The sequence below is a fragment of the Scleropages formosus genome, chromosome 23, assembly GCF_900964775.1.
Source record: "Scleropages formosus chromosome 23, fSclFor1.1, whole genome shotgun sequence".
Lineage (NCBI taxonomy): Eukaryota > Metazoa > Chordata > Actinopteri > Osteoglossiformes > Osteoglossidae > Scleropages > Scleropages formosus.
Window position 1 is genome coordinate 20612620 of NC_041828.1, and position 72089 is coordinate 20684708.

Consider the following 72089-nt stretch of genomic DNA (forward strand, 5'->3'; position numbering starts at 1 on the left):
CGACTTTGCTTATAACTACACTCCCCCGTACTGTATTATATGGACCATAAGTGTGTGTATAATGAATCAACATGCATTAATTCTACAGTGTATAACAGAACTTTGCTGATTTTTCACTAATTTCAGACATTATTCATGTTAAAACAGTACAAATACAGAAAAATAATATACACTATTAAAATGATATTTTTTAAATTTATATTTAAAAGTCCGTCCGTCCGAACTGGTCGCCCCATACGGGGCACGGAGAACCGAAGCCTAACCCGGCACACAGGGCGTAAGGCCAGAGGGGGAGGGGGACACACCCAGGACCAGTGGGGTGCCAGTCCGTCGTAAGGCACCCCAAGCAGGACTCCAACCCCAGACCCACCGAAAAGCAGGACCAGGACCAACCCACTGCACCACAGCACCCCCTTCATATTTAAAAGTACAGCATTAAAATTATATTTCCACGCAGCACTATTATTTTCACTTTCTTTCCTAAATCTGTCTTCTCTTAGTTTTTCTTTTCTACAGAAAACTCACTTTTTCGCTTGTTATTCATTGTAAATGAAAAGGAACTTGAAGGGATTCACAAACGAAAAGTTTTGCAAAGAAAACACAGTCATTGTTGGTGAAACAAACACTGAGACACAAACAATAATAGATATGGGGCTTTAAATGAACAGTCGTTATGGTACAGCAGATGGAGTGACCAGTAGTAGGTATTACGACCAAGCACTGGGACTCAAAAATAATGTAATGAGGTTAATGGGGCAGCTGTCGTAAGTCTGGATGCCTGTAAGTTTTTCATGTCGGACGTTGAGGACCACCTGTACAGACAAAAGGAAATAAATATAGTAATAAGTATAGTAAATTAAGTGTGTGGAGTTTGCATGTTTGCGAGGGTATCCTCTGACTGCTCTGGTTTCTTCCCACACTCCAAAGACATGCTGTTCAGGTTCACCCATAGTGTGTGAGTGACAGAGAGTGTGTTACACTAATGTATGGATGAGTGATCCTTTGTAAGTAGTCTATCTAGCAGTGTAAATCACCTTGGTAAATAAGGTGTGTGGGTTGACAACACTACATAAAGTTCACTGGAAGTCCATCCATCCATCTTCCTCCGCTTATCCGGGGCCGGGTCACGGGGGCAGCAGTCCAAGCAGAGTCCCCCAGACTTCCCTCTCCCCGCACACCTCCTCCAGTTCCTCTGGGGAAACTCCAAGGCATTCCCAGGACAGCTGGGAGACATAGTCTCTCCAACGTGTCCTGGGTCTGCCCCGAGGCCTCCTCCCAGTGGGACATGCCCGGAACACCTCACCAGGGAGGCGTCCAGGAGGCATCCGGAACAGATGCCCGAGCCACCTCAACTGGCTCCTCTCGATGCGGAGGAGCAGCGGCTCTACTCCGAGCTCCTCCCGGGTGACTGAGCTCCTCACCCTATCCCTAAGGGTGCGCCCAGCCACTCTGCGGAGGAAACTCATTTCTGCTGCTTGTATCCGCGATCTCATTCTTTCGGTCATGATCCAGAGTTCATGACCATAGGTGAGGGTAGGAACATAGATCGACCAGTAAATTGAGAGCTTCGCCTTACGACTCAGCTCCTTCTTCACCACAACAGACCGGTACAATGATCGCACTACTGCGGACGCCGCACCGATCCGTCTGTCACCCTGCCGCTCCATTTTTCCCTCACTCGTGAACAAGACCCTGAGATACTTAAACTCCTCTATTTGAGGGAGCAACTCCCCCCTAACCTGGAGGAGGCAATCCACCTTTTTCCGACCGAGAACCATGGCCTCGGATTTGGAGGTGCTGATTCTCATCCCCGCCACTTCACATTCGGCTGCAAACCTCTCCAGTGCACGCCGTAAGTCTTGATTTGATAAAGCCAACAGGACCACATCGTCCGCAAAAAGCAGAGACGAGATCCTATGGCCACCAAAACAGACACCCTCCATTCCCTGGCTGCGCCTAGAAATTCTGTCCATGAAAATAATGAACAGAATCAGTAACAAAGGGCAGCCCTGGAGGAGTCCAACATGCACCGGGAACAGGTCTGACTTACTGCCGGCAATGCGAACCAAGCTCCTGCGCCGGTCATACAGGGAACGAACAGCCCGTAGCAGCGAGCCCTGGACCCCATAATCCCGACGTACCTCCCACAGGATGCCACGAGGGACACGGTTGAATGCCTTCTCCAGGTCCACAAAACACATATGGACTGGTTGGGCAAACTCCCATGAACCCTCCAACACCCTAGTGAGAGTATAGAGCTGGTCCAGTGTTCCATGGCCAGGGTGAAAACGGCATTGCTCCTCCTGGATCCGAGGTTCGACTATCGGTCGAATTCTCCTCTCCAGTACCCTGGCATAGACTTTCCCAGGGAGGCTGAGGAGTGTGATCCCCCTATAGTTGGAACACACTCTCCGATCCCCCTTCTTAAAAAGAGGGATCACCACCCCGGTCTGCCAGTCCAGAGGCATCGTTCCCGAACTCCACACAATGCTGCAGAGGCGTGTCAGCCAAGACAGCCCCACAACATCCAGAGACCTGAGAAACTCGGGGCGGATCTCATCCACCCCCGGAGCCTTGCCACCGAGGAGTTTTTTGACTACCTCAGCAACTTCAGTCAGGGTAATGGATGAGTCCCCCTCTGAGTCCCCAGCCTCAGCTTCCTCTACGGGAGCTTCCTCAAAGTACTTCTTCCACCGCCCGATGACATCCTCAGTTGAGGTCAGCAGCGCACCACTTCCACTGTAAACAGTGTTGGCGGAACACTGCTTCCCCTTCTGAGCCGTCGGACGGTTTGCCAGAATCTCTTTGAGGCTGACCAGAAGTCTTCCTCTATGGCCTCGCCGAACTCCTCCCAGGCCCAAGTTTTTGCCGCGGCGACGACCAGAGCCGCGTTCCGCTTGGCCTGCCGGTACCCGTCAGCTGCCTCAGGAGTCCCATGAGCCAGCCAGGCCTGATAGAACTCCTTCTACAGCTTGACGGCATCCCTTACCTCCGGTGTCCACCACCGTGTTCGGGGATTGCCGCTGCGGCAGGCGACGGAGACTTTGCGGCTGCAGCTCTGGACTGCCGCACCGACAATGGAGGTGTGGAACATAGTCCATTCGGACTCAATGTCCCCAGTCTCCCTCGAGACCTGGTTGAAGCTCTGTCGGAGGTTGGAGTTGAAAACCTCTCTGACAGGGGTCTCTGTCAAACGTTCCCAACAAACCCTCACTATGCGTTTGGGCCTGCCAGGTCTATCCAGCTTTTTCCCCCGCCATCGAATCCAACTCACCACCAGGTGGTGATCAGTTGACAGCTCAGCCCCTCTCTTCACCCGAGTGTCCAAGACATATGGACGAAGATCAGAAGAAACGACTACAAAGTTGATCATCGACCTCCGACCTAGGGTGTCCTGGTGCCACATGCACTGATGGACACCCTTATGCTTGAACATAGTGTTTGTTATGGACAAACCGTGACTTGCACAGAAATTCAGTAACAACTCACCACTCGGGTTCAGATCAAGGAGGTCGTTCCTCTCAATCATGCCCCTCACTGTCACTGCCCACGTGGGCGTTAAAGTTCCCCAGTAGAACGACAGAGTCCACAGTGGGAGCACTTTCCAGCACGCCCCCAGGGACTCTAAAAAGGCCGGGTACTCTGCACTGCCATTAGGCGCATAAGCACAAATGACAGTGAGAGACAGTTCCCTGACCCGAAGGCACAGGGAGACGACCCTCTCATTCACCGGGGTAGACTCCAACACATGGCGGCTGAACTGGGGGGCTATTAACAAGCCCATACTGGCCTGCCGTCTCTCACCCCGGGCAACACCAGAATAGTGGAGAGTCCACCCCTGGTCGAGAAGAGTGGTTCCAGAACCCAAGCTGTGAGTGGAAGTGAGCCCGACTATATCTAGACGGTATCTCTCAACCTCCTGCACCAGCTCAGGCTCCTTCCCCGCCAGTGAGGTGACATTCCAAGTCCCAAAAACCAGAGCTGGCACCTGAGGTTTGGGTTGGCCGGGCACTCGGCCCCCGACCACTGCCCAAATCACAATGCACCGGCCACTTACGGTCTCTCCGGCAGGTGGTGAGCCCACCGAAGAGCAGCTCCACGTCATGGCTTCGGGCTGAGCCCAGCCAGGCCCCGTGGGCATAGACCTGTCCACCAGGTGCTCACATGCGAGCCCCCCCCAGGCCTGGCTCCAGGGTGGGGACCTGGTGGCTCCATACTGGGCAGGGTAAACAAAAACCTTGATTTAATAGTCATCATAAGGGGCTTTTGAACCGCACTTTGTCTCGTCTGTCATCCAGGACCTGTTTGCCATGGGACACCCTACCAGGGGCATATAGCCCCAGGCAACATCGCTCCTGAGATCATTCAGGCACTCAAACCCCTCTACCATGTTAAGGTGGCAGTTCAAGGAGGGGTCACTGGAAGTCGCTTTGGAGAAAAGTGTCTGCTAAATAAATAAACGTAAATGTAAATAAGCAGGCACATTTATATACAAGAGAGGACAGAAACTGAAGTGTTGTGCTGTTGTTAATCCAGCTTCCATTCAGGACCATATGAGTTACATGTGTAGCAGCTGGAACTCCTGTAATCATTTTGGGTCTTGTGTCCAGCTGGTGGACATGTGAAGAACACGGTAAAAGAGAGGCATGAAGAGGTGCGGTCACCTCAGGGTCACCAGGAAAAGGTGTCGTGTCTGGTTCAAAAGGCGGGGAGGAGCAGTGTGAGGGATCAGAGGAGGAGCACTAATGGAACAGAGGAAGTCCATGGAGAACACACAACAATGGAACAGAGGTATATGTTCATGAGGCCAAACCTTCTCAATCAAAGGCAATGTGGTGATGTAGGCAGAACTCAAACTAAAGCAATGCCTGCGATGGTCCAAATGCATCTGAGAATGCCTTACTTGAGTAACAGTGCCCTGGAGTCCCGCTCACCCTAGACCAGTTTCAACACAGTTCCAGTCTATATAATACGAGTTATCTAAAGTATGGTGTGAAACATATGATTTCAAGCCTACTTAAGAAGAATAAGAATATAAAAATCAGATCTTGAAAGTCCTTCTAATCACAGAATGATCTATAAACCCAATAGTTTGTGCTGAAAGGCTCTAAAACCATTTTTTTTCTTTATTCCTGTTAAAGTGTTGCTGAGCTGCTCTTGTGGGTGGACTTTAGGAGACACAGCTCAGCATTGAGATCCCTGCTTCTTTCCCATGATTCTCAGATCATACCTGTGAGTAGGATCTTTCTGCTGGGGGCCCGGATACGATGGGGAGAGCAGCTAAGCAGAGCCTGTCTGACACGGCACACTCAGGGTGTGATAGGATTCGATGGGACCTGAGCTGAGCTGGGATGAACTGCATGGACGGTGCTGCTGCAAGGACTCATTTGCATAATAAATGAGGAGAAACTTGTCAGAGCTACCAGGACACTTAATTACAGAGAAGTGATGCACAGCAGGATGGAGAGCCACTCCTCCATCTCCTCCCTTCCTCAAGCAAGGCAACACTGAGTGGTTCATTTTTTTACTCCATTTTCTGAGGAACTGTGTCCCTGTGAACAACACAAGCTCATCAGTGTCTGGGTGCCGAACCAACGTACTTCCAACAAAACGCTCAGCCTGCAAGTGTCCTCAATACCTTCCCTGCTCTGGGTCTCCTGCTGGGCCAACTGGGTTTCATAGGCCCTCAGAAACCAGTACAGCCACAGAATCCAGTTTGTCCAGAATTTACTCCAGGTTTTTACCCACTGCTTGGGCCAGTGAACATTCATGTCCTAGTAGAGCCTCACGTGACCATTGTCACAAATGGATGTTAGGTTTCAACCACATGTTTTGAGCTACACTTCTGTTTCCATACGGATTGGTAAGGCAAAACACAGAAAAGATATTTTTTTGTTCCACTGAATGTATAAATTAGGCAAAAATTTAGATGGAGTACATAAAGGTAAAGAAAAGTCCCATTATATGTTCCAGAATTCACCCACCTGAGGTTAAAAAGTAGTTTCATGCACTTTACAGCACGTAACACTTATTTATTTATCTGACACTTTTCTCCAAAGCATATTACACTGATTTACCCATCCATTTGCAATTACCGCCTGTCCGGAGCAGGGTCAGTGATCAGACACCTATCCCGGAAGCATCGGGCACATGCCTGAGGGGGGTACACCCTCGATGAACACCATTCCATCACAGCATAGCCACACACACAGGCACAAAGTGTAACATAAAGTCACCGGTTCACCTGAACTGCATTTCTTTGCACTGTGGGAGGAAACCAGAGCACCTGGAGGAATCCCACAAGGACCCAGGGAGAACATGCAAATTCCACACAGACTGAGTAGACATTCTGTCACACCACCCTGTGAGATGGTGGCAATACTCACTGCACCACCGCACCACCCGTTTACCCATTTGTACAGCGGGGTAATTTTTATTGTTTAAAGTCAGGGTTATGTATCTTAATCAACAGTACCACAGCAAGAGGTAGGATTGGAACCTGAGTCCTTCGGGTTGAAGGCAGCAGCTGTAATGATAGATAGATAGATAGATAGATAGATAGATAGATAGATAGATATCATTTAGCAATATAAATACTTAAAAAATAAATATTGAGATTAAATCAGCTATTTCAGATAATTTTCACATAACTTTAGGCAGAGAAATCTGTACTTGACAGTATGATAGCTCGCCATAGATGACTCCTCACTGTCATGCTAAAATATGTGCATTTCAGATTAAGTAATTTGGCGTGATGGACAGACATACTGTTCCAGACGTGTGCTGTAACTGTCAGTGCAAAGCTCTACGAGACAAGAAGACGTTACGTATGGACACAGGCAGCCAGAAACTCACTGCTTCACTCTTCTCGAGTTGTATGTAAAACGGCCTCCCGTAGGGTTATGGGCTGGAGGAGAAGGAGCCGCTCAGAAAACAGAGGGCAGAGACTGTGGGACGAGCTGAGCGTGTAACACCGGAACACGGTGTATGACTTGGGTCGGTTATTGACGACTGGGCGCACTGCTCTCTGTGTGCCATTTACTACGCCCTTTATTATACTTGCAACATTTCAGGTATTTCTTATATGAGGACTGGCCATGAAGACACTCAGTGCTTCAATCCAACCCAACAGCCCAGGAGTGTCCCAGGTGAGACAGGTTCTCTCCAACAGCCCCCCACAGTGCCATCTACTGCAGACCTGCTATTCTCCCACCCAGCAGCAGCAGCGGATATGTTTCGACCTTTAAATCAGATTCACTTAATAGACGAGAAACACCTTGATCCTCATCCAGGAGCCTCGGAGATGGCAAATTACTGCAGCTGGACATAGTGATTTGCATATATATATATAAATGTATATATATATATGGAAAAATTGACATTAAAATATTAAACTGAAAGGACACCATTATAATTAGTCCCTGATGATTTTTATTCAGGTGTTTCATTCTAAAGATGTTTCTTTGGTTTTGCTTGAAATCATTTTACTGATTGACTTTTACTTGAGTTTTTTTTTTTTTTTGAAGTAACAGTAGTAAGTAACAGTAACAGTCAACACTTGACTAAAGCTTCTGACTTTGCTGTCCACACTGCGGCACTCCTCTCCACCAGGTCCTCCAGCTTCATTTTCTTCCTCTCATTTCATCTTCCATCTGTTCTTCCCAAGGAACTCGAAGGTCTTTAGCACTTTCATACAGCAGAAGTATATCTGACATCAGAAGTGTCTCTCTGACGATGACTGAAAGCCTAAGTTCTCTTCCTGTGTTGACCATCAACTGCCAGTCTCGCACCGTCACCTGGAGCCCTGAACTACCACTGGGTGCTGGTGCTACTGTTTCAGTGATTTATCTCTGTCAGGTGTAACACCTGAGAAACTTTTTGTCATATGTGTTTATTCATTCAGCTGACACTTTTCTAGAAAGTTAAGCTGCTTGCAAATATTTATTCACTTATACAGCTGGGTAATTTTACTGGAGCTGTTTAGTATCTCATCAAGTACGTTGCTCAAGGGTACTACAGCAGGAGGTGGGATTGAAACCTGTAACCTAAGACAGTACCTCTAACTACCAGCTGTCCCACAACACACATTTTCAGAACCGCTTGTCCCTTACGGGGTCACGGGGAACCGGAGCCTACCCGGCAACACAGGGCGTAAGGCCGGAGGGGGAAAGGGACACACCCAGGACGGGACGCCAGTCCGTCACAAGGCACCCCAAGCGGGACTCGAACCCCAGACCCACCGGAGAGTAGGACTGCAGTCCAACCCACTGCGCCACCGCACCCCCTCTCTGTCCCACAACATTTATATTTAATTTAGCAGACACTTTTCTCCAAAGCAACTTCCAATGAACTCTATGTAGTGTTATCAACCTACACACCTTATTTACCAAGGTGATTTACACTGCTAGATACACTACTTACAATGGGTCACTCATCCATACATCAGTGGAACACACTCTGTCACTCACTATGGGTGAACCTGATAAGCATGTCTTTGGACTGTGGGAGGAAACCAGAGCACCCGGAGGAAACCCACACAGACACATGGAGAACATGCAGACTCCACACAGACTGAGCGGGGATCAAACCCACATCCTCTCGCACCACACCGCCCATTACACATTGCACAACATTAACTGTCACATGATGTGGATGTATATGCAGGGGCAAGTGTTTAATATCCGGAGTGTATTTTAATTTTATTGAATGTAATAAAGATTGGTCATGATGAAAATCATTTTAAAGGCAGTCATATACCTCTGTACACACCTTAGACAAAGGAGTCAGCAAAAACAAGGTAATAATGGCTTTGAGAAGTGAAACAAAGGTTGAGGGAAATACCCGTTCTGACCACTGGGTGATGCTAAATCCCACAAAAAAACACTGAGGAACGCAGAGGCCATGGAACTGCAAACACTTTGACTTCTGTCACGGTGTCTGTGGCTGCGCTACAATCAGAAATATCTGTTAACTTGAACTTTCACAGAAAAACTTATTACAGTCCAAATATATTGTGGTATCAGTCTCTGTGGTGTTTCTTACAGCAGCCATTTTTACCACATGGTCACTGTGAACCTCACCCTCCTTGTCCGAGAGGTCAGAGCCACCCGCAGCTGTCAGAGTGAGCGGCGCAGGGTGCGAATGATCCCTTCTGCTGAACACGGTTTTGCGACGCTCTGTTTACGCTCGTTCCCGTGCACCATATTCTCAGACAGATCACTGTCAGTTTGCTTGGCCTTCCAGCGACTGTTGTGGCGTGTTTGTCTCAGCCGCACAGTCAATACAATAAGGGGAAACATGCCTTGGGATGAATAAGAGCTTCTGTCAGTGCGTTCAGGCACCGTGCGTCTACCATGCCTGAATCCGGACCGGCCTGCAGGCTTGAGGCGTCTCCAAGGGGCCCACATTACCCACATGGCCAACTGTTCCGACATTTGGGGCCACGTCTGTGTTGATGGCGGCGCCGCCAAGGGAAGCAGGTTTATTTTGAGTGGCAGGCGTTCGGTCGGATCCCAAGCGGCCAGCCAGCCGTTGCTGGAACCGGGAGGGATGCAAGGCAGATCCTCGCCAGCCGTTCTCCACGCGTGGAGCTCCAAGAGGCACGGCGTGAACCCTCCGTGTCCAGAAGCCATCTCCGACCCAAAGACCTCCCACTGACCTGGACTGTCAAATAGCTGCCTACGACGAAACGGCAGTGTTTCTGCATCGAATTCGATCTAATATTATGGCAGTAATGACTTTGCGCAACGCAGCAGTAAGGATAACACTTCTGACACCATCTTGCCAGCTGTAAGTTTTGTACAGAACAGGAACACATTTTCATTTGCACTGCTCCAGACTCCCCGATTCCAGATCCAGCTTCCTTCCTAATAACGTGTGAAACGTCAGGGCTGGAAAAGAGGCTGATAATCAACACCTTCGTCTGAGGCCCTTTGGTGATTTGTACAGTCAAATGGGTTCCGTTAGCACATCTCCATAAATCACCGCAGGCCTTATTAAAGAGCATAATTGCACCCGTCCTGTGCTGCAGGGAAGGGCTTCTGCCCCTCAGAGGGGACGGGCAGCAGCTGGCCGCTAGGGGGCAGTGAAGCATTCAGGGAGAGACAGAGTAAAGTGCAGTAGGCCTACAGTACAAGAGAGTACAGTCCAGTGAGTTCCACCATTTTCGCTGCACAGGGATAGAGAGCTTTGCCAATAAACCTTTGATATTCACTTTTTCTCAGTTTTGGCCTGTGAAGGGCCAGCTTTTACCAGAGTAAATCAGAGTGAGTCGCATGTGCCAATTGTGGCTGCGCTCTTCTCACAACTGCCGAGGACAAAGCGTATCTACCAGTGATTTTAAACTATGCGCAGTGGTTTTAGGATATTTACTAAATAAATCGTTTTTAAATTGAAGCACCTATAATGAATGGAGATTAGATTATAGAGGGACAGCAGGTAGCGGAGTGGTTAGAGCTGTCACCCTTGGAGTAAAAAAGACCTATGTTTGAGTCCCACCTCCTGCTGTAGTACTATTGATCAAGGTTCTTGCCCTGACTGAGTGCAGTAAAAGCTGGTGTAAGTAGCTGAACACCATAAGCTGTTTTGAAGAAAAGTGTGAGATACATAAATGAATAAATAAACCGGGCAGCTGTGAGATACCAGAAATATTTGCTGTCTTCGTACGTACATTCTGATCCATGGGAAAAAAAACTGTTTGGAGGCAGTTTACCATGTTGCTCTTTCTGCGTATGAAGATTTGTAGTGCACTGCTGACAGGTGCTGCTCCCACTGGCTTTTATTGGACTATATCTGGAAAATGTTGAGTGTATTGAGTCAAATGATAGCAGACATGTTTTAAGCAATTAATGTACATCATTAAAGCAGTAGGGGAGAGGTGGTAGAGTACTGGTTAAGCTGCTGCCTTCTCATCTAAAGGTTGTAGGTTTGATTCTCTCTTCCTGGCTGTAGTACCTTTCAGCAAAGTACTTACATTAAAACTGCTCCTCAAAATAACCCACCTATATAAATGGGTAAATAATTGTATGCTTGCAATAATTATAACCTTAACACTGCAAGTCACTTTAGAGAAAAGCATCTGCTAAATGAATAAATGTATGAAATGCACTTGAGTATATGACAACTAACACACCTTTGCATGCACTTGCGTCCTCCTGCTCATTTTCTTCTACAGCGCAACAGTCAGAACGGTCTTTACAAGCGGAGCAAGAAGTGCTTAAGGAAGAATTGAGCGGACAGGCTACATGAGAGAGGTGGAAGGTGGAGGAGCTGCTGCTGAGGATGGTGAACAATGAGGCCCAGTGGAGTCCAGGTGCACCTGCACCTTCTCACCAGCAGGGGGATTTCAAACCCTGCGCAAAACCCTGGGCTCACAAAAGATATTTTAAGTATTTCTTCTTCCCAGATATTTAAACTTAAACGAAAGCGCACAAGAACTGTGAAAATAAAAAAAGGCCTTTTTTTTTTTTCCATAATTCAGTGTCCCTTTCTTGTGAAATTACAGATTGGCTGATGAACAGTTGGCTTTCAATAGACCTATTCTGCACTCTTTATAGAACAAGTGTGGACACAAAGTGTAGTTGAACGGCTGCCTGAAACAGATTGAGGGTGTGTGAGATGGGGGTACCTTTGTGTGGAGACTGACCAGACAGCGGGATTTAACAGCCTGTCCAAGAGGATCTTGGAATATTACATTTTCCACGCAAAGTTAAGAAAAGGTTAAGGGACACTTGCTTTTGTTTAGAAAAACTGGCTCTGCTGCATCTAGTATAAGTATGTGCTTGATGTGTGAAATGAATTCAAACCTCTAAACACGCAAAAACCAACCCTTGATCAGATGGATCTGGTGATATCATTACCTTGCGGCACTGCGCGCGCACACAAATAATTTTGCTTGCAATGCAAGGCAGAGACCCGGTGAAGATTTGTTGACATGGTGGTTAACTTGTTTACTCAGTTACCTTAAATGGTGCTGTTCGCAGTGCGAGATGCTGTCTGTCTCTGCAGGAAGGGCTGACGCTTGGCGCTCAGACGAGAAGTGTGATCGGGGCAGAGAGCTGCAGCGTGTGGTCAGGCTGGCCGGCCCCCTCCTTCCAGTGCATGAACGGAATTGGCCCCGGGGGGGTTCATGCCTGCAATCTGCACCCGGAGCAGCAGGAAATAAGTCAGGGGTCTTGCTCGGAGCCGGGGTCCACGGGCCGACCTGCAGACCCGACATCCTGACCAGCGCCTGCCGGCAGGAGGGTCTCCGGTTCATAACCACCAGCCATGGTATAAAACTGCATCTTAGAGGGTTGATGAAAAAGAGCTCTAATTATAGGAATCAACCCTGATTAAGACATGAAAATAGTTCAACACACACACACACACACACACACACACACATACTCCACTCAGTGACACAGTGCTGCATTCGCTGCATCGTGACGCAGGGCCTGTTCTCACAGCTCTCTCTGGGACAAAGAGGAACATCCACATGCAAAGTAGACCATGCTCCTTTCTTCCTTCCATAAACACAAGAGATTGTACTCATTTCATTGTTTTACCTTTGAAGTGTATCATGAACGCAATTTTATTCCCTTACAGATTTAACTTCCTTCCAGCACCTCGACAGTGCAGGTGGATGTGGGTTCGGTCCCCAATCAGTGTGTCCGTGGAGTCTGCATGTTCCCCCCATGTGGGTTCCTCTGGGTGCTCTGGTTTCCTCCCACAGTCCAAAGATGTATTTCAGGTGACCTGGAGACCCTAAATTGCCTGTAGTGTGTGTGTTTGTTGCAGTGCTCTGCTGCAGAGATGTGCAAATGACTGAACTAGTGCATCTAACACTGTGAGTCACCTTGGATAGAGGTGTCACATAAGTACTAGATAACGATCACTGTATGTGACTTTGGAGGAAAAGGTCTGATCAATCAATAAATGTAAATATAAATATAGCGAGCTTCAGCAACAGAACTTCCAATGGTATTTATATCTAAATTTACAATTATTCATTCATCAGACACTCTTCTCCAAAACAATGGACAACTCAGAGTAAACAAAGTGCATCGACAACAGACAGCTTTAGAGACAGAAGCAGTCGCCAAAGTGCCTTAGTCCAACATCACTGTTTTTACTCAGGTATCTGCACATAGAAGTGACAGTAGGGAAAATAGAGAGGTGACATGACGAGTGGCATGACACGAGTTCAGGGAGCGGTCAGGAGATCCGGACAGGTGAGCCTCGGTGCTCTTCAGGACAATGAGTGCCTGCATTCGGATGCCTGCGGTGTAGCCTCGAGCAAAGGTAAGCGTTGAGTGTGCAGTGCGGGGGCTCACATGCGGCGGTGGGGAAGCCCGTCCCGAGAAAGAGCCTCTCTGTGTTTTTGTGGTGTCGTGGGGGCGGGTGGCCGTTGAGACCCTCTGTGATTCAGAGCGCAGAGGCCGTGATCCCCCAGCCCCTGTGCGCCTGCCCTCTGACAGCAGCCACCGCGTGACTCACATGTGCCACCTGCCCACCGAGGGACACATCAAACAGGGAGTCCAGGACCGAATCTGCACATCAACACGGCCTCTGACACCTCGAGTAATATCAAACATTAGTCATACGAAGAACCGTTTTTTTCCTCTCTCTCCTTTCCAGTTGTACCGTGCGCCGAACTGCTGTTTGCCTTATAGCGCCGACACCAAGAGCCCCCAGAATGCCACCCGATGCTGCGCCACGGCTTCGCGGCACAAGTGCTGCCAGTTATGTGAATCAGTGCGGAGCACATGAGCAGAAAGAAGGGCGGTCATTAAAGACCACGGCGCGTAGCGGTGAGGAGGCCGTCGGGCCCCCGCTTCTCCGCACTGCTCCGAGCTCTTTAATGATCATTGACATTTCGGGTGTCGCTTCTCGGCGCCTTCGCTCATCCCACATGGCACGGCAGCCCAGAATCCACTGACGTGTTAATTACATCTGTGACTCCACTCGTCATGTGTCAAAGGGACATTTACAGAATAGAAGTGGCAGGTGAAACACAGAGGGCTGCTGCACTTAAATTCATCTGTGAGCTACAGTCCAAAACTATTTGTCTTTTATTATTGCCCTTCATGATGACCTTCTGCCCTCAGAAAGGATGCGCTCACAATGTTCATTTTCCCATCATTTTACTATATTTACTCATTTAGCTGATGCTTCTCTCCAAAGTGACTTAGAGTATTAAGCTACTTACAATTATTTACCCATTTATACAGCTGGGAAATTTGACTGGAGTAATTTAGGGTAAGTACCTTGCTCAAGGGTACTACAGGTGGATGTGGGATTCAAACCTGTGACCTTTGGGTCCACAGGCTGCAGCTGTAACCACTACCATCATTATCATCAACATCTTCTTCATTATTATTATTATTATTATTATTACTATTATTATTGCAGCAGGTGGTGTAGTGGTTAGAGCTGCTGCTTTGCACTCAAAGTTCGAGTCCTGACCTCCTGCTGTAGTACACTTGCTCACAGTATTTACCCTGAAGTGACACAGTAAAAATGAGCTTGCAGGTAAATGAGTCTAAGCAGCTGAACCATTTGCTTTGGATTAAATGTGTCATATCAATGTATCCCTTATTACCATAAATTTACAATATAAAGTTTCGTTTTCTGCGATATACATGTCAGGGTTTAACGGCAAGTACCGCTGTATATGGGACCTGTCAGACTAATAACGTGGATTATTTCTTCAAAGCAGCCACTCAAGCAGGGCAGAGCGTTTTGTGTGCGAAATACAGTATCCGAGCCGGGTTCGAGCATAAACATTCCAGAGGAACTGAGAGACCGGGAGGACAGCCACAGGGGTCACGAGGTCACGAGGCCAAGACTTCACACTTCAGCCATCACAATTTTGTGGGAAAAAATGTAGGAACGTGAACTATTTAAATTATGTCATTTGATTGCTGAGCAACTCCTCTTCATCGTCGCAGTGCTGCTCGATGCAGAATCGCGCGTGTGAAAAGGGCGATGTGTCGAGATCGGTCTCTACAGCCCTCACGGCGCTCCATTTCACAGGAGTACATGAATATTTGCTGCTTGTGTGAAGAGCCACATACTGTACAAAATGGTGGTGAAAACACAGAAACACGCAGCGATGCGGGCAGCACTCGTACCACACGGTCCGTATCGGGGGGTAACCGAGTCACCGGTCATTCGATTCCAAAAGCAAACACTTGAATGCAGTTATTAAAATTTGGAAGGTGTGCAGGTTGGAAGTGGAGATGGAGCCCGCGTGTGTGTGTGCGTGCGAGCGAGTGCACGTGCGTGGGGTCTCTCCGCGTGTGGTTGCGGCTGCGCCGGAGCCGGTGTGTGTGGTGCGAAGAGCGGCGGGGGCGAGGCAGCGGCAACAGCAGCACAAACAGATGTTCGAGAAGGCCCCCGTTCTTTTTTTTTTCTTTTCCTTTTCACGATTTCACGGGCTTTTAGAAGGCCCTCTCCCACGCCTCTAGGTGTTACTGATACTACGGTTCGTGCCACCGCGACTTCACACCAGCACTGCGGAGGCCGCTCTGTCGAACCCACGGTCAGGCTCGGTGAGCAGCAGCAGCAGAAGCGGTAGCGCAGCCTGCGCCTTGAGGGTATTTACTCTTAATCCATACACTGATTGTGCGTTTAATTGTCAACGTTCTTCCAAAAACCGCCTCCCGATGTCCGTCCCTCTTGGCGTCGCCTGAGCTCCTCTTCGCCACTTAACCCAAATGGTCCACATTCGCATCCTTTTCACACACAAACTTCATCACAGCAAGTTCGCTATTTAAAAAAAAAAAAAAAAAAAAAACTGCCTTAAAATTTCATTTAGTTTCTGTAACATTTCTTACAGCCATTTGCCTATAAGGGATTGATCGCGTTGTATTGATCAGGGGCACGGTGAGCGGTGACAGCGTGACACACATTATTACAGTGTCCCACATAATGAAGCCCTGTCTCGTCGCGGCTCATCCTGCAGGGATTGTGCTCTTATTCCCACAACGCAGCCGGCAAAACAGAGGTGCAAATGAGAAAAAAAGAGAATAAAACCATGTGGCGCAGCACAATACATATTTCAGCGGCTGCCGAAGCTTATTTTTCTACATAGGAAATCCAGATGGCCATGGGCGTCTGCTGTCATTTATATTCATACAGCCTTTTTCAATCTTTCTTTGTGTACGGCTTGTGTTTGTATTAAAAGCGCGTGGCGAGGTGTGTTTTGTGTAGGATATGTGATCTGAATCGGCGGCGGCCCACAGCCGCGTGGAAAACTCCCTCAAGTTCAGCGGCAGGGATGTCGGGGCCCCGTGGCCCCCGCACCGCTGCGGTGCGGCAGAAACCGGACCAAATTACCAGATTTTCAATCTTTCCTTTTTAAATCCACGAAGGAAAAGCAAACAGCGAGCCACCACTGAGCCCAGGTACACAGCATCTGATTCAAGAAATGACAGCACTTATGTGCAAAAAAAGCGAGGTGTCAGTTTCACACAAAATTCGGCTCTCCTTCAGAAGAAGCCAATTAATTTGAAAACCTTCGGGAGTCTTCCACCTAATTAACATCTCATATGAAATGCCGCTGCAAAGTACGGCGTGCAGCAATGCAATATTCTCAGAATAGATGAGATTCCTGCATAATAAGCGGCATCAGCAGGTACCTCGGTACATTATTAGGACTAAATTCACCGGAACGACCATTTGTTCGCTTTAAATGAATTATGTTCTACGTTACAGCCACTTTTTTTATTAACCTTTATTTGGCCCATCTTCTCATCTACAGCAACTTACACGTCACGTAATGGATTTCATAATACTGCATGATAGTATTGTAACGACCCCGCGTTACTGTTTTAGGAGGGAGTGTGTGCTTAATGTAAATAGTTGCATTATGGGAAATAATGTTAAATGTGTGTGTAACCACTGGGGGCACTTACAGAGAAAATAATGGGTTGGCTGTGTTTACCAGTCTGTTGAGAGAGCCTGTGGGCACAGATCTCAGAGGAAACGGGGTCCTCGGACCAAGAACATCATTTCCCTTGTTCCGGTGTTCAAATAAATTGTTAGTTATGAATGCTGTCTCTGTATCCTTCTTCGCCCCATCCAAACTCACGGTGCTGCAAGCCACGGTACTTTTACTGAGGGTTCAAGGTGCATACAGACCAAGGGAACTACAGCAGGAATGGGACTCGAACCTTCACACTGGAAGGCGATGGTGCTGTGCCTGCTGTGTACTTCCATAATAAAACATTCCCTCAGCTGACTGACAGTGAATGACATCTTATTTCCCATCCTTACCAGGGTCCAATTGTTTTTAAGCAAAAGTGACAATTACTGTGTTCATGTGGAACTTTTAGAACGAAACCGTGCTGTAAGGATGATCAAAACTTGATCATTCGCTACACCCCAACCAGACTGCTATGCTCTTCCACATGTGCCCGCTTGGTGGTCCCACGCAAGAAAGGTAAAACACCAAGGTTCTCGATTTTGGCTCCATTGTGGTGGAACGACCTCCCCCTCTTACTCAGAACTGGTGAACATCTGTCCACATTTAAAAAGGGTCTTATAACTCATCTCTTCCGGACTCACTTCGCCCATGATCTCTTAAGTTCAAGTAAGGTGTAAATGATCATGCTCCATAACCTTAAGATCATGCCCGGATCAAACCTTTACACAACTACTCCTATGATGTAACATAAATGTTTACACGTATCTCCAAAAAAAAAACTTACTAGGAACGTTATCAGGAATCGTCGATATTCTGAGTTTTATGCAGCTACTCGTGTGATGAACATTGGTTCATATGGTGGAAACTAACTGCACTTAATCATACGTCTGCATCTACGTCTCTATTTCTGCTAATGTAATGCACACATTGTATTTTCTATGATATCTATGTCACTTTGGAGAAAAGCGTCTGCTAAATTAATCAATGTAAATGTAAATGTAAATAAAGGCCATGAACGTCCATTGGCCAGCACACGGGCGAAATGAGCGAGGAGACGCACCCCAAGAGAGCGGAGGCACAGATGAAAACCTTTAGCTTATATTTATTGATAGATTCATTTTTTTACCTCTTATTCCATTCTGTACAATTGCACACAGTACTAATACCAGGGCTGTCAACATTACTAAAAGGTTCAACAAAAGTTCAACAAAAGTACATGCGCAGAACTAAAGAGAACTGCACACCTTCCGTCCTGCTCTTCACTCTGCTCAGTTGCGCTTTATAAAACACACCTTGCAAACATAACTCGTGACAAAATGCTGAAGACTTAAGTTAAAACCACAGCATGTGCCATGTGACTGCAGTGGAGAAAACGTGTGAAAGGCATTTTTCTAAATTAACTGTTCTTTCTGGGAAAATGCAAGGTGGTGGAAAATATAAGAATGTGTCAAAATTTTACTGGTCACAAGTCATTAAACCAAGTGCAGGACATCAGCAAATCTGAAAAAATGTCACATACTACATTAAGATGGACAGAATGCAGCGAGAAGGAACCCTCCCACAGGCCTGACGTGACAGCTCAATCACACTGACCATGTTTTTACCTGGAGGGACAGGAATGCGGTGAATTCACACTGCAGCACAGGTCATTACTACTGGACTTTTAGCACTCAAACTTTTCTGCTTCTAACTCCAGAAGTAGAACTAGAAGTGAACAATAAGAAATGTGACCAGAAACCCAACAGCTAAACACCAAAATGAAGACAGTAGAAAGAACCATGACAATGTAAGACAAGAAACTGTAAGTGTGCTACAGAAAAGCAAACATCTGGTCAAGTGTATCCAAAACCCTCACGTGACTGCAGCGCTGTAAAGGTGTTCAAAATATCCGTCAACGCCCTCCACGTCTCTGCCAGTCATAAATAAAACATTAACAAAGTTTGAAATATGTGTGCTGTACTAACAGGAATGGCAACACCAAAGCCTAGGGGTTTCCGAGAAGGGAAACCTTCTCAACAGGAAGCGGTAACAGCCAACAACCTCCACATCCTGAGGTCGCCCCCAAGTATGGCATTCCGCCTGGTTGCCTGGCGGTTTGTCCGTAACGAAAAACAAAATCGTCTGGATGCACGGTCGATTCCAAAAATGGGCATCAGGAACTGATGTAGACAACCGTGACCCCAGCTCCTGACATGTTCACTTACGTTCAAAGTTCATGTTCAGGATCATCGTAGCCGTTCCCAAAAACCATTCTGCTGTAGCCAGACCAAATACAGTCAACATTTTCCACCAACGCATAGATAAAACTAACTGAAAAGGGCCATTTATTATGTTTTACGTTAATCTGAACAGGATTAAACCAGATACTTATGTTTACTGTGCATACAAATTGAAGCATAGAATAAAAACACAAATAAATGTTTAATTATGTTATTAAAGAGTAAATATGAAAACACTCTGCACATAGTCCTGTCATTTTCCTTTATTTCGTACATCAAGCTGATGTGCTTCCCCGAGTCCCGGTTTCTGTACTCATGGAGACGAGAGAGTGTGTGTCGTTCAAGTCCCCGTAAGGCTCTGCGAGAACCGTGTTGGACCGTCCGCTAGCGGACACCTCAATAAACACAGCACATTTCACGTGTTATCAAAAGACACATGAAGTGCCCTTTGGTGACTGTTTATTCAAAGACGAAATTGAATTGCACTTCTTTCTTACTCATGTAATTAGTAAAAAGAGTGAAAAAGCTGTTTAAGTTCCCAAAAATATTCAGTCAATTGCTTCTTCAATTATCACATTTACTTCAGTGGAATTCATCTTGTGTTCCACACAGCAAACACATTTATTTAAGTGATTAAGCACGTGTCGGAGGTTAATTGCTGACCGTCCCCCGAGTGTGTTCTGTCACAGCAAACAAAGGAGGGCAAGGAAGTGAACACACACCTCTCAACACAGAAGACCACCTACTAACACAACACCTGAGGAGGATCACTGCGTTTCACTCTATCTGCATTTCGGACTCACTTTGTTTAATCATTTATTTAATTTCACGCTGTAGGACGAAATTAAATAACTAGACTGAATACATTCTTTGTTCGCAAAAAAGAAAACTCAGTGCATGGATCAGCTGTCATTACAGAGAGTCTCTCCAAATGGGAAGGACCGTTCCTATTGTGGTCCTGGAAGAGAAAAGCAGAGACAAGAGTGCGGAGAAGGGCCTCCGCTGCAGGGCCACATGCCACCAGGCTACATGCTGCTGGGCAGCTTCTGTTTCCTGTTCTTATTAGGAATCCCAGTCCTCTGATACTCCTCCTTCTCCTTTATGTACTCCTGCTTGCATTCTTCAAAAAAAGCTGGATCCTTGTAGCTGCCAAGAGGAAGGAGAAAACAACAGAGGTCAATGCGTTGCTGTGAATAGACGGTGCATCATTGCTGAAAGTTGATATCATGTACAGGAGGACAGAGCGCATGGCAACACGGGAGAGCTACTTCGTACTTCCTATCACGCTGACAGCCTCTAAAAAGAAGGAGACATCCTCATTTCAAAATCATATTTTGATCTAGATGTCCCAATCTACCCCAGTTTCACGGCTGCTGTCCCGAGCAAATGCAAACACATGGGAATCGAGAGAATGTTTTTTCTATGTGGGCTTCACTTCCTTCCAGCAGACCACAGTCAAGGGTCTTGATGGACAGCTGCTGGCTGCAATCACAGTAGGGTACACACAGGCGGCTGCACTCACTGCAGGGTCAGGCACTCCTTGAGCGCAGTGTTCTGCTCCTGGCACTTGATCACCATCATGAAGCCCGTCTCCTTACAGCACTGGGTGAAAGCTGCAGCAGAACACAAAGAGGGTCAGAGGTCAAGCATCATTTACAGCAGCTGGTTCAAAGAAAAACCTACAATTTCCCCATATGTCTCGTAAACCATCCATTTCCGATAGGGGATGAGAAGTTAGCGCTGAGTCAGCACCGAGTCAGACCAAACCTGCTCAACAGTGTCTACAGCACTAGAACCCAGAAGGCACCACAGTACTCAACATAATATATATATACATATACACGCATTTATAGTTACGCTCTTCCCCTCCTTGAAGGCCTCGGTGACAGAGTTCTTTCCTCCCTTTTCCCTTCCATCCCTGGAACTGGGATCACAAAACGGAACAGGAGACAAACCCCATGGGGTAGACGGAGATGCCAGTTACCCTGGTCCAGCCCAAAGAACTGGTGGCAATGGTGTCCGTGTCTGAGGGGGGTGACGTGCGACAAAAGCCAACACTGCTTGGCTCCAGAGGTCCCAGGCTGCCGGGAGCTGAGCCCTGCCTCTGAAAGGCGTCATTAGAAAGTGACAAAACCGCCCCCGGCAAGAAGCCCACATGGCTGATGAATGGGGGACCGGGGCGCAAAAGGGGTGGGCTGAGAGGGGTGTCCGGCCGGGGTGCACGCGGGCCCCCTGCTGCTTTAATTACTGTTGCGTGCATCCCTCCATTAATGGCACACCTTCACTCCTCAGACGTGGGCCGGCATAAAGCAGCCTAGGAGAAAAAGGAGCGGGGAAAGAGAAAGGGATAAACCCGCGTGCTCATTAACGAATGGAAATCAGCAACTGGAAGACTTGGGTCCAGCCCACAAAAACGCCACATGTCAGGTTATCGTTCCCTCATACCCGCGGCCCTCTCGCCCTCGCTGGGGCCGCGTACAGGAGCTCTGCATTGTGACCGTCTCGCTGCCGTGGCACACCACTGCCGGCCCGGCTTGATCACAGAGGACTCCTCGGTGAACCCGGTGCAAATGCGTGTGAGCGAGTCACTCTGCGCAATACACACGGTCCACACAGCGGTTCAGTGTGGTTTGATGATCCTCCTAAACCCCAGGGGTGGCCCTGAACCCGCGTCCAATCAACATGAACAAGAACAAGTTAGCAAACCAATCGACTCCAACCCGGCCGCAGAGTGTTAACTGGCCACGTGACTCATCAGTAAACTGCGGGATGTTTCTCTTGAAAATTATTCATTCCGATAATGTTTAATGCACTCCAAAAAAGTGAAAACCAATCAAGAAATGTGCGGCTGTACTGTTCCGACAATGCCACATATCGTTTACAATATGTAAATGAACGACGACAGTTAAGGCTGAAAAATGAGCCATCTCAGAATGGCTCGTGCAGGATTTGCACGGGGTCCAAGGTTCGAGAACATCATAAATAATGCTACCGGGAAGCCAGTGGGAGAACCGGGGAAGTCGGAAATGATTCCGTACCTTTGAGCGAAATCCGAATGCGGCTAAAAGACACCGACGTACAATACGAGATGAACTGAGAACTTGAGCAGCTGAAACAAACACGAAAAAACATCATACAAAACACAACCAGTGACTTTAAAGAGGTGAAATCATGTCTGAAGAACCCCCACATCTTCCCCATACAATCTCTCTCTCTTCTCTCACACACACACACACACACACACACACACATACACACATACACAGAGGAAAAGAGTACATGCACGGAATGATTGTGTGGAGAAAAGGCCACGCTGGGGGGTTCTACAAGTGCTGCTACCCCCCAATAAACAAATGAGCTGATTTGTTTCTCGGTCCTTGTCGGAAGCATTCGCCCTCCGTTGCCAAGCGCCTCATTCACAGTGGAAGGACCACGCAGAGGTCCGAGTGCCGCCCGTCTCGGTGTTCTTGCAGACGAAAGGCGACGGCGCCGCAGCGGCGATAAAACAAAACAACATCTTACGCATCAAAGTCAATTCGTTGCTTTCTGATTAGGGACTCGCAGAATATTCAGGCTGCATCTCCTGTCCAGTGGAGTAGAAGCGAATATCCCTCATCTCAATTTCAAATGAACGGAGGAGGAACCTGCGGCCCTTCAGTATGCCAGGAAGCTGCTGCTCCACCGGATTATTACCCAGTTATTAGGATGACGGCGGTGGATCCCATCCATCTGATTGAACCTAAGCCCTCAGGGACCTGTATTTCAATCAGGCTGATCAAGGCGAACACACTACCGCCAACCCCACAGGCGTGCAAAGTATCTCTAGCGCAGACGCTACAGACACACACTGCAAATGTGAAGGAGAGCAGTCGGGGAGGCCCTCGGTCGCAACGCCACACTCTGTTAAGGGCAACTCAGCAACTGAGCTCCACTGGTAACTTCCCTCATCAATCTGCCATCTCCAAGCACTGAGGCCGTTCTCCAGTGACACGCCAGACACCCACACGGTTGAAGAGACACGGTGATGCTACGACGCTGAAACACATGAGGAAACTTCCCTTTCGTGATGTTGGGATGGCCACTCTGAAAACTCAAGACTCCTCAGGCCATCCCACCTGCACACGTTCAGGGCCATGTGGTGGAGGGGTGTGTGTGTGTGTGTGTGTGTGTGTGCGTGTGTGTGTGTGTGTGTGTGTGTGTGTGTGTGTGCATGTGTGTGTGTGTGTGCGTGTGTGTGTGTTGTCCACCCCCCTCCCCCTCAGCCAGGCCTTTTTTAATGAGGCGCGCAGCGGGGGCCCTGCTGGGGCACGCCAGGAGTGTGAGGAACAGATGAGTTCATTGTTGCGGGACTGCGATCGAGCGAGTGAACACCCGCACCCGCGTCGCGGCACACGTCTTCCTGAAGCACCAGGCCGCAATCGTTCCTGGGGGGGGGCCACAGGCGCGCCGTCGTCTCGGCTCCCATCAGAAGCCAACTGATGGCTCAGCGGGGGACGCAAGCGGAGCGGACGGAGAGAAAACGCAGCTCTTCTCCTCACATGGGTGCCGTGTCTCAGCTCACGTTGAAACTGTCGTAGGAAAACCACGTCCTCCACAGTGTCGACTGGAATCCCGCATGCTGAAGGACGGGTGGAAATATTATAGTGCCGCAGAGTATTATTATACAGTGCGGTAACACTATATTACAGGACCAGCACAGGAAAAGGCAGTTATTGAGGCAGTTATTCACCATAAACTAAAGAGAAAAGCCTTATAACAGTGGCATATTAGCAAAATCCAATCAGTGTATCAATTAAACAGCTGAATCCACCAATAACGGAAACATAACTGCAACCCACAATACCATATACAGGTACAGTGCTACCGCACTGCTCCACGTTAACGTTCTCAGGGACGCTCCCCAGGCAAACCGTACGACAGACCGCTGACCGCAACTCTTGTCTGCTCCTCGCTGTGGGGGTCTTGGTTCATGAGGTCTGTGATGAAACCTTCACATCAAGATCACGTCCCCCACAATGTAGGGGCTCAATTAACTGAGAAAATGAATAAAATACAGAGAGGCGCATCATGGTCTGGCCACACCTCTTCCCGACTCTCGGAGGTGGGAACGTAGCGCTGCTGTGCAGCCGGCGAGTCAAGGAAAGAGGAATTGCGAGCTGACAAGTGGAGGTGAAGGCTCTGGGGCCACTCCCCTCCCTGGCATCCATGTTGGCACAAGTGGCCCGTGGACCAGCCCTGGGGGAGCAGCCCATCCCAGGGCCCGGTCAGCGCGCATGTGGGTGAGGGCCAGGCCCATGAGCCGGCGCCAGGGTCTCAGTGGGATGCCCCTGTTGTGGGCGCGGCGTGCTGCTCTGAGGCTCGGTCAGCGCAAGACGCATCCATCTGCCCACTCCGCTATGTAAATGACCAACTGGCGCTCAGCGAAGGCACACGCTTCACCTTCAAGAGGTTAGTGGAAAGGCCTCGCTCACACACTGCCTGCCCTCGCCACTTTTGTGTGCTTTGTTTAACATGCTCTTTTTCATTTGAGCGCGCCGAGGGGACCCCACCACGGAGCTCTCCACGTGCCCCTCGGGAAACGTAAAATTACCTTCAACACCGTTCATTTTTCCCCATCAAGAACTCTTGCTGGGATTTTTCCAGCTTCTCGAAACTAGTGGCACAATGGTTAGAGCTACTGCCTCCGCACTTGAAGGTGGCAGGTTCAAATCCCACCCCCTGCTGTAGTACCCTTCAGCAAGGCATTTATTGCTAATGCTGAATTGATAGAGTGAAAACTACCCTGCTGTATAAATGTGTAAATTGGTGTAAGTACCGAAACTCTGGAGAAAAGTGTTCAGTTAAGTGAATGAATGCAAAAGAGACCAGGGTACGGGTGGGCGGCATCTCGCCGCTACGTCTTCCACTACCATTTGCATCCCTTTTCCGCTGTGCTCTGACACTTCTACAACACACAGGCGACAAAACAATGACCAATGACACCTGGACAGATCTGTAACACACACGGGGCATCGTGCACCTGAGGATGACACTACTAGTAGAAATGCGGATGAATGTATTTCAAGCTCACGTAGACTACGTCCCTGTTGTGGCCAAGGGGATGGGTGGGGGACAGAGACAGGCTTTCACGGCAGGACAACACGCCCCGCTACCTCCTGTGAATCACTACACGGGTGCGAGTCCTTCCAGCTTCACCTCTGTCCTTGCTATCAGGTGCCAAGGGCCCCTCGCAGAGATGCGATCCATGCCATGCATTCTGTGACGGCAACAGGCTGTGCGCTCTCGGCCGTCCTTCAAGGACAAGGCTTTGGAGCCGCACAATGAGAACAAACATCAGACGAAGGACTTTTTCGGCTGGGAGGCTCCACACCCTTGTCTGCAAAGTGGGTCTTCCTACTGCGTGGAACACAGTCTCACAGCAGTGTGACAACAGTCTGTTCCAGTGGCTCTGTGCCAGTTCATGACTGCAATATAACCGTGTGCTCCGATGTAATTCCGCGGTATTGAGTCCGTTCCATACGCTTAGACCTGCCAGACAGGAGCATGTTCTTGAATCGGCCAATCAGACATCAAATGCCATCAGCCGTTTGCTGCAGGCTCTGCACCTCCAGGATGCTCCACGTGCAGCATAATGTACACAACCGCAACCACTTGCGATGACAATGAACGCACAGAATGATGCATTCAGTGCATTTTGCACCTCCTCGCAATGGAGAAGAAAAACCTGTCAGTCAGACACAGCCCTGCTTTAGAGGACCACAGTCACATTCAAAATGTCCTCAGTGTACAAACACTTGTCAGAATGACCGCTTAGCCAGATGGTCCACGCTCATATAGCCCGGCGGGCCACTGGGCGAAGGAAGAGGGAAGCGAGTCATCGCAGGAGTCTGGGTGCATGCTTGCAATCGGTGCTCACCGAGTGTCGGATGATACCCTGAGAGAGGCGTGACCAAGGTCCGATCATCAAGAACGAGCCCGAAAGTTCAGGTTCACACAGAGGCATGGCAGACGCCCGAGAGGCCTGCTCTTACTCACCCACGTGCTGTGCGAAGGGGAACGCAGCATCGCGTGTCATTTTTTAGCAATACAGGGCCAAAAGTGACACCTGTTATATGTGTTTGGAGGAACCCTTGTAGGTATGAAAAACACAGCCTCCGTTCCTCACGACAACAGTTCGAGCAGCTTTTTTTGAGAAAGGAGTAACGCTATCAATCAGCCCGCAAAACCCTTTGGTGACCTCAGATCGCTCTATTTTTCACCTGCACGGGACCTAATCATCACACACACAGAGAGCTGTACACACACATGAATCCCACTACCGTGAAAACACGCTGCTGCGATTCGCGACTCGAGGTGGCCCAGACTCATGGTTGCACCCAGGCTTCACCAGTCACCGCAATGTTTCACCTAATCAGAATATCATAAAAAAACTGTACATTGTTGTGATTTGTAGCATGCCGAGTATGACTGCTGCACATTTTGAACGCCACTTCTGGCCATTGTTACTCAACAGCGTAACGTCCACAGAGCAGCTCGAAGCAGCATTTCAGGCACATTTTCTGGTAAGAGAAAATAACCATCATCTGCATATTTCAGGATGCATCAGGTGAGATTTTACTTGCATCGCACCCAAAGAAACAATCGGTGTCTCACAGTGTACAGGAGCTGCGTGTGTCTTCATCGTAACCTTTTTTGCAGATCAGATAAGGAGCCTCTGGATGGTCATGTGGAATAGATGCAACGTGGATAAAATACCAAATGGCCGATCAGCTTGACCCTCAGGAACGATAATGACGCACAGAACTGTGCGACTATGATTATACTGCAACATAATCCATTTTACACCATGGTTCAGACTATTAATCTCTAAAGGAGGAGCCCTTGTATGCTCTGTCTAGGCTGTACAGTGATGAGTTGTTTGGTTTATAATCAATGTAAGAATGAAAAAAGCAGGACAATTACCGAGCGACAGGACTCTGCTGCTGTCACCACCAGCATGGTAATAAGCGTCCGAGGCCAACAATAAAAACCACCTTCTGTATACACGGCAGAAAGTACAGTGCAATGCAGCGACATGCACAGCTCACTGAAAGATGTGTGCCAGAAGGTTGCTGGTTCAAGCTCCGCTCTTTGCCAGGGCTTCATGAGCTGCCTAACTTACCAGGGAGCTGATTCTAAAGACCTTTGACAGCTATGTTTTATATACAAGTTAAACTGTGTTTCATAAAGTATTTACAGTATTGCATGCAAATACAACTGCAAGGAATAATTTAGACAGAAACAAACAGACGGCACTCACTCCTGTGCTGTTCTTTCGGACTGCTGCAAAAATACCAAGTATTTGGTAAATATTCAGAAAATATTAAAATTCATAGCTCTCAAGCTTTAAATACCTTTCAGCTGATATGTAAAAAACGGAACATTCAAGGTCCACAGCAGTCAATGTCAAACTAATTAAGAATTTCTGGTGTAGATTCATTGGAGCTGCGATGTGGAATACAATGGAAAATCTAAATCAAAATCTAAATTGCATCTCAAAGGATTTATGAAACACCATCCTCTCCATCTTGGATGGCGAAGGGCACAAGCGGGCGGATGGGGAGAGCAGGGTGACGCTGTTGCCGTGTACACACAGAGGCTCATTTCCATAATGCGATGTGGTGCAAGTACACTGAGAAACAGCGAAATCCTCATTTCACGAGGAGGGACCACACGGAACTGGAAAACGCAGTTTTAAGAAAGCGTGCCGAGCAAATTAAAGGTGTTTATCGAAAAGGAGCGTTCAATACTTTGTAGTGGCTGAGCTCACACTTGCACTCGCAGTGAGCAGCAATGCGAGAACAAACCAAAGGACAGGAGCGTCTCGGTGTGGGAGGGTGTAAAGGAGCGGGGGGTTTCCACGCCAGCGCCTGCCATCTCAGATGGTCCTGAACCGTTGTGGGGGGCCTGCGGGCAGCGTGGGTGGGGGGCACGCAGGGCCAGAAGCAGGAGTCGACCTTGCCTCTAAAATAGCAAATCCTTTGTGTTGTGAAAAAAAGGAAAAAAAAAAAGTGTTGGCTGTGGAATCCTATGTGCAGAAACACAGACGCCACTTAAAGTACAGGTGGCGATAATATCTCATACAGTATTACAGAACAATACAGTACTATTTACAGGGTCAGCATGGAGACTGAAGAACTGAGAGTGATTTACCATAAATTAAAGAGAAAAGCCTTGTAACAGTTGCATATTTAACGAGGTATATGCGGTGCAAGTATCATTTCAATAAACTGTTGTGCCCAACAATAATCAATAACAGAAACAGAACTGCAATTTACCTTAAGGAGGAAATTCAACCCACAATATGACATTTATACACTATTGCTGTTTTGCTCCATGTTCACTGTGGCAGCGTCTGCACTAAACAGGGCATCCACGAGAGGCAACAGGTGGTGTAGCAGATAGAACCATAGTTTTGTAACTGAAGGCTCCAGGTTGGAATCTGTGTTACCAGTATAACATACACAAGCAAATTCCTTAAACTGAATTTCTGCAATAAAAATGACCCGGCTGCATAAACGGGTAAATCACCATAAGTAGCTTAGCCTGGTAAACCTAACACTGCATGGGATGTTGGGGAAAACCTTTGGCGAATAAAATTAATAATTTTTTTTTTTGTAAACAATGCAATAAGTCACCTTCAGGTTGTATTCCTCACAGTGGAACACAGTTTCTCATCAGCAAATCAGCACAAATCCCAGAATGCACTGCACCAGAAAGGATAACAGCCATGTTTTAGATACCCCAAGAACCCATGCGAAACAACGAGTAAAACGGAACTCAAATATTGAAACACATGCTGTTTTACTCCAACTGATCACCAGAAGGCTACTGAAAGTGTTGACAGATAAATTAAGGACATACGGACAGTACGAGAATCCCATAATCTTTGAGAGAAATAGAAAAAATTAGGATGCAAATGAGTTTTTCCCTCTGCCAGTTCCAGGGGTGTTCTGTTCTGCAAATATGTAATAGAGATTCTTTGCATATGTCAGAAATGACTGGATCATCAGTTGTTCTGAACCCATAACCCTGCGCTACTTTGCACGCAGAGGCTATGCACTGCTGTGCCTTTGGTGTCAAGATGCTTTCTACCTCTTCTATGTGCACGCTGATGAAAAAGAGAAGCTGTCTGTGAAAGAGGAAGTCCATAATCTGCATTTACTCGTTTAGGTAAGAGGGGTCGTGTAATTTCGCTTTCTTTACTTTTACTTGAAGTTTCGGTCAAGATAAAAATGTACTTAAACTTCTGGTTTTGGAAGGAAAAGTGTTGATTACATCCCTTCAGCAACTGTCTGCGTTTATTTTGGAAATAGACCAAGGTCTCTCTCTCGCTCTCTCTCACACACACACACACACACAGAAAATTACCAGTCCAAGCACAAAAACACACATAAACACAATCACAGACATACCAACTCAGAGCACCACAACCAAGCACATGCAAAAACAAATTTATTTTTTTGTGCATATGTAAAATCAGAGGTGTTGAAGGGGTGAACAAACACTAGCTGCTCTGTTTCTTAAAGGGAGCTCAGTAAAAGTCCGGCAGCCGGGAGACGCGTTGCGAGATCCTCGGGGTGGTGGATGGAACACAAAAATGCGTAGAAAACCTGCTGAACTGGCCAATGAACATGTATGTACAGTACAGATGGTGCAGAGAGCGGGAGAGACAGGCCATAGTGCATCTGCGGGGGTGTGTGTGGCAATGAGCTCAAGCCGGGGAGCACCAAGTGCGCGCGCACACACACACACACACACACACACACACACACACACACATACCTAACAAGCTCATTAACAGTACAGGAGCAGGCCAACAGCAGCGACCCGGGGGCAGGCGGTTAAGGGCTCCTGCCAGGCCAGGGGCACCACTATGGTGTCCTCCTCACCCGTGAAGGCGACTCCGTCTCCTTCACACTCTCTGTCAGTCGTTTGCACGTCATACGTTTCACTTTCTGCACTGCGCAGCTCACTCGGCTTCACCTTCAACAGCTGCACATCCCGAGAATTTTCCTGGGAATCACCGATACTGACAGTTTTATTTTGCTAAAAATCCTCACCCCCTCAAACTTTTCCACAGCTGCATTTTTACTTTGCCGAATTAATTTTTACATTGTGCCCTTAAAATCTGAACATGGGTTTCAGACGAAAATCCCAGCCATATATTATGTGCATATTAAAGGAGACAGTGTGTTAAAAACTCCCTTCTCATCAAGAAAAAATTTTAATTATTTAATTTACTCCCTTAATAGTGTGCCTGTGTGTCTAACACTTGCTAACACCAGCTGCAAAGTGCATGCTCTCATTTTGCTGAACACAAAAATTAATTTTGAATATTTAACATGCTGTATTTAGACACAATCATTTTAAGCATTATATAATGCCCAGATGACTAACAATTGAGAATAACTAGGGAGATACTACCTTACAAAAAAAGATTATACCTATAATTAACTAAATGCTTAATTATACTACTATTTACTACTTGTTTATGCACTGCAACAGTCCCCTTCAGCATTTATTTAGAAGCACAGCGATGACTGATTGGTGCTATTTCAACGTTTAATTTTAATAAATAAGCTAACTATATCAGGATTGACGAAAACACTGACGTTACCTTAAAAAATGCACAGGAAGGTTATTCTTGAAAAAAGCAGTGGGCAGTGCTGAGCTCCACAAGCAGCTTGGAGGAGTGAAGCCCGCCTTGTTTGCATCAATGAAAGACTGGGTGGTTATCACAAGTCGATCAGTTGCAACATTCGAGGCGCGAAGGCTGTGGTAAAACCGCATTTCTCAAAAGTAAAAATAAAAACATTTTTAAAAAGCTGCCCTCCTTTCCGTTGTTTACTGACTAATTGTGAAGAAATTCATTTGTGCTATAGCTTTCATCAAGTTGGGCTCCAGCCTGCACATACACTAAGCGCCAGTGTAATGTTGTGAGTCATGAGCGCCAATGTAAGAGGCTCAGCGACATCATTCAAAACTACTGCTTCAATTTTAAATTCTAATGAGGAACAAAACAGTAGATGAATATTGATTTCCTGCGTTGCATTAGTTTGGTTTAATTAAAAAGTGGCACAGGCTCACACTGATTGAGGTGTTAATGACAATTATTTCTGTGAACCCTCCCAGCATGCACTGGGGCAGATGCATTGTGGTATGGTTCTCTTCAGGCCGAAAATACAGACCTATCAATTGATTTGACTACACTTTTCGTCTGCCATTTACCCCCTTTCTTGCTTTCTTAACAAGGGCACTTAGTGTAGTTTTGCAGCATGCAGAAAATGCATCAACCTCTGAGTCAATTTCTGCATGCAGGAATGTTCAGATCAGTATTTTATCATGCTCCCAAGTGCACATTACATCTTGTTACATTTACTTTAAAGGATTCTAGGGCTTATGGGGAAAAAAATTAAAGGTTAAAACTATTCTTGTCTGCCAGATATGCAGAACAGATATGACTCAAGATCTCCACACTTTGGACCCTCGAACAAATGTTTTAACCACAAATACATCTATTAGTTTGTGCTCTGCAGAGTTTGGGGACTCTGGGGTTGAGGCTGTGGCTCTGGCCACTCTAGGATGGTGTGTGTGCGTGCATGTGTACGGGGGTGTACCTTGGACATGCTCCTGACAGCGCTCTTTGGCCTTCTCCCTCATTTTCTTTGGGATCAAGACGTCCAGCTCCACATGTCGCAGAACTGGCTCCGCTGGACAAAGAATTTGGGAAAATTTCAGGTTAGCACCAGACTCCCAATCTATAGCTTATACGGTTGGAGCAAAACATCTTTAAGCATACAGGGCCTTGGGCTCTGCTCCCCTCCTTTCAGTTTTTTGGCACTGGAGTTCCTGAGAAAGTCACCCACACACACACACACACACACACACACACACATTGTCAGAACCGCTTGTCCCATACAGGGTCACGGGGAACCGGAGCCTACCCGGTAACACAGGGCGTAAGGCCGGAGGGGGAGGGAACACACCCAGGACGGGACGCCAGTCCGTCGCAAGGCACCCCAAGCGGGACTCGAACCCCAGACCCACCGGAAAGCAGGACTGTGGTCCAACCCACTGCGCCACCGCACCCTCTAGAAAGGCACCCAACTGCCATTAAATGACTACCGACCATCTCTGCTTTCCAAAGCAACCACCAGCAGACACAGCACTTGACCTGCACCAACAGACAAGAAGGCCATTATAAGGTGTGCCTGCTGTCCAATGTCATCCCAAGTGCACAGCCTTCAAAACAGAGGTCAGCATGCAGGCTGCCTGAGTCAAGATTACTCTCTCTACTTTTCACAAACATTTCAGTTACAGAAGTCTCTCTTTATCAGCTCACTTTGGGGAAATAAACAATTCAGTCACCCAAATGGTACAACTGCAGAACAGGAGTTCCACTTATCGAGAAAAGGAGTTACTCGAACAAGCATCACTGAAATGTACAGTAAAACAGGCACGACTTCTGCTACGATGCTGCAGTTTCTGGATAAGAGGAGCTTATATACTTCCTTCTGTATCTAAAGATTTAAATAAACACAGTTAATCCCTCTGACAGCATGGGTTTCATACAACAGTCCAAAGATGTGTTTCAGGTGAACTAGTGACTCTAACCTGCCCGCATTCTGTGTGTGTGTGTGTGTGTGTGTGTGTGTGTGTGTGTGAGAGAGAGAGAAAGACAGAGAGCGAGAAAGAGATTGCCCTACGATGGACTGGCGTTAACCTTCATGCACTGTGCTCCCCAAGATAGGCCCCAGCCCACCGTGACCCTGCACTGAATAACTGCCTGCAGAAAATAGATCAATTAACAAACTGTCATAATCCTCATCCTCAGCATCTCTCTTTGGCCATGGCATGGCCAATGTCCTGTCAAAATCTTCACATAGTGAGGAATGGCTTTATTATGCTTTTGGCAGAGTGGGAAACCTGCAGCTGTTTTATTATTATTATTATTATTAAAATTACAATTTATTTCCATTCTTCCCCCAATCTCCATGTCCGCTGCATTGACAGATTCCTTCAGGGCAGCAGTCCACAGCCCCGCAGAGCTGGACATTCACTCATTTTTATGACACATCCGGCAGTGAAATTTAGTTCATTCCTAAACATCCAAAAACGCCAAATATACTAGTAGTGCACCTGCTGGCTGAGCACCGCGATACAACTAGAGTTCACGTGTGAGAAACAGTGTCAGTGCAGCGTCCCGGACAGACACCACATCGGTGACCGATATCGGCGGATGTAATCAATCTTAATTAATTTAAAGTTAACAATTTAATTCATACTATTTCATCTGCCCTTGTGTCGGACACCCTCCGTCGGTACTATGCGCATGCGCTTTGCTCAGTTTCTACCAGGTTTTTAGCACTGCTAGCTTGAGGATAATAAAAACATGACGAACTTTTCTGATTTTAATTTATGACCAAAGAAAGACCTGTACCTTCCTTTGGTGACTCCATAACTGTGGATGCTCGTTTTCTGAGGATCAGAAAAAGAACATTGCGCAGGCTGTGTTGTGGTGGCGGTTGACCTCGGATGTGTATCCTGACCTCGGTAACGATTGGGTATACCCACGTGATGTGGAAGTGATGTTAAGCATTCTGGGAAAGGTAGTCAAATCTGACAACTGCACAGATGTCGTGTTTCACCACTGTTCGTGAAACGAGTCAAGGTGGTGTTTACAGAAGTCGCGGTCTGAGTTAAAGCTTTGGGAAATGGATTGAATACAGTACAGAAACCTGACTTAACGCCAAAATACAACACAAAAATTGTATTAGACACTGTAAAGACAGCCAAGAGTTAATAATTGTAAACATTAAGCACTGGACATTACGGAATATGATATTTAATTAGAAAACACCGTGTTACCGTCCCGTTGATCTTTTTATTCTGATGTGCTATGTCAAATCCAAAAGCTAAATTTCAATGGAGCTCATAAAGACTGCAAAAAACTGAAGGCTTTTTGTCTTTTTTCAGAAACAGTGAATACAATTTATACAAAAGTAAACGTCTATAAGATTTGAATTGTAAATGTGGATTATCATTTTCTTCACACAAACCCTGAAACAATTTAAAATGCACGGTAGTCCCCCGGCGTATTGGTTGTGTCGTGTTGCGTTGCAGCTGCGCTGACGGACGGAGAGCAAAGCGCGCGCGGGCTCTTGCGTCTGCGTCTCCGCCTCAGCCTTCGCACGTCCCCGAGAGCGCGAGGTGCGAAAGCCGCGGTCAGGCTCGAGCACGACTGCGCGTCTAATTTGGAGCTTCTCATTTTCGGCTCCCAGATTTTAAGGGTAAGAAATCGAACCTGTGAGAAGCCCTGAGGCAGAACGCGCGAGGTGTGTGACAGTGGCGGCTTTCTGGAGGGGAGGCGCTCGCGAGCGGTGAAGAGGGAGGGCGCGCGCCCTCCACGTGCAGCCCCTCACCTTTATCTTCAAAGCCTCACTCATCCTCTGAGAGAAAAGCAGTTGCCACAAAGTCCTCTCTGCTCAGCATCACTGTTCACCGAATCCTCTCTCTTCAGCATCACTCTTTACTGCCTTCTCCTTGTTCGGCATCACTGTTCACATCATCTTCTCTGCTTAGCATCACTGCTCAATACATCCTGACCGTTCAGCATCACTTTTCCTGGTATCCTCCCTGCTCATCATGACTTTTCAACAGCACTGTTCACTGCGTCTTCCTGCTTTGGCGTCACTGTTCACATCACGGGTCATATCCCGACCGTTCAGCATCACTTCATTATATTTTCCCCGTTAATCATCACTGTTCACCACATCCTCAGTGTTAAGCGTCACTGCATCCTAACCATTCAGCATCACTTCATTATATCCTCCAAGTTAACCATCACTGTTCGCTGAATCCTCTCTTCAGAATCACTGTTCACCGCATCCTCGGTGTTCATCATCACTGTTCCCTGCATTCCAACCGTTCAGCATCATTTCATTATACTGTATTCTCCCTGTTAATCATCACTGTTCACTGCATCTTCTCTGTTCACCATCACTGTCCACCACATCCTGACTGTTCAGCATCACTGTTCACTGCATCCTCTCTCTTCAGCATCACAGCAGGCATCAGCGGTTTGGCCCGGGACCCTTCAGGCAGCCACTATGCTACCTGCTGCCCCAGAAAGGTTTCGTGCATGGACTCTGAGTGGCACCTCATCAGTTTCCCAGTTTTCCTATTCTTCCTCTGCACGGGAGAACGAGGAATATTTAGTCAGTGAAGTTTTTCCTGCACTGTAGCACTGAGATAAAGCTGTCGGAGGAGCAACAACATCACTGGAGTGTAGAATTTGAGGCCCGCTCACATGTCGGGTAAATTGTTTTTTTACATCGTTCCACCATTCTTAGAGTCTTTGATTACAGAAGGAGAATATTGTAAAGTATCTAAACATAAACATAAATAATTAAACACAGACATCGTGTCCGGTTGTATCAAAGCTTGCAGTAGTAACCCAACACCATCGTCTCCTTCCAGTGAGCAGCTGCACTCACTGTTCTCTTACTGCCCTTTTCTGAGTTTTAGAATAAGCATGGTAACTTAAAAGTCTCTGAAGGAACTATTGACTGGATGTGTTACTTTTTCCTGTCCTGTGCTGTTATTCCTGAGCTCGGATATGAAAAAGGAAACGTGATGATAACACCTCTAATAAAGCCGCAGCATGGGGTCAGTGGCGAACGAGGGTCCAATCCTCCGCGGTGTCCGGCTAACAGGCCCTGTCTCACAGAGTGGACATTACTGGTGCTCAGAGCGGGACCTCTGGGAGAACAGGGCGCTCCAGCTGCAGCCGCAGCCCTCTGTGGAGATGGAGATGTATTGAGCGGGATGTTGAAACCATACTGTGTTTTCAAAGGACATAACGGCACTTACCGTGCCCAACATCCCTGACAGAGAAGAGCACTAAAGGCGTGGGGCTCAATTGCTCCTTCAGCCGTGAGGAATATATGAGTTTGTATTTGTAAACCTCGGCAAAACTGAGATTTCATGAAAGATTTTTTATTATTTTATTGTAGTTTCTGTGTTTTTTAATATGGGAATCATTCGTACAAAATATACGTGAGATCTGAAGGATTCCGGTTAGCAGGAGTGAAACAAAACAATTACAGACATATCACTGAATGATGAAAACAGAATGATTACCACCCTTAATAATAATAATAATAATAATAATATGCAGAGGGAATGATTGTTTAGCCACAGCATCATGCTGCGTTTGATGGTTGTTCTTTTATTATTCCTTTTAGAATCAGATTATATTTGCATCATTGGTCTATTTACACATTAATCAGAAACTACTGTCTCCAGTTTATTTGCAAAATGAGATTTGTGCTGTTAAGCTTTTCTAAAGATGCAGACTTCTAGAAAAATTTTAATTCTGTGTAGGTAAAAATGTATATTAAGAACATTTTAGAGCTGGAATTTATCACGTTGTTACCAGCATAATATAACAGGTTGTGTGATTATATAATAACACTTTTCCTGTGTTAAAAATTATATCTACACACGACTGCGTTTTGAGGCTCACGACCTCTTCAGAAGACCACAGTGACCCCTGTCCAGTGTCCCTGGCAGCAGATGGCACAACACCCCTTCCTGGCCACGCCCATCCTGCCCAGTGCGCTAGACCACATTGCCTGCTGCCAAGCCTGGCCCTGTGAGGGTCCCCATGCCCAAGCGGACGAGGTCACGTCCCGTCGCCATCCCGGGCAGCCTGTCTTGCGGCTAATTGTCACCTCCCAGCGGGGCGGATGACTTTGAGCCTCGCAGGACCGCCATGAGCACCTCCCGGCTTGGCTTGAGTCAGTGCTTCGTGCTTATCTCAGGAACTCGGAAGCAAAGCATCCCGTGTCCCCGAGAGTGTGCACTTGCCTATCTCAACATCGTTGTTAAGTTCTGCTCTTGGGACAGATTTTCATACAGTTTATGCACTACCTGTGTGTATAACTGCATGTTTCTCCTGATGCAGTGCAGGCCTGAAGTGGCAGGATCTCTCTTCAACTCTGAGTCCTTAACCACTGCAGTGTGTCCAGGTTTAGCAGCATTTATGTCACACAATAATGCCTTATGGCCTTGTTTGTTTTCTCGCCAACTATTCATTCATATCTTCGTTTTATTGCTAGGTTCTAGTGTATTCTGATCACATGAAATAACTGACAGAAGCATCACTATTTTTTGTTCCTTAATGAGCTGCCTTTATCTTAAGCCTCATAAGATATGAATCAAAGGCAGTGTGTGTGTGTGTGTGTGTGTGTGTGCGCGTGCGTGTGTGCGCGTGCACGCGAGCGCACATGCAATCACAGTGAATTTTAATGGAAAGGTAATGAAGCAGCCCTTCAAGGCGATGACCCATCTCTCCTCAGGTCAAGTGCCCGCTGTGGTGGGAAACGTGGACATGTGCCCCCTACGCAAAGTAGCCTATGGAGCCCCTTCCATCAGCTGCAGTGATTGGCCAAGGCTGGCAGTAACAGCAGTGGGCATCCAGGGTCCCTGCGTCTGAGGAGGGAAATGTAATAACGGCCAGTCTGCGGGGGGCATCCGAGGATGGGGTGGGGCGATGGAGTTCTCCCTTCAGCCCAAACCCCAAGCCCCAGCGGTAGGCCGTGGAGGCTGCCAGAGACGCAGGGCTGCCTGTTCCGTGCAAGCGCTGAGCGACGTTGTGGGCTCTTCAGCCATGCCTAGGGGCAAAGCCAACTGCAGGAGCTCTGGGCCAGGCGAGACCATCTGCGGCCAAACGTGACACAGGGCCTCTGTCACCACGCGCTGAAGAGGACACAGCCCTCCCTGAACTAGCGCTGCGTCAAAGCCGAGTCTTTGTGTTTCGCTTTAGCTGTGAAGATCCACGGTATAAGAACACAGCAAAGTTAGGCACAGAGACGCAGAAGACAGAGATTCCCTGTGCAGTAATCATACTCTCTTCACGAGACTGCTTATAACCAAATTACCCTGGGATGATGATGATGATGATGATGATGATTATTATTATTATTATTATTATTATTATTATTATTTAGCTAACACTTTTTCCAAGGCAACTTACAGTGTGAGGTTTGTACATTGTTACGTACACTGATTTACTCATTTACATTTATTCATTTACACAGCACAGTAATTTGTACTGAATCAATTCAGGGTTTGCACTTTGATCGAGGGTACAACAGCAGGACTGGGGACTTGAACCTGGGGTCCTACTAGTAGAAATAAAAATCCTCACTTGCTGCAACAAAGTTATAACCTGTGTCATGCACTGAGAATTGACTGTGGTGACTTCACACTTTTCTAGAGTATAAAAAATAATAATAATAATAATAATAATAATAATAATGATGCGGTGGCGCAGTGGGTTGGACCTGGTCCTGCTCTCCGGTGGGTCTGGGGTTCGAGTCCCGCTTGGGGTGCCTTGCGGCGGACTGGCGTCCTGTCCTGGGTGTGTCCCCTCCCCCTCCGGCCTTACGCCCTGTGTTGCCGGGTAGGCTCCGGTTCCCCGCGACCCCGTTTGGGACAAGCGGTTCTGAAAATGTGTGTGTTTATTATTATTATTCTTATTATTATTATTTATTATTTAACATGCACCTCAAGTTGGATCACTGCTAAAATGCCACATGCAAGCCAAAGGCATTGTTTTCATTAGACTTGTTTGTATAAAGTGATTTACACTGATTGTTAACTACTATTTAACTGACACCTCAATCCATGGTGATTTACAATGATAGATACATTGTGTTCAACTGTCATTCACACACCTGTACGCACACACAGACAGACACACACAATGTCTTTGGACTGTGGAAGGTAATCCATACAAACTGCACACAGACTAAGCCAAGGTAAACCCCTATCCACCAGAAAAGCTGACATTTGATGTGCATTCATAGGAATTCTGGGATGTCTGGACAGCCTTCTGGAACATGCTACATAGTACCATGTGATCACACCTGCAAAGTATTGTAGCCTTTCCACCTTTTGCCCTTGTTACATGTATGTGGGTATGTTTATAATTTCTCAGTGTGCTGTTTCTGTCTCTATGCTGCTGTGACCTGCTGCCAATCATAGAAATATTTTTAAAAATCCCATGCGTGAGCCCAGGAGCCAAGGTACCGGCGCTACCTGCTGAGCACGATGTCTTCCAGAGGCCTGGAGCGGCGATGCTAGGCCCTGCCAACGGTGCGCTCGAGCACCGCGACTCTGCCCTTGTCCCGTGAGCAGCGTACCCCGAGTCCCTCCCTGGCCTGGGCTCCCTCTCTTGCTCCACACAGCCTGCGAGCACAATGGTGGCTTAACAGATGGGTTTTTAGAAAGCGGTTAAGGGGAGCAGCAGGAGGTTTCTGTGGGGCAAGCAAGAGCAGAATAGCCCCAGCTCAGGGTGAACAGGGATAAGGGAAATTCGCCACCGCCTTCCACTGGCCTGCAAGGGCACTCTCTTTGTTGTCACAGCCTCTTTGTGTCCTTTTTCATGCAAATGCGTGCAGCAGTTTTTTACCTGTGTACTACATCATACATGACCGTATTCTATTCCTCTGGACCCCCACCCCCCCACCACATTCTACAATTCTTTAACTCTCCCAGCATGTCAGTGGTTTCTTCCCCAAGCTCTGCTGTTCACATTGCAAATGAACAGCAGCAAAACAACCATGGCAAAGAATATGTCTAAGGTTCATTATTACATTATGTGTTTTCTTATAAAATAGCAAAATGAACGTTTTGATTTTCTTTTTCATGTTGCTGCTTTGTTTTGCATTCACACACACCTGTGCCACAAAATCTGTGTCCAAGGTGAAAAGCCTGCTAAATAAAACACTTTGGCTTCAGTTTAAAAGGGAAAATTAGAATGCAACCCCAAACAAGCACAGAGATTTTCCTTTTTTCACACCAAACATAAAAATACAGAGATAACTTGAGTGTTGATGGTCTCAGAAATGAAAATAAGTATAAATTTGTTTCATTCTCTTCAGAATCCTTCAACGGTGTGACATCCCTCACAGCCCTTCCCATACCTCCCACTGCAATTATAATAATGAAAATGAAAAGCGTTTCACACACACACACACACACATACACACAAGAGAAAGAGTCAGAGTTAACGCTGCAAAAAATCCGGAGTTTTGCACTCAAGCACGGCACACAGTTGAGACACAGACCGGTACTGAAAAGCTCTAGTGGGGGGTGGGGGTGTCTGAATGTGCAGAAGGGGGTGGGGGAGGAGTGGGACCCGTGCTGAGACACAGAGATCTTCTTACTAGAAATGTTACTTCTCAACACATTGCGAACGCATGTGTGTCCAACCAAGCACTCGCAAAACCCATCATATCGCTCCTTCGGATAAGTGAAAAGTCATCCTGAAAGTGAAAAATTGGTTCAAACTCATTTTTTCCAATCCATCAAACAGAGGGTCACTGTATGTATAGGAAAAGATATACAGTTGATCCTTGAACAACACGGGTTTGAACTGCGCGGGTCCACTTTTACGCTGATTTTTTTCGGTAAATACATTGGAAAATTTTTTGGAGATTTACGACAATTTGAAAAAAGCTCGCAGACAAACCGTGTAGCTTAGAAATATTGAAAAAATTAAGGTAAAGTTAGGTATGTCGTGAATGCATAAAATATGCTTAGATACTTGTCTGTTTTATCATTTACTACCATAAAATATACATGTAATACATATAACATCTACAGTGTTTTGTATCATCTATGACAGTATGGGTGGCACGGTAGCACAGTGAGTAGCATTTCTGTCTCACAGTGCCTGGGTGGTTTGAGTGAGCATTGGTTCAGTCCCTGCTCAGTCGGTGTCAAGTTTGCGTGTTCTCGCTGTGTCTGTGTGGGTTTCCTCCTGATGCTCCTGTTTCCTCTCACAGTCCAAAGACATGCTGTTCAGGTTCCCCCATAGTATGTGAGTGTCACAGAGAGAGTGTGTTCCACTGATGTATGGATGAGTGACCCATTTTAAGTAGTGTATCTAGCAGTGTAAGTCACCTTGGTGAATCAGGTGTGGGCTGGTAACACTACATAGAGTTCATTGGATGTTGCTTTGGAGAAAAGTGTCTGTTAAATGAATAAACGTAAATATTGATGTAGGTACTGACATTCAGCTATATTATAACTTTTTGTATTAGCACGAAAACAGAAAACGAAACAGGGTGACAACAATATAAAGGCCTAATAAATATACTAAGGAAACACAAATATACAAATAAAAGAGCCCAAAGGGGTGCAGTGCAGAGAGCGGGAGCTCAGAGAGCCCTTTCTACTAGACCAAAAAGAGACCCAGTTTTACAAAGTTCACTCAACTTATCCCATGTCTAGTGCTGTATAAAGTATATTTATCTGAATGGACCATGTGGACCACGAAGGACAACTGGAGTTTCATACTGGACTAGTTTTGGACAGTTCAGGGAAAGCGGCACCTGCGAGCTGCTAATAAAGAGCAACGATGAATAATGACTTTAGTAATTCACCCTTAAAGCAGTTTCTACAAAGTGGCGATAAGACTAACTGTTGGTAAGGGTAATTAATTTAATTCAACAATGCTTTTTTTAGTCTTTCATTTCACAGATTTGTCAGCTTCATTCCAGGCATTATGTACATCGGAAGTGAAAAAGAGGGGATGAGCTGCGACTTTTCAGATTTTTTTGTAGAAGTTTTTATAGCAGCCCCAGCAACCACCTACTGGAGGAGATTGGCCCCGGGTGTGTAACTCACACTACCAGAGGAGCTCTTTACACTCTCTTCTCCAGTCCAGGCTATTTCATTTCACCCTTTTCCGAAGGACGCGCTCTGCTTGCTCACTTTCGCACATCTGGCCTGCAGTAAACCCCTCTGCCCCGATGTCCCGGTTCTTGGTCGTCTGCCGGTGGCCAAAGCCTGGACGGAGAGCACCTGCTCAGTGCATCAAATCCGTGTTGTGAGCCTCGCAGGCCTTCACGGTCTCGCGCCTCCGTTCACCGGCTCGGGAGCTGAGCGGGGGAAGAGCTCCAGGCCTGCTGGCTGCGGAAGGTCAGCCAATGGGGGCTGCTTTGAGCCCTTGCTATCCCGTGGTGCATGCCGTACTCCCAAAAAGCATTAGGGGTGTGTGTACTCTAATTGTTTCCAGGGGTGATGTCCAGGCCTTGCTGTGCATGCCCTGGCCCCAGGGTGCCAGCCCCACTGCCCACCCCGAAGCAGCCCCATTATCCCCGCGAACCCCCCAGTAAGGCACCACCCCATGAGGCCATTTGCCTCCAGGTCGCGCTGTAAAGCACTGGTCATAGCCTCAAGCGGAACGCCAGTGGTCAGAACAGCTCTGTTTGCTCTCTCACATGCAGGTATGAATGAGGTGACTAAAGGCATCTGGTAAGAAAAGCCATTTAATGTTCCACCGGCTGCACGGAACCCCCATATATATATAATGACGGCAAACCAATAGTTTGGAAATTGCAGCCATATCACTCACACAGTTCAGTTCAGTTTATGTTTATAGAGCTTAAAAATAAACCTATGAGGATTTGAGTGGCGGTAGTGATTCACTGCTCCTGGGCTTTCTATTGTGGAATCTAGCATGGAATAGCATCTTTTTATTTTTAATCACCTTTACAATTTCACAAAATTTCACAAAATTTCGTTGTACTGCATACAATGACAATAAAGTATCTTATCCTATAATTATCCCAAGCAAGGGACTTGTGCCCTGTGCAGGGTTTAACGTTGATTAGCCTAGGGATAGGGTCTGGATCACTGCTACGCTGCCTTTGACAGGGCAGTTATGGATAGTGAGTGAGTGAGTGAGTGAGTGAGTGAGTGAGTGCGTTATTGTCTTGCAGCTGCAGGCTTTCTGCTGAATGAAACGTCCTGATTTGTGTCACTTTTCCCACACTGTGTGAGAACACGGCTCTGTCTGCTCCCCAGGCCTGCGGGACACGGCGACAAGGCCTCGTCAGACCTGTATGCTCTGCGTTCCGCCGTGGTGTTACCCGTTTTGCTGAGCGAGTGCCCCTGAGCACCTCGGACGCCCATTCTTTCTTCTGCACCTTGCCCATGGCGACAGCAGGCCCCTCCCCCAGCCTCCTGATGATGGCTGCCCTTTGTTTATCTTGGCCGGGGCGGTGCGGATTGTCAGGACGCGTTTCCTCCGAGCAACTGAGGGCTGCCACTGCGCCGCAATCTGGGCTCACTTTTCAAGCAGCTAAACCCTTTGACACTGTGGTTTTTAATTAAAATTACATTATGATTAATCAGCCGGAAGGGGGCGGGGGGTAGGCAGTCAGAATGGGGGGGCCTACAAGGGGGGCTTCATTGCAACCTGTGACGGACGCGACGGCTGCCAACTTGCTAAAGATGTGCTGGCAGGCGCAGCGCGGGCCAGCTTGTGGAACCCCGGGTTGTGGTGTGGGGACGGGGGTTGGCATGGGGGGGCTGCACACTCGCCTGTACAGGAAGCCCAGTCGCCAGCCCTGCATTACTGCAGGATTGATTGGTGCTCTCTTCCTCTCTTGTCCCAGTTTGTCAGCACCTAGAGATGGGGGGTAGCAGCTCTGTTCCCCAACAACTGGGCAAGAGGATGAGGACAGATGTCAGAATCACTGCAAGGGGGCACAATGCTTGACAAACAGCATACATTTTTTATCTGTCACTTTTCTCCAAAGTGACTTACAGTGTTAAGCTACTTGCACTGATTTACCTATTTATAGGGCTGGGGAGTTTTTACTGGATGAATTCAGGGTAAGTACCTTGGTCAAGGGTACTGCAGCAGGAGGCAGGATTTCCTGGAGCCTGGTCTCTATAAACAGGTCTCACACACACAGATACCCACACACACACACACACACACACACACACACACACACACACACACACACACACACACACACACTGTCACCTCAGCAAATTAAACAAAAGGCACCAAGTGAGCAATCACATGTTCATCAGAATCCATGTGATACACAATGTTCTAAAACATTGTCTCATAATCTTACACACTGTAGCTTCCAGACCGGCAAATTCTTTAATGAGCAGCACTGTGATTTTTTAAAGAAGTAAAGAAATAATTATTTCAATTATTAATTAAACCGATTTTTACTTTTAACAGTCCTTAAAACCATAAAAATACACACACACGCACACACACATATATAAACGATTAAGTGAAATTTTAATAATTCATACAGTTTTTCTTAAGCCCAGCTTCATAAAAGGTTATTTCAGTAAGAATGATCAAGAGGAAAATGATGACAACACTGGTCAAGAATTAAAATCATAGTAGTGTTTTAATACAAACATAGCCACGTTTAACACACATTTATGACGCCTTAGAACTTTTGACGATCTGTTCAATGCAATCATGATCTCAGCCTCGCAGTCCGTGAACCGGGTGCAGCACATGGAAGGGACTGACGGGGCGGCAGTGGTGAATGGGTTAAAGCCGTCAGAGCGAGCCATTAGCAAGCGTGTCCACACGGCTCAGGCATGTGCAACATGGTGCGTGATAATTAAAGGGGAACCAAGGAAAGGTCAGCACTCGTAGTGATGCTCAGTGTAGCAGCGCCCCACAGGTATTTAGCCACGCCTCTGTGCTCCATCCGTCTATGTCTCACAGTTTTGTGCTACTGCTCACCAGTGGAGAATTACCAAGGAAAACGGCTGTGAAAACTGTAATGAAAATCATAAATGCAAAACTATAAGAGACGCAAACCCTTCTGCTGCAAGCCCGGGTGCGGAAGGCTGATTATATGTACTGTCCACAACTGCTGGTGTGTAGTAGGAGTGTAGCACTCATAAACACTCTTAACTGTCTTGGAGAATCCTGGCCCTGCTCATTGCATGTGTCTGCCTTTCTTTTATGACCATATTTCCCTATAGATATGGAATGCAACCAGTTTAATGATCTGTGCAGTTAATTGCTACTCAGCTGCCTCTCGATAAACTCCCAAGCTGTAGCGTGGAATCCTGAAAGTTCCTGTCGACATACTGAGAGCTAGAATTAAAACCCAGTTGGTGGTATCCTACTGTCAAAACAGAAGCCCTCATCAAGTGGGAATTAAAAAAATACTTTAATAAGAATTGTCTCATAACACACATTTCCGCAGTTGTTTGTCATTAAGGCTGGATGAGGCTCAATTAGGGGGATGTTGTCAAACATCGCAGCACATTGCATAGACTCACCATTTGCGTGCGTGAGTTCGGCTTCTTTCACTTTCTTTAGTCTCACAATGTGTAGCAGCTCAAACTCGGATGGAAATGCTCTGCATAATGTGACTTCATGAAAAACAGAGGAGGTGTCTGAAATGTCCCAAATGAGTGTTCCTGAGGCTTGAAGAGAAGGTGCGCTGGTGTGTTAGTTACCTTTGTGGTGTGTCTCTCCAACAACTAGGTTCACTGAATTTGTCACAAGTGCTTTCTAATGGTTTTAACCTCACAGCACTATTTATTACTATGGTATTAAATTTTTTGCCTTGAAATGCAAATAGAAAAGCCAGTGTGTTAAAATAGCACCATGATTTATGTATTAAACCATTTCCATTGTATAAAAACTGCAGCTGCTTTTCTGTATCATAAAGCAATGACATCAGTATACACTATTTTTAAAAACCATATGTGTCACTGAAATAAAGCAATCATTTATAAACATCAGTCGTCTCAGATCGCCTGTGATCACAATTTGCGGGTATAAAAGCTGCTTGTTCTTTCTGTTTGTGTTCAGCGGAACAGCCTTTGTCTCCAGGTAAAACACTGTGAACCGACACTGTGTAAGGATAATATTCTCAGTTTTCTACCTTCAAACACTGATGATTTTTGTCACATTTGAAACAATGATGGGTGCAGCAGGAGCTGCTCGCTTTAGATCCGAAGGTACTTCCTCTAAATTGTTCTAATAAAATGACCCATCTGCATAACGGGGTAAATAATTGTAAGTACCTTAACATTGTAAGTTGCAGTGATGAAAAGCATCAGCTAAATGAATAGATTTAAATTCTTCCTTAAAGAACTTCATTTGTGCATGAGCTCATTTTGTTTCAGTTCCTTTAGTATCACAATGTGTAATAGCTGAGATTTTGGTAGAAATGCTTTGCATAACGTGACTTCATAACAAAACAAAAGAGGTGTTTGAAATGCCCCAGATGAGTGGTTCTGTTCCACGCATAAAAGGTTCACTGACCTGTTGGTGCAACTTTCACTTACGTTTCATGTCCTCATGCTGTATGTTCCTAACAGACAACTGAAGAGATGCAGTGTTCTCCTTGTACACAAGCGCTATCTAACAGTTCAGTCAGTGCAACACCTTTTCACTGCAATGTTAAATTCCGATACTTGTTTTTAAAGATCCTGAAACAAGAAACGTTATTTTAAAATGATAATTTAACCATTCAAAGCATTTTTATTCTCAAAAAAACTAATATCTCAGTGCCGTCGTGACGATCCTACAGTGATTTATGACATCAAAAGTAGAGAGAAATGTACTTGTACTTTCTGTTCTGGTTCAGGGGAACATTTTTCTCAAGTTAAAATATTGTAAACTGACAGGGAATATTGTCACAGACTTGAGATTCGGGAAATATTCAATTTTTTAAATATTTTGAATATAAAAATGAAATTTATGTATTTATACTTTTAAAAATAATTTTCAAGGTATCACTTTCAAAAACAATGGATGCTGATAAGCTTGATGGTGAACGAGAATAGAAATGCATGTTGTTCACATCCAAAAACAGAAACCATTGTAATAAAAGTATAAAAAAAATAAAAGTAATAAAATTCCTTATAAGGAGTTTCGCTCTTATCCTACTGGGCCTTTTTGACATGGTGATGCTCTGAACACTAGATTGATTTGTCACGATGAGCCACTGAGAAGGAGCAGTGGAAGTCCAGGGATGAGTGTGAACGCAAACGTACGTTCGTTTGGCACGGGCATCTGTCCAGGGGCTGCACTGACCCCGCCGTGAACTCGCCCGCCAGCCCCACTCTTTAAATGCGTATCATTTACCCGGAGCCCTAATTGCCTAACACACTAATGCATGCAGGCATGAAGCGGCCCGTAATGGTGCTTCATGGCAGGGCTGGACCAAGAGAGGCTGTGGGGGTGACAGGCAAGCCTTGGGGGGTGCGGGAGGTGACAGCTTGAGAGTGAAGGCGACACATGTCCCTCAGGGGTGAGGGCACTGATGATGGGGGTGCACTGCCATCCCAATGCCCAAGAAAAAAAGAACAGCATCCATATCCTGTGGCATGAGAGACGACGGGTGCAAAAAAACTGCTGGAGAGCAGAAGGAGCTGACAGGAGTCATGCAGCCGAGCACATGAACCACAAGGAGACCTTCCTGCTGCTCAGATCTTTCTCCACTCGTCGTTTGAAAGTGTCAGGCCACGCAGTTGACATGTGAGAATTTTTGTGTTGTAGGGCACATGTGACACTTTGCCATGTGAGGAGCCAGGGTGTGTTGTGCCTAGTAACAGAAGTAGGGACAAGGAAGATAGCAATCCAAGAGTTTCTGGGGTCCAAGAGAAAAGGGCCTTCAGTCCCTGTAGGGTTCTAGAGTGTTGAAACTATAATCCTGTACAACAGTACTTTAAGCTTTAGAGTTATTATCAATATGTCATGGTTTTATTCATCTGTTTTTTAGATCCACCAATTCATTTTGGGTCAGTTTAATCACTTCAATTCATTTCAGCTGAAAACTTCAGCAATTAGCTTTAGTCCATGTCAGTGCATAAGACATAAACCTACATTTCAACCTACAATTGTTACACATGTACAACATGCACTCAGCAGCCATTCTAGTAGGTACACTAGACTGATACTGAGGAGCCATGAAGGGATGCATGTGTTCAGCAGCAATGTTTTGGTACGTTGCAGCATGTTCAGTTGGTGCTACAAACTTAATGCGTGCCAAGAAAACGTGCCCCACGGCAGTACACCCCCACCACCAGTCTGTGTCATAGGCACCAGGCATGATGGGTCCATGAATTCATTCTTTGGATGCCTATTTCTGAACTTTCCCTCAGCAGGTTGCAGCAGAAACTGCAACTTGACAGACTAGCATTTTTCTACTTTCCATTGTCCCATTTTGGTGACTATATTTTCTATTATCTTTATGTTCTGAGCTCACAGGAGATTAACCTTGCAGGGCCTCCTGCTGCTGTAGCCCATCCTCTTCAAGACTTGACAACTTCTGCATTTTGATTCTGTACATTGCTGTTGAACCCAGTCGATATTTTTTTTATTTGTGGTATGTTCGCTTCCACGAGTGTTGTTGTTCTCCTCTGGTCTCTTCCATCAGTGAGACTTTTCCATCCACAGTACTACCACTGACTGGGTTTTGATGTGTGCATCATATCATTTTCTGTGAGCTATGTAAAGATCCCGAGAAGATGACCGTTTTTGAGAAGCTGGAACCAGCAGGCCTTGTACCAATTTTCATCCTACGATCAGAGTCTCTTAGATCATGCGTCGTGTCCATTTGAACATTCTTTCCAACAGTAACTGGACCTCTTTACCCTGACTCCATGCTTTGCATACTTAACGTTTGAGTTATCTTCCAAAACAATATAGGTAGGAAATTGGGGATTGCTGAATTTTCATATATTAAAATTTAACTCACAGAGACTCTATACTTTCAGTATATTCTTTATATACTGTGTAATAAATGCATTTAGGTGCTGATAACATTCTTGTAGGAAGAGACGGTTTTATTTCTAGAATTCAAAGTAAACAGAGCAAGGTAATCCCCACTTAAGGAAGAAAAGAAAGCATCAAACAAAAAAACAGCATGACCACAAAAAGTAAAAACCCGAGTAACTGTGAAACTTCAAAATCGCCCACACCAATGACTACCATTATGTTCATTCAAGTGGATTGGCAGTATTTATATTTTTGTCCATACTTTATTTTGATGAGATGGGTCACTTGAAGAAGAGCCAAATGCTTAGAGTTTGTATGTCAAATTTTTGCAGTTCCTGTGCCTCTGTCCACAGGGTGCTGGGTGCCTTTATCTTGGGTCTGTAGAATGACCTCCGTAGCAATTTCTCATCCATTTCAACTTATGTATGTTGAGGTGGGTGTTGGGGTTGAGTGCTTTGACCTTCTGACCCATACTGGTAGTCTTTGCCTTGTATGAATCACAGCTCCATCTCAGGGGATGGGAGAAGGGTCAAGGCCAAAGGCTAGATTTACATTTACATTTATTCAAATACCCAAATAGCCAATTCTTTAATAGCCCTGATGTTGCTCTGCCAGCACTCGCTCTTTGTATTAATTACTAGCAGGGCACCGGGTTGGGGGCCAACCTGCTAGGGATGAGTGTGTGTGAATGTGTCCTCAAGAGGCCAGGTTCTTGGTCCCACACTTGGGCCGCAGGTGCCTTCCCAAGATACTCTGCCACGCTTGAAATTCTGATGCACATGAAGCTCTTAAGGGAGTTCCTGCCATCATGCGTCACCTGCCAGTCCCACGTGTCATGGCGTGATCAGGAGGAGGAGCCAGGGATAAACCGATTTCCATATTCAAAGGCCTCCCTATGTCCGTCACAGTGTGTATTTTATTGTCATATCTGATTTGAGGTGAAAAACCTGAGAGAGCAAACTGTGTGATGCATTAAAATTAATTTATTTAGATGATGCTTTTCCATCTATCTATCTATCTATCTACTTGTACAGCCCCCTGCCTCTGCCCGTGCTGGTATATCAAGCCACAAGAAAAGGACAGCACCTGCTTCGAAAAGAGAAAAGCAACTGAATTAGAGGTGGGTGGAAGGTGTGACCGTGAGGGATCTTCAAGGTACTTACCTTGTCATGTGTGGGCCCCAACTATCTTCTCTACCATCTGACTTCTGAACTCAAGCACAGTTCAAGGCCTTGATATTTTCCCTTTGTCTTTACAGTAATCAGATGTCGGTTAAGGCGGGGGAAGGGTGCCTATGTGAAGGTGTGTGCGTGTATGTGTGCGCACAGATGTATAAGGGTTAGACTCTCTGCTCAGCTCCTGACACTGACACCCTTGAATCCCAACTGCCCCAAGAAGGTGAGTCCTGTCGCACCAAAGATTTTAGTCCCCAGTGTCGCCAGCTCCTCTGCCGGCTTGTTATGAAGGTTTTCACACATTTCAGGAAAGGGGTGTCACATTACCTCTGGCTGACATCATCCGGTGGATCATGGGGAAGGGGTGGGGTGGCAGCTCAGCCCATCCCAAACCCACAGGGTCCCCTAGTCATGTTGGGTTTGGGACAACCTTGTGTCACCCTGCAGTCCGGGGCCATCCTCTCTGTCGCCTCCCGTCTGTGAGTGCCGAAGAAGATGACTCATTTAACCAACAAAGATAATGAGAGTAAACACTGAAAAGTGCCCTGGCGGAGCACGCTTGGCCTCGGCTGCAGTCAGATCGGCACCATTATGTGAACCGTTATACTTTTTGATCCCTCTAACCTTTAAATCCAGACTATAAACTTATCAGACGGGCCGACTGCCTCAGTAAACAGCCTTTGGGCCAGTGAGAGGGGTGGAGGTATCAGTCAAAGACATTCTGCCTGTCCATCTGAAATGCTGACCTCCAAACGAGATGCTGAAATCCCTTTCAGGTCAACATTTATTTATTAAATGACGACAATTATGCAAACATGGGCACTTTCAGGCCAAAGTGAATGTGAGCGGAGCACCAGTGGTTCACACAAGCAGTTTTACTCAACAAGAGGTCCTGCTCCGTGTATCAGGGGAAGGTGAGACTAATATGGACCAGCATCAGCCTCACCGTCCTTACTGATGGTTTGTTGTGCTAAGAGTCTCTCTTGTGGTTCCAGTGCTGGCTGAGCAGAAAGAGAGAAAGACGGCAGGTGACGGAAAGCGCAAGGAAGGAAATCCAAATCTGTAGCCTGTGCAGTCGAAGGGGTACAGCCGGGTTCCTTGCTCTTTCTCCTCACGCTGGCTGATGTCAGGCTGTGCTCAGAGGATCATCTCAAACACCACTCATGGAGATTCTCTCTTAAAGAAAAAAGTTTCTATATTATCTTTGACAGAATTTCTTCTTTCAATACAACTCAAAATAGAGTTTTATTCTAAGAATCCAAAAATGTACTACTGTAGCTGAAACCACTGTAGCTTCTAACATTGTTAGAACTTTCAGACCAAATGGACAAAATGTGTATTCACAAGTTCTGCCACATTTTTATGAAATATTGGAATAATTTTCGGTGTCTAAGGACTCATGAATTTAGAGGTATACTTGTACACCCTTCCCTCACATAATAGGATTAATAGGTTCCATGAACAATATATATGTCAGCTAAAATTAATTAAAATACCAAAATAAAGAATATTATAAATGCATGAGAACAAAACCTACATGTTTTATAATACAGTACTTGTCCATCCATCCATCCATCCATCCAGTTGGCTGTGCCTGGTATACCTCCAAAGGGAGGCATCCAGGGGCCATCCTTACCAGATGCCCAAACCATCTCAACTGGCTCCTCTTAATGTGGAGGAGTAGTGGCTCAATTCTGAGTTCCTCTTGGATGTCCGACTTCCTCACCCTGTCACAGAGAGTGAATCTCAGCACCCTGTAGAGAGAACTCATTTCAGCCGCTTGAATCTGCAATGTGGGGGCGCGGTGGCGCAGTGGGTTGGACCGGGTCCTGCTCTTCAGTGAGTCTGCGGTTTGAGACCCGCTTGGGGTGCCTTGTGATGGACTGGTGTCCTGTCCTGGGTGTGTCCCCTCCCCCTCCGGCCTTACGCCCTGTGTTACCGGGTAGGCTCCGGTTCCCCGTCACCCCGTATGGGACAAGCGGTTCTGAAAATGTGTGTGTGTGTGTGTGTGTGTGTGTGTGTGTGTGTGAGAATCTGCAATGTTATTCTTTTGGTCATTACCCAGAGTTCATACCATAGGTGAGGGTAGGGTTGTAGACCAACTGGTAAATAGAGAGCTTTGCCTTATGGCTCTTCTCCCCCTTCACCACTACAGTCCAGTACAGCAACTGTATTACTGCTGCTGCTGCTCCCAGTCTGCAACCGATCTCACGTTCCCTTCTCCTCTCACTCGTGAACAAGACCCCAAGACACTTAAACTCCTCCACCTGGGGCAAATTCTCTTCCCTTTCCTGAAAGGGGAATGCCGCACTTTTTTGTGAGATAACTGTAGACTCACACTTGGAGGTGCTGATCCACTCGGCTGCAAACCATTCGGGTGCATGCTGGAGGACTCCATGTGACAGTGCCAAAAGGACATCATCTGCAAAAAAGCAGAGACGTCACCTTCCAGCCCCCACATAGAATACTCTCCTGACCTCGGCTGCGCTTTGATATCCTGTCCATGAAAACCACAAACAGGAGTGGGGACAAAGCATAACCTTAGCGGAGTCCAACACCCACAATGAATGAGCTTGATTTAATGCCAAGTATGTAGACACAGCTTTCGCTCCATATGTACAGAAACTGAATGGCCTGTGATAGTGGCCCCAGCACCCTATACTCCTGAAGCACCTCCCACAGAATTTCTTGGGAAACACCGTTGTAGGCGTTCTCCAAATCTGCAAAACACACGTAGATTGGATTAGTGAACTCCAGTGCCCCCTCTATTATCTGTGAGAGGGTAAAAAGTTTGTTTAATGTTCCACAGCCAGGATGGAATCTGAGGTTCAACTATTGGCTGGAGCCTCTTTTCCAGCACCCTGGCATAGATTTTCCAAGGTAGGCTGAAAAGTGTGATACCCCAATAGTTGGCACACGCTCTCTGGTCCCCTTTCTTAAAGGTAGGGACCAACAATCCAGTTTGCTAATCCAAAGACACTGTCCCCGAGGTCCATACAACATTGCAGAAGTGTGTCAGCCATGACAGCCCTACAACATTCAGGGCCTTAAGCAGTTCTGGGTGAATCTCATCCACCCCCAGTGCTTTGGCACTGTGAAGCTTTCAAGCTACCTCAGTGACTTCCACCAGGGAAATGAACTCTGATACCACGGAAGCCTCTGGCCCTGACTCCTGTAAGGGAGGCACATCTCTCAGGTTTAGGAGTTCCTCAAAGTGCTCTTTCCACCTCCTGACAATGTCCTCATTTGAGATCAGATTTTAGATAGATAGATGGATAGATAGATAGATAGATAGATAGATAGATAGATAGATAGATAGATAGATAGATAGATAGATCCCACAAGGGAAATTATTTTGTTACAGCAGCAGAATACAAGTCTGAAAATACTTGCAATATAAAAAATATAAAAACAAGTGGAAAAATACAAGATAAAAATATGTACAATTATATATACAGTTGGAGGAATAGTAAATAAGTATATTTAAATAAATAAATCAAACAGTATGTAGTGCAAGTAGTGCAACAGTATAGTTGTGGAGAATGGTAATAAAATCATTATGAAGTAGTAACAAAATGAACTAACAATAGTGCTAGATAGTTCATCTGTCACACAGAGGTGAGCTGTTGAACAGTGTTATTGCGAATGGTAGGAATGATTTCCTGAACCGTTCTTTACGACAGCAGAGTTGAATGAGTCTATTAGAGAATGAGCTTCGCTTTCTCTGTAGTGTGCTGTGAAGTGGGTGGGATGTAGTGTCCATGATGGAGAGTAGTTTGTTCAGTGACCTCCTTTTCCTCACTGACTCAAACGTCTCCATGTTCTGTCCAATGATGCTACCAGCCTTACAGATGAGTTTGTTCATCCTGCCGGCATCTCTGGCACTGATGCTGCTCCCCCAGCAGACCACAGCACAGTAGATAGCACTCGCAACAACAAACTGGTAGAAGATCTCCAGCATCTTGCTGCACACATTGAAAGATCTGAGCATTCTCAGAAAATAGAGTCTGCTCATTCCCTTCTTGTACACAGCATCAGTGTGGTCCTTCCAGTCCAGACTGCTGCTCAAGTGGACACCTAAGTACTTGTAGTTCTGAACAGTCTCAACCTCCTCCCCCAGGATCTTTATGGGTCTGACTGTGCAGTTCTTGTCTTCCTGAAATCGACGACCATCTCCTTGGTCTTCCTGACATTTAGGAGCAGATGATTACTGCTGCACCACTCCACAAAGTTATCCACCAGGTGCCTATACTCCAACTCCTGTCCATCTCTAATACACCCCACCACTGCAGAGTCATCAGAGAACTTCTGCAAGTGGCATGATTCAGTATCATACTAAAAATCAGAGGTGTACAGAGTGAACAGGAATGGTGACAGCACAGTTCCCTGTGGCGCTCCTGTGTTACTAACCAACACATCAGACAGGAAGCTCCCCAGCCGTACAAACTGAGGCCTGTCTGACAGATAGTCAGAGATCCAGGAGACCATAGATGCACCGACACCCATCCTCAGCAACTTCTCACTCAACAAAAGAGGTTGGATGGTATTAAAGGCACTGGAGCAGTCAAAAAACATGATCCTCACAGTGCTGCCACTACCATCCAAGTGAGAATGAGCTCGCTGCAGCAGATAGGTGACGGCATCATCCACACCCACATGAGGCTGATAGGGAAACTGAAGGGGGTCCAGACTAGATTTCACCTGTGGTCTCAGCTGCTTCATCACCAGTCTCTCCAGTACCTTCATAACATATGATGTTAGGGCAACTGGTCTGAAGTCACTGGGGCCAGATGGGATGGCTGTCTTTGGCACTGGTACTAAACAAGATGTCTTCCATAGCACCGGAATCCTTTCCTGCAACAGACTCAGGTTGAAGATGTGTTGCAGGATGCCAGACAGCTGGGCCGCACAGGACCTCAGGACCCGGGGGCTGATGCGATCCGGGCCTGCAGCCTTCCCTTGGTGGAGTCTCTCCAACTGTCTTCTCACCTGGCCAATGGTCACAGTCATGGGGGTTGGAGTTGGGGGGTTATGGTCAGACGTACACAGTGGGGGGTGGGAGTGGATACGATGCAAGGCATAAGAGGGTGACAAAGAGGGTGTGAAGACTGGTCCAGTGCAGGGAGGGAGTAGTTTCTCCACCTTTGCTGAACACAGCTGAGCGAAGCTCCTTCAACCCCTCCTGAGCTGCCAGATGGTTCTCCAGGACTGCTTTGAGGCCAACCAAAAGTCATTTTCCATGATCTGTCTAAACTCCTCCCAATACTCTGGATTTTGCTTCTGCACCAGCAGCTGCTGCCATCTTTTTTGCCTGCTGGTACCTATCTGCTGAGTCAGGAGTCCCCAGAACCAACCAGGACCTAAAGGCCTCCTTCTTCAGCTTGATGGTTTCCCTCCACTGGTGTCCACCAGTGGGTTCTTGGGTTGCCACCGTGACTGGCACCAACAAGCTTTTGGCCACAGCTGTGCCTGGCTGCTTCCACAATGGAAGTTTTGAACAGGGTCCATTCAGACTTCATGTACCCTACCTCCTCCAGGACATGGGAGAAGTTCTCACAGAGGTGGGAGTTAAAATCATTCTGGACAGGGTCCTCTGACAGTTGTTCCCAGCACACTGCCACTATATGCTTGGGTCTGCCGGGTCTGTTTGCCAGTTTTCCCTGCCATCTGATCCAGCTCACCACCAGATGGTGATCGGTTGACAGCTCAGCACCTCTCTTTACCCGAGTGTTCAGAACATGTGGCCTCAAGTCAGGTGGAATGACTACAAAGTCGATCATTGACCTCTGACCCAAGGAGCTCTGTTATCAAGTACACTTATAAGTATCCTTGTGTTCCAACATGATGTTTGTTGTGGACAAATCATGACTAGCACAGAAGTCCAATAACATTTCACCATTCGGGTTTAGATCGGGAAAACTGTTCTTCCCATTCACCTCACTCCAGATGTCCCAGTCATTGCTAGTGTGAGTGTTGAAATCCCCCAGCAGGATTATGGAGTCTGTAGGTGGGGTCCTGTCCAGAACCCCACCCACTCTCTCCAAGAAGGTTGAATACTCTGAGCTGCTGTTTGGTGCATAAGCATACACAACAGTCAAAGTTTTCCTTTCTCCGACCTTAAGTCGCATGGAGTTGACCCTGTCCTCCATCGGGACAACTCCAACTGTATGATGGCCAGCAAGGTGCTGGTGAGCATCCCCACACCCGCCTGGCGCTTCTCACCCTGTGCAACTCCTGAGTAGGAGAGAGACCACACACTATCGAGGAATTTGGTTCCAGAGTCAACATTGTGAATGGAGGTGAGCCCAACTATACCAAGTTGGTATCTCTTAACCGCCCGCACCAGTTCCAGCTCCTTCCCCACCATTGAGGTTACGTTCCATCTGCAAGATATAGTTTCTGCTTGTAAGGGGCCACGACGTCATGCGCCACCCTGCCCCCCTCCTGCTGCCTGAAAGACATTGCACTCGACCTCCATGTTGGACCTTGCGGGTGGTGGGCCCACATAACCCCCCCACGTTGCCTTTTCGGACTGAGCCCAGCTGGGTTCCATGGCTGCCCGGCCACCAGGCGCTCGTCAAGGAACACTACCCCAGGCCTGGCTCCAGGGGTAGGTCCCGGTGACCCTATTTTGGGCAGGATAAATGTTCTCTTGTTCCCATCTGCCATAGAGGTATTTTGGATCATGTTAGTCTGGATCTTCGCTCTAGACCTGGTCACCATGGGAGATCCTACCAAGAGCATAATGCTCCCAATGATATAGCTCTGGAAATCCCAAGATCACGCAAGTCCTTCCACCCCAACAAGGCCCTGATCCAGGAAGGGTTTGCAGTATTTGTAAGAAAAATATTTATTTATAACATTTAATGTCACACACACACACTTTCTGAACCGCTTGTCCCATACAGGGTCGCGGGGAACTGGAGCCTACCCGGCAACACAGGAGGGGACACACCCAGGATGGGACACCAGTCCATTGCAAGGCACCCCAAGCAGGACTCGAACCCCAGACTCACCAGAGAGGAAGACCCGGTCCAACCCACTGCACCACCGCGCCCCCATTTATGTCGCATTTTCATTAATTCATTATTAATAGCGGGGGCATGGTGGTGCAGAGGGCTTGGCCGGGTCCCATTCTCTGGCGGCTCTGTGGTTCGATTCCTGCAAGGGGTGACTTGCGATGGAATGGCATCCCTTCCTGGGTGTGCTTCCTCCCCATCCGGCCTTGAGCCCTGTGTTGCCGGGTCAGGCTGTGTAATGGGGAAAATGTCAGTGTGCTGAATAATAATCCCATTTTCTCAATAAAGGGTATATATTTACATCCTGGTGTGGCAGCTGCTCCATACAGGACAAGACAGCCCTACAGAGGGTGGTCAAAACAGCTCAGGAAATCATCGGCACACAGCTACCAGCAGTCCAGGACACCTACACCACATGCTGCCTCAGAAAGATGATGCACATCATCAAAGATCATAGTCATCCCACACGAGCACTCTTCTCTTCTCTGTCATCTGCAAAGTGGCTCAGGTCTATTCGAACCTGCACTGCTAGGTACAGGACCAGTTTTTACCCCAGTGCTGTAAGAGTATACAACACTCACCAATGTGCCTCCTTTAGTAACTAGAGTTGGGCTGCACCACCCAAGCACACTGGGAAATTACACTGTCACTTTAAGCATTCTCTTTCTCATGTTCTGAGTTCTCTGCTGGTATTACTGGTATTATTGTTACTGTTATTTATTGTTATTGCTATTGCATTACTCACTTTCATTGTCATTGTTTTGTTTTCGACAGTATTTCTATTGTCTTTGGCCTTGTCCATAGTCTGTGGAGAAGCGCACACACACACACACACACACACACACACACACACATTTTCAGAACCGCTTGTCCCATACAGGGTCACGGGGAACCGGAGCCTAACCCGGCAACACAGGGCGTAAGGCCGGAGGGGGAGGGGACACACCCAGGACGGGACGCCAGTCTGTCGCAAGGCACCCCAAGCAGGACTCGAACCCCAGACGCACCGGAGAGTAGGACTGCGGTCCAACCCACTGCGCCACCGCGCCACCGCACCCCCTGTGTGGAGAAGCATTCAAGCAGAATTTCATGATACTTGTACACAGTACTTGTACCTATGACAATAAACTTGAAACTATTTACACAAACTGGGGTGCGGTGGTGCAGTGGGTTGGACCGCAGTCCTACTCTCCGGTGGGTCTGGGGTTCGAGTCCCGCTTGGGGTGCCTTGTGACGGACTGGCGTCCCGTCCTGGGTGCGTCCCCTTCCCCCTCTGGCCTTACGCCCTGTGTTGCCGGGTAGGCTCCGGGACCCCGTAAGGGATGAGCGGTTCTGAAAATGTGTGTGTGTGTGTGTGTATTTACACAAACTATTGCAGCGGTTTTTTTTTGATAATGGGAGCCCATTACATAAGACATTTACGTTTTCATTTATTTATTTAGCAGACATTTTTCTCCAAAGCAGCTTCCAATGGATATTACATAGTGTTATGAGCCCACACACCTTGTTTACACTGCTAGATACACTACTTACAATCAGTCACTCATCCATACATCACTGGAACACACTCTCTCTGTCACTCAAACATGAAGGTATATTTATTGCTGAGTTTTGCAGAAAGGCATTAGAGAAATGATTTCCCAGAGTTTTCAAGCAGGACTCAACCTGTCAAGTCTGGCGACTGTCACAATGGAAAAAAATTCAGAAGAGCATCATGATGTATCGATTCCAGGTGGACATAAGTGTCACAGTGTGGAACGTGGTGATCCACAGACAATATCTCAGAAATAGCTGCTCCTGCAGGTTCAAAAGAGACTTATGTCAACTGTTCCGAAGAAGGGCATTCACTGCATCTGTTATGCTGCATTTAGTGTTACATTTACATTTATTCATTTAGCTATTGCTGTTCTCCAAAGCGACTTACAATGTTAAGGTGCTTACAATTACTTACCCATTTATACTGTTGGGTTATTTTTACTGAAGCAATTTTAGAGTAAGTATCTTGCTCAAAGTGCTACAGCCGGAGTCAGCAGATCACTGTTATTCTACCTGGCTATGAAATAGCAGAAGTGTATTAAAATAAAGTTATGAATGGTCTGGCTCTGTTGTGGTGGAATGACCACCCCCTCTCACTCAGAACTGCTGAAACTCTGTCTAAATTCAAGAAGGGTCTTAAAACTCACCTTTTCCAGACTCACTTCGCCCATGATCTCTCAAGCTCATGTATGGTGTAAATGTTCATGCACCGTAGCTTTACGATCACGCCCAAATAAGCCTTTACACAACCACTACTCCTGTAATGTATGTACAAATTGTATTTTCTCTGAGATGTTCGTTGCTTTGGAGAAAAGCGTCTGCTAAACGAATAAATGCAAATGTAAATGTAAGTCTCATCCTGGTCAAGTTCACATTACAAGGCCATTTGTTCAGAGATCACCATACACTTGTGGCTCTACTGACCCATGGATGCTATTGTCCAGCTCAGTTTCAGATGAATTCAATTTGGTCCACTGGTGCATCACAACCCCTCCCTTCCAGCAGGCACTTCCAGGCTACTGACTGTAAGGTTGGCCAAAGTGTACAGCAACAAGTCACAAGAATCAAAAAGCATCAGTAACTACCATTAAAAATCTATATTTTTTAGAGAATGTGTAGGGCGAAGGTCAGAAAGCAACAGAAGTCCTTAAACTGCAGGTCCAGAGATCCGGGAGATCCTGTGGGAGTTCAGCCTTTTTTACCCATGTAAGCATCATGCATTGCTATGATAATTGAGCCTTCTCTGGTCGGCTCCAATGTGTTCATGGTGACCAGCCTGTCCCATCCATTCTACAGCCCCGCTCAAAATAAGCTCCAAGTGCTCTCTCATGTTTAGCGGCAAATGCCTGTGACTGACACAGAGCTCTCTGGTGTGAACTTCCATGAGAGCGCTCATCTGACGCACATGTTCCTGTGTGCAATTCTCACAAACTGCCTCTATAGCAATAAAAATTCTGCGCTTTCTTCAAGCAAGTCTGGGGAGAAGGTCAGAAAGCAACAATCCTAAAACTGCAGGTCCAGAGGTCCAAGAGGTACATCTGACACACATGTTCCTATGTACTCCAACAAACCACCTGATTTCTGCATTTTAATCTTTTACTTTCATACTTTTCTTATTTCCCTGACTTTGCCTCATGGATATATTACTTTTCTTCTCCAGTCCAGTAAAACATAAAATAAGACACCCCTCCACCAAAAAGCTACTCATTTGCTATATTATTCTTGCAATATGTGCACTGATGCAAAAACGTATAGCTACAGATACTGCATGTTGGCAATGTAAATCTGTACTAAAATCTTTTAAGTGTTATGTTTTACAAAGTTACCTTACAAAACCTTGCTCAAAATAGGGGACTAAATTCACACTTTCAGGAACTTACACACTTTGGTGTTTCTGTAACCAGATACCAAGTTAAAATTATTACCCTCTTTCAACCAACTTCTGTTTCTCTACCAAAATAAAACATCTCTGCCAACTGCCAACCCACAAAATGGAACCCATACTAAATATATATATATATACTGTATGTATGTACATAGAGAGGCATAACCAAGTGGCTGGGATAGTGTACAGGAACATCTGTGCAGAATACAGACTGGAAGTCTCCAAGTCTTGTGGGACTTCAAGTTCCATACTGACAAGCAGTTGATGCCCAACCAACCAGACGTAGTGGGGGTCGACAAGGAGGAGAAGAAGGCAATTGTGATAGATGTAACAATCCCAGGTGATAGCAATATCAGAAGGAAGGAGCATGAGAATCTCGAGAAAAACCAAGGACTGAAGGAAGAATTAGAACGGATACGGAAGGTGAAGTCCACAGTGATCCCAGTAGTAATAGGAGCACTTGGGGATGTGACCCCCAAACTGGGAGAGTGGCTCCAGCAGATTCTGGGAACAACATCTGAAGTCCCTCTCAAGAAGACTGCAGTCCTAGGAACAGCTAAGATACTGCACAGAACCCTCAAACTCCAAGGCCTCTGGTAGAGGACCTGAGCTTGAGGAAGTCACACATACCACCCCATGTAGGGGTGAGAGGGAGATTTAAGATTTTATGTGTGTGTTTGTGTATTTTACAGTTAATTTTACAGTTTCGGTTTTCTCAGTATTACAGATAAATTGTCACTAATAAAAGATTTTCCAGCTCATGCGGGGTTCATTGGCAGTCCATTTCTATGTCCAGTGTTATAGCAATCGATTCCCTCAACACTTGGTCCTTATGGACCCTCTGCTCTTGTCAGTGGAGACCCTATCAGTTCACAGCTCTTCAGCCATATTTATAATGCAACTGTGCTAACTAAATTTTTTTATATCAACTCCCAAAGCTTGCAGCGCAGTTGGAATCCACAAAGTTTCATGTCGCCATGTTTAGTGAAGGATGATGCAAACAGGACATTTGTTTGCACTTTGAATTTAGCTGTAAGGGTAGCTTGTTGCCGGGTTCTTAACCTGCTCCTTCTCAAGCCAATGGGTGATGGTTCAGTGAGGCTCAAGAGTAAACCGTACTGACCATAGGGTATGGTCTTCCAGGGTTACACCTAGCAGAGTCACCCTCAAAGTCACGGTTCCCTCAGTCATGGTGACCTCCAGAGACTCCACCAATCACAGACAGCGCAGTTTTGGCTACCCCACCAGCCTCTTGGGGACCCCCAAGTAAAACCAAAAAAAACAATCTCAGCTTATCCTGCACCCCTGCCACCCCGCCCTGGCCCACTGCATGCCGGTGCCTGTTGGCCCGTGTATGCTGGTGAACTTGTGCCCCTTGCCTCCTAGCTGACCCCTCCGCGGATCGGCACGGCCCCTTGCCACGTGGCTGACACTCCCGCCTGGCCGCCCTTCTCCATCTTACCAAAGTGAGAAAATAAGATGGCATAGGATCTATTAACACATCGGCTGGGGTGTGACTGAGGGGGCTGGGCCTCAAGCCTGTCTCCCGAGCCCATCGGACCGCCGCGAGGGCCATGTCAGCCTTGGGGTGGGGAGGAGGATGTGTGTGTGTGTATGTGTGTGTGTGTGTGTGTGTGTGTGTGTGTGTGTGTGTGTGTGTGTGTCTAGAGCTGAAGCTCAGGAGGCGGGCGCTGTGGGGGTGCTGTAGTGTTAGGGGATTTGGAAGACCACAGGTGATGGTTCAGAGGGGGACAGGGGCTCATGGAGCGGCACACGCTCCAACAGGCAGAGCCCCCCCCCCCCCCCCAGCCTCATTAACAGCCCTCACATTGACCCGCGGGTCAATCAATGTGTCCTACCTGCTCAAACCCACGATCAATATTCCCCCTCTGCCCAGGCTTGTTTGTTATGAAGGAGAACACTCACACACTGATACACACTCTGAGACACACACCCCACACAGCACGCATGGTCAGGCTTCAGAATAAAGGAGCCCAACAGTAAACCGTCTTCTGCCAACCTTCAGAAAGTGAGAAAGAAGAGAAAAAAACTTTTATTTCAAAACAAATGTCCTATTTTATATGCAAAGCACAAGCCTTGACACTCTTTGTGTACTTATTTAAGAAAGGAAACAATTACCAAGAGCTGAACCTGTCAGCGTTCACACGGTCTACACAAGGTGATCCTGCTGCCATGCTGAGATGCACCGCGGTAAAAGGCGAAATGGTGCACCCACACAGGAGAAGTGCGCCTGCGCTCATCTCAGGTGTTCTGCTCTTGGGAAAGAGGCTGAGCAGAGTCTCCCTGTTACCCTCTCCTTACACAACAGGCGCAGCCATGATCGCACTCAACAACTTCATTAATCAAACACAAATTAATTATTCAGTGAGATGTTTGCTGCAGCTATGTGCACAAGTAGTTTTGAGTCTCCAGCTGCATTTGGCACTGTGTGTGTGTTTGTGTGTGTGTGTGTGTCTGTGTGTGTGTCTGTGTGTGTGTGTACACAATCAGTTATTTTAACTTAGACAATGAGCTCTAAACACACCACTTGTCTAACTCACTGATACAGTAATAATGAATCACACCAATAATGAACACTTTGTCTCTCGAACCCCAGTCTCTATCAGTGCTGTGAATATAAAGAAACGATGAGACTAACAAAGGCCTTCCATAGCTGTATCTCCTTTAAAGCAGGGCACGGAGCGTAGTGGAAATCGCTTTTTCATAGAGGCAAAACTTCCTCAAAAATTGTTCCTGTTTTAAGTGCTGACATAGTGGGCAATTCTCAAACCGCACGAACGTCTAAACCAATGTGGTCATGTGACCTTTTCGAGCTTTGAAACGTTACGCTCGAGCGCCGGCTCGCATACACGGTGGACCCTTCTTTTCAGGAACTGGCTCCTCGGAGCACTGAATGAGATATTTATAGGTGTGAAAAATACATCATTATTGATACAGTGTGAAATTCTTCCGTTAAGCCGGTCCCCTCCAAAATGCCTGCGCTACTGAATTTCTGCAGAGCGCGTCTTCTTGTTTTTCTTTTGGCTCCCGCTATAACAGGGAACCGAGGAATAGCTGAACACAAGTCTTAAGAGAAAGTGATAAAATATACAGTGAGAAAAGCTCTCAAAGTGATGGGAAATTAAAGCAGGGAGCATCAAAGGGGGGTAGAGGGGGGTGGTTTGAATAGTTCAGTTCGAGAAGATCACAATCTGCTTGTTTAACTCTAAAGAGGGATTGATTTCAGGGTTCGAATGTCTCCGCGTGTTGTCGAACGGGCATGTGCACCGCAGCCCGCGGTGCTCCGTGAACGCTGTTGAGGGTTTGAGACGGGGAGGTAAAAAAGTGCAGGTCGTCTCGTACTTGTCCCCCCACAGTCCGAAGACATGTGTTTCAGGTGCGCTGGTGACTCTTGGTGTGTGTGTGTGTGTGTGTGTGTGTGTGTGTGTGTGTGTGTGTGTGTGTGTGTGTGTGTGTGTGTGTGATGTTGCTCTCCTGTATATGTGTCTGACTACAGGTAGTTTACTGTAGTGTACCTAACACTGTCAGTCTCCCTGGATACAGGTGTCACATAAATGCTAGTTAGTATCACTACTTGCAGTAGTACTACTAGATAGATAGATAGATAGATAGATAGATAGATAGATAGATAGATAGATATAACTTTATTGTCATTGCATAGTACAGGTACACAGCAATGAAATGCAGTTTAGCATCTACCAGAAGTGCAAATAGTAGAATTGTGCAAATGAACAAGTGCAGTTAAATAATACTACTACTACTATTAGTAGTTAAACTAATCATCATCATCATCATCATCATCATCATCATAATCATCATAACCATCATCATCTCTGGCATAGAAAGTTTAATAAGCCCATCAGCAGAACACATGTCACATGCAAACCCTTGAGTTCATGAAGAAGTTGTTCTGTTTTTTGATGGAATTTGTCCAGTTTGATAAGAGGACATACAGTATATGCAGTACCAAATACGTGTTACACCAAAGTCCTCATGCGATGAGCCAGAAGTGCCCACACGCCCACGAAGGGTCCAGCTCACTGTGCAGAGCACGGTAAACATTGGAGCTTAGTGGTCTTTGCGCATGGAGAGCGATTCCCCAACATGCACGACCCAAAAGTATTTAAAGACCCAATGCTTAAAATGAACAGAATCTCTCCGCATTTCTTTGAATCCGTTTTAAAACACTCTAATTAGACATGTTCAACTTCTAAAATAATTTTCACACATCACTTCAAGAAATCCCTGGCTCGCTGAATGGAAACTTCGCTGGAAGCAGACTGCAGTGTCACGGCGAGCTTGTGTGCCTGCAGCACAGGAAACATTAATAAACATAAACGTCACACTGATGCCCCTCCACTTCTATTTGTGGTGCGGTGCTCAGTGTCTCATTCCCCGAGCATCAGTGATGAGTGGCGATGCTCATGGGGAAGAGCATCCACGCCAGCGAGCGCTGTGACCAAGCTCTCAAAAAGTTCTTCTTTCTTTTGCAGGAACTTTCTTGCACCCTCTCTTGCCGCAAGTGGCGTAGCGGTCTGAACCGCCGCCTTAGGACTCAGAGGTCAAGGGTTCGACTGCATCTGTAGCGATAGTGCCCTCGAGCAACGTATTCAACCTAAATTACTGGAGTACAAATTACCTAGCTGTATAAATGGGTAAATAACTGTGAACTGCTTCGGGGAAGCGTGTCAGCTAAATGAATAAATGTAATGTGAATTACGTGTTAAATTTGCGGGAACTCACTTCTGCATAGAACCTCTAATGTAAACTAACATCCTCGGAATAAAGGATCAGTGAACCGCTGGGGCCGGCACTGCAGCCTTGCCTCTCTGATTTATTTAAATGTTTATTTATTTATTCAGTACTTGAAGCAAAATCCTAAATGCTGATAGTGGGGAGTGAGTTGTCCCCCCCCCCGCCCAGTATTTTCTTGGCGTGGTGTTAGCGCTCTGGTAAATGACAGAGCGCAGAGGCCTCTTAATTAATGAACGCAGTCTCGCAGCTCTCAACAAGTTTTACATCTCTTTTAATGAAGGGCTTAGCGGCGCCATTAAGACGTGTTTAACCCGCAGCACTAGCTCTGTTTCACCGAGTATTAAAGCGCCCAATAAATGAAGCAGGGGACTCAATTAAGGCGGACAAAGGCCAGTGCGTTGAATGCCGAAGGGGGGCTCCGCGTTTGCGTGTAGCATCTGCCCAAACAGCTTGTTGTAAGCTGGAAATAAAGGGCCTGACATGTTTTAGCCTGCAGCCACGATGAAGGAAGAAAAAAACACGATAATAATTTGGATTAATCCGAGGCCTTCGGAATAGGCGGCAGGGCAGGGACCCACAGCCATCTCGCCGCATGACAATTCGGGCAATCAGAGCGCTGCCCCGTGGTGGCCCCCAGCAAAGGCCCACATTGTGCTCGGCACGGCCCCCTTCCTCAATGGGAAATGAAGCTAATCACCGCAGGAAGGTCAGTGCGTCTGCACACACACATCTGTGTGTTTGTCTGCGTCTGTGCATTTGCACGCGTGTGTGCATGTGTGTTTTTCTTCCTGGCAGATGTCCCTCCTTTAACGCACCTCCTCTTCGCCTTCTCTCCCCTCCAAACACACTTTGTTGGACCTCCATGGAGAGACGCCGGAAAAGCTGGAAAGTGCCGGATAATTCGCAAACATCACCAAACTGCGCAGCATGTTGACTCTGATGTCCTGTTTCACCTCAGACTGCACACACACACACACGCACACACACACACACACGCACACACACACACACACACACACAGAGCACGGCTCACAAAAAAAGGGAAAGAAATCACACACAAGGTCCTCAAAGTGATTCCCACTTTATTCAGCGCATCAGGGTGCAGCAACCTGTCAGGTGCTGGGGACCAGGAAATTATCAGGCTGCAAAGGAGTCACACACTGGTATCAACACACACATAAATACATGTCATCACACAGTCATACTCCTCGGATAAGTGGGAAAAAAGCTTAAGGATAAACATTTTAAATCGACAAAATGTTTTTTAACATGACGTCCATATTTTCAGTCGCCTAATTCGTACTAATAGTAGTATTAAGAGATGGAAAAAAAAAACTGAGAATATATGTAAGAGAACGAAAGCACGAACATAGCCGCGCACTGAGACACGTGAACTTTTAAGGAATTTAATCATAATGGTCATTTAGAGGGAGCGATGGCGCGTGAAGGCGGAGAGCAGCGCGCTGCGCGAGAACACGAGGAGAAGGGCTCTGCTGCTTCTTTGTAGGTTCTTCACTGCTCCGTTACTCGTTGTTGGCCGCTTGTTTGCAGGTCCATTTGGCCGCTGTCAAACGTCCTCCTCCTCCTCCTCCTCCTCGTCGTCCACGTGCTACCTCAGTGCGCGCGCGCGCTCGGCCGGGGTCACACACTCCGGCTTCTTGGCCGCTTCTGACGCCACTTTCGGAGCTCGAGCAGAAGTGCGATGAGCGCCCGGGAAGCGTGCCCGCGCCCGCGCCCCAGCGCAACAATGGCCGCTATTGTTCCTGTGGGGAGCGCCGTGTCTCCGAGCCCTGGCCCCCACAGCGCGCTTCTTCCCTGGAACTGCGTGGGCCCAGCGCCGCGCGGTCCGGCGCGCTCCCGGACCCGCGCGCTCCCGCCCGCGCCAGGCCCGAGACGCACGATTAACAGTCCGCTTCGCAAAGTGGACCGCAGGGCCGCACCTAAACTAATAAACAGTGAAAAGGGAATCATATAGCTATTATTTAAATATATATATATATATACATATATCATTTTATATTTGTGTGTATTTATATATTCTTTTTTAAAGCCAAAACTATATTTTGCGCGGTATTTATTGAGCTCGCTTTTTCTCAGCCGCGCTGTTACTGTTTTCTTCATCCCCATAAATATTTCCTATTTTCACTCACCCCGTCACAACTTATTTCACGAACGATTAATTTGTTTAGAACACAGTTTAGACGTCACATATTTGTTTTTGGTAGTCGCTAGAAAGATTCGTATTCTCGGAATATGCATGAAGTTTAACACCAAGAGGAAGTATTTATTATTATTGAAATTCTTTACTTCTTAATCTTGTTTTAATGCGTATGTAGAGGGAAAAGGGTCAGTTGTGAACATCCACTTAATATCTCATAGGTACTACAGGTGTTTTTATTTTCTCTTTAGGTCCTTTTGAACCAGCAGAACGAACCGTCTTATTTATGAAACTGTAAATAGACGAAGTGCACAATTTCCAGATATGTATTATGGGAATATCTGCTGTCCCTCACAGGACACCACGGAGCAGAAATTTGATCGGCGGCACTGGACGGAAATTAAACAAATTAAAAAATAAAATGAGCATGGAAGAGAAAAAGGACAAAATAAAATACCACTAAATTTCCCCTCTTTCTCAAAAAAACGATGCAAAAAAATATAAATAAGAAAAACCGACTTTATACCTACACACAGAGTACAGTATTATTACATGAACTACTTTATATGGGTTTAAAGGTAATTAACCGGAATAATAATAATAATAATATCAGTGAAAAGTAAACTGTAAACATTCCTGTGGTCACTGCAAAAATATATGTAATTCACCCCACATGATGTAAGCGAATCATTAAATAGGAAGTGCTAGCAAACTCAGTGCAATTTAAGGGAACATTTATTAAAAATTATCGCGTTTAAATATGGGCAGCACATTGACGGTGGGGGTGATAATAGAAAATTCAGAATAACTGACTGAAGCCAGGTTATATAAATATACAGGATATATAAAAAAGAATAAACAGTGACTGGGACACCTGAGCACAACTCGATGAAATAAACTCCATACCGTGCAGAAAAATGTCCTTTAATACCAGTTTTTTAAATGTCATAAATATGCAACATGCATTCATTATATCAGCAATCAGCAGTATTATGGGTAAATAGCAAATAAGGTTCAATTCTGATTATGAGCCTAGACAGCGTAAGATCTGCTAAGATGCCACTTTTCACTTTTTTATGAGGAAATATATCACGTGGATCCTAGTTTTAGGTTGTTTTTTTTTTTTTAACTGATTGCTATGGCAGCCAAAAATTACTGTACCCCCATTAAATCTTTTTTCTTTTTTTCTTTTTTTTTTCAGTGATATCATGGCCTTTTTTGATCAGGTGCCGGGCCGGTCCAGTGTTAGAACAAGTGCTTACTTCATTTCTGGTGTGTTCCTTTTCAAATGTGTTACGGGCACACAACAGTTTGCCTGCTTTTCACACTGTGTCTGCTGTTTGCGTTAAGTCTGCGAAAACCTGCATCCAAGTCTCTGTTAGAGAGAGCACACGTGTTCCACCCGGGATTTGAGCCTTAACTAAAAGAACAATGCATCGCTGGGGGTCACATATTTCTATGATATACTGTATAATATATATTTTTTGATATTCTGACTCCATTTATGTATACATATCTATGTATATATGTCTATGCTCATTTTTTTTCACCATTATTTTAATATATATATATAATTTTTTAACAACCTTTTTGTGGATTCATCAACCATTTTATCCAAAGTAGGCTGCTCATTTGCATAGCTGAGTGTTCTGGTGGAAAAATGAAGGGTACACAGCAGGGCAGTTTACCCTGCGACTTGAACCTGCAACCTGCACATTACAGGTCTGTGTCAGTTCTATCCCAGAGAGAGTATCCCCTCTGAAAGTTTAGAGGGAATTATGCGGTAACAGGAGCAGAAAAGTGATCTTGACACCTGAAACAACAAACACACCATCACTTAATCTGTGTGGTCCCGACAGCCTCGATCTGCTGGCCAAAAGCCAAGCGCAAAGACCACCCCCTCCCACCTCTCCCTCCCGATTCACACCCCAATGTCAGTCCGGCCAGACGCCCCAATGGATGCCGCCGCTGGAGGAGTTCACAGCCCCGCGTCCTGCTGATGAGAGGGGATGCAGCACCAGCATCGAGGCCCCCGTGGGCTGCTGGGTCAGCCGCTGCGGCATCCCTGGAGGGGGGGTCTCTGCAGTGTGTACAGCTCCCAGGATGCTGCTCTGGAGGCTCCTCTGTACGCAGAGCTGGCGGAAACAACTGGGTGCGAAATGATGCAAGTGAAGCACAGCAGGCCAGTGGGGTCTTTTATTCACTCTCTAGCAGGCCGGTGCTGATTGCAGGAGGCATGCACACACACACAAACACACACATGCTAACTACTCTGTTGTGAGTGTCCATCAGCTGCAGCGTATTGTCATGTGCCATATACGTATTGGAAAAGCTCTTAATCAGATAAAATAAACAGCAAGAGAAAGATTTCTTTGTGCTTGGTGGCCTGGCGCTGTCTTCTTCGCTGTAACATTGTCGCCGTGACTTCTGTGAAATAGCCTTCAGATGGAGGGTCACCGTATGTGGAAACAGCCACGCTGTTCAGAGTGAGAAGTTGTTCTCACAGAGACAATGAGGACCTGACACATTCTGTCTTATCACCTTTGCCATTTAGTGTAGACCTGAGATGTTTACAGGTTTCACAGAGAGCATTTTCCCGGTAGATAACAGATGACGGAGGGACGGAATCAGTGTGCATAATAAGTGATCAATACCAGGGAAGTGGTCATGGGGTACAATGTGTGATGGATACCTAGACACTAGTGAAGAGTTCTGATGAGGGAGGGATGTCCGATCAGTACTGCTGGATTATCATGGGTGATGGATACCTGGATAGCAGTGATGTGGCATGATGTGTAGCGGTTACCTAGACAACGGTGATGCGGTATGATATGTGATGGATATTTGGACAGCAGTGCTGAGGTATGATAAGTGATGAGTGATGGTTACCTAGACAACAGTGGCAAATTTTGTTGAATGATGGATACCTGGACAGGAGTTATGTGGTATGATGTGTGCAGTGTACAAATATGCTTGGCTTCCTCAGATGGTGTGTGGAGTTGGACTGCGCTTGGCTGGTGGTGTGGCGAAGGTGCAGGCAGCCTGGCAGGTGTTAATAAATGCGCAGCGCCTGGCTGCACACGGGTGGGCTCTGCACAGGGCATGGTAGCCCTTCGCCAACTGGACTGCGGGAATTATGGGACAAGACCCGACATCAGAGGCCCCACAGTCATCCTGTGGCCCCTAATCTGGGCATCAGCCACAGTCCACACAGCACCGTTACACACATACTTACATACACTGAGGCCAGTGACCCCTGTTTGACCACTGTGTGTGATGCTCACTGTGACCATCCTGTCATGCAGCAGATGTGCTCTTTATACAATGAGAGTTTCAGGGGGACACTTTTCCCATTAGTCCTCCACCCAGCAGTCTAGACCAGATACAGCAAACCTCTCATGATGTACATTTAATCACTTAACTGACACTTTTCTCAAACACAAGTTACAATATTAAGTTTTTTACAATTTTTTTACCACTTCAAACAGCTGGGTAATTTTACTGGACCAATTTTGAGCAAGTACCTTGCTTAAGGGTACTACAGCTGGAAGTAAGATTCAAACCTGCAACCTTTACAGCCAAAGGCAGGGGCTTTAACCACTACCATATCTGCCAGTACTTCTAATCTTTCCACATGTAAAGCATCCATGTACACATAGTGTACACTCTGCATTTGTTCATGTAAATTAAAATTCACCAGTGCCTTGAATTTTAAATGTCTTTGAATCTGGGAAGCCAGTAGGAAAAATGAAGCGGTACATCTGGTTTCTCACAAGTTTTTCTCTTTTTTTTTTGGCTTTCACAGGGGGTACAGGGCAGCATTGTGTCTCAACCTTTCTCAGCAGTGTGTGTTTAATAAGTCGCTGAACCTTCCTGGGAGGTTTTCAGGTACAATCCCATCTGTGATGCGTCTGATTCCTTTTTTGTTGCTTCCTCTAAGGGAAAAAAATACATCATGAGTAACTTGAACCTCATTATATGTTCTTTGCAAGTTGTCTGGAGATGTATCTATTCATTAGCTTCAAAAGGGTGTCGTGTGAATGAATTATGCTAACAGGATCTAATTAGCAGATGCAAATGTGGTTAGTCAAAACTGTACTGAAAGGCAGAAGAAAAGCTCCATAGGATAGTTGGAGCTCGACGACTCACCAACCGCCCCCATGCTGAGCACCAAATGTGATGGTTCGCTCCTGCTGCTGCTCTTTGCAGGACACAGGACCAAACCATAAACACTGATGTGGGGGGTAACACGGGAAACGGGCGGCTGCGCTCGCTAAATGTCTCGACCTTCTGGTGCTCGACCTCCTGCCAGCTCGCGCCTGGGACTTTGCGGCCTGTTCTAACTTTGTATATGTTACGCATCGACGTATTTCAACGTGTAGCGCCGGCTCGCCATTTCATCCCGGAGCAGGTTTGCCAAAAGTGACGGCAGCAACTGACGGCAGCCTCAAAGCGGGCGCTAAGAGGACTCACCAATGGCAGCCGCCCACCGGCCGCTGCCATTATGACATCAGTGCCACAGGCTGTGACAGAGCTGGCATTGCCAGAGACCTGGCCTTCTGGTCCCGGCAGGGGGGGAGCAGGACCGGCTGTGGGAGCGGGGTCACTGCCCCCCCCTTCTCAGCGCCACGGGGGACTCGCAGGCAAGATGGCACTGCGTTGGGCCAGATCCTTCAGACATGTCAAAGAAATGCAGAGCGCCCTGCGGTGCATGCTGGGAAGACCCCAGACCACTGAGGTACCGCTGCCCACCAAGTCCCCCCACAACTTGGCCAGCGAG

The 72089-nt window shown here is 46.7% G+C and overlaps 1 protein-coding gene across 1 annotated transcript; it reads right to left on the reverse strand.

Moving 5' to 3' along the window:
- Window positions 1-18081: 18081 nt before the first annotated feature.
- cmc1 (C-x(9)-C motif containing 1) lies at window positions 18082-34139 on the reverse strand. The gene is made up of 4 exons (XM_018765864.2): window positions 33611-34139; window positions 31788-31880; window positions 20651-20741; window positions 18082-20274 (listed from the first exon to the last, which is right to left on the reverse strand). The coding sequence occupies exons 1-4, from the start codon at window positions 33627-33629 to the stop codon at window positions 20154-20156; spliced, it is 324 nt and encodes a 107-aa protein (XP_018621380.2). The 5' UTR covers window positions 33630-34139; the 3' UTR covers window positions 18082-20153.
- Window positions 34140-72089: the final 37950 nt, after the last annotated feature.

Coding starts and splice junctions, on each gene's coding strand:
- cmc1 (XM_018765864.2), bottom strand. Junction 20,742..31,787: donor CTGTCAGGAGCATGTCCAAG/GTACACCCCCGT, acceptor GTTCTGCTGCAG/CTTTCACCCAGTGCTGTAAG. Junction 20,275..20,650: donor AAGGAGTGCCTGACCCTGCA/GTGAGTGCAGCC, acceptor TCCTCTTGGCAG/CTACAAGGATCCAGCTTTTT.